This window comes from Pan troglodytes, chromosome 6 (genome assembly GCF_028858775.2).
Source record: "Pan troglodytes isolate AG18354 chromosome 6, NHGRI_mPanTro3-v2.0_pri, whole genome shotgun sequence".
Lineage (NCBI taxonomy): Eukaryota > Metazoa > Chordata > Mammalia > Primates > Hominidae > Pan > Pan troglodytes.
In genome coordinates, this window is record NC_072404.2 from 103,259,175 (window position 1) to 103,331,263 (window position 72,089).

The following is a 72,089-nucleotide window of genomic DNA, read 5'->3' on the forward strand; positions in this document are numbered from 1 at the left end:
AGCTTATAAAGATAAGTTCCTGCCACTGCAGTTAAGTCCATCAGGTCATAAGAAGGCTGATGAAGGATCAAGAGACATCCTTCTCACATTGATTATTTTAGGTCAACTCCTTGGGGACACCCTAGAGATTTATCTCTAGATGCAACAGAGCTAAAATGTCTACAGACATTATTACAATATATGGACAGACATTCCATGGATATTCTCTGACTGGATAAGATTGTTGGCTAAAAGTCTAACACGACTGTTGGGGGAGACAGCATGCACACTTGGGGGTGCTGTGATCCAGGCAATTTGGAGGCCTCCATTGCAGTTTCTATGGTTAAATATTGTGACAATGTGTGTGCACAGGGGACACATGAGTGATAGTCCAGGGTAATTTTTAAAATACTGTCTTATTAAAAGCCATCCCATTTCTATTTTGACTTTTTGTGTCACAGAATGAGACATTCCTTTTAACCACAGCTGTGACTTGCCTTCACATTGATTGTGGTAAGGAGGAATTTTCCCTTGACTGCAGAATGTCTTGTGACCACTTTATATATTTCTTAATTAAACTAACATGGCAGAGGTAATAGGGCATTAGAATAATTTTATCCAAAATATCTACTTCCTACCCATTCTGATCAAAGAGGTGCAAATGTAGGCTGAGTTGGATCCATGATCCCCTAAGAGCTTTGGCTACATGGGAGATGAAGGGAGCAAATACCAAATCCAGCTTCCCTTTGGGGTTACTAGGAGCCCCCAGAACCCTCAAAGGCTCTGAATCACTCACTCTTCACCTCCATAACACACACAAGATCCTTCTCCTATAATTATTCCCACCAAAATCAGTCATAAATTCAGGCCTTAACCAACCTTTTAATGGCATGCTGCTTTTTGTCATTGCTATCTATTATTTTTTCTTAAAGCACTGCCTCCTCTCTGCCATTTTAAAAAATTTTTATTGACTTGTATGGAGAAACCAAGGTATTTGTCCTGTAGAGTGCCCAACATTATGGATTTACTTTCCTTGGTTTCTTTTAACTTGTTCCCATATCCCCAGTATTTCTCTATAATCTGGCAATATGATAGTGATATCTACAGGCTTGACTATCTTTGGGTTTACTGTGTTTTATTTCTCCAAGAATACTTGATGGGGAGGGTGCACTTATTATTGTATCATATCAGGAAGCAAATAATGTCTATGACTAAACTATTACGGATGTCAAAATGATCTGTGAGTTCAGAGACATTAGCCTGATTTCCCATGAGACTGTCCCCAAAAACTTTTCATACAATTGTTTCAGCACCCAATCATGAGGGATGCCTATATTCACACTTTTGTTAGGAGTATTTTCTAACATTTTAATGCATGTATTAGGTGGAATTCTATGAATGACATCCATATACTATTTTCCCTGTGGTACAGTTTTTAAAAAATAAACAAAAAAAGGGATAAATGCTTTATTATTTCTGTTAATTCATCGTTTTCAGATGAATGAGATAATGCCCTAGAAACCTCCAAAAGGTACCAAGGAGGTGAGTGTGTGTATATAATCATAAACTCAGATTTCTATATATTTATATACATTGTGGTCATTATTTGTTTTGATGGCCATATTGTCTCATTTTAGGTTAGTGGGAGCTCCTTAATATTGCTCTTCTGTTTTTGTGACATGATTCATTAGTCTTTGATAGCTTCCTTGATTTCTGGAGTAAGATGGCCCAAGTTTATCTTACATATTTCCTGCCCCAGACCTGGATTCAGCTATTCTCCTAAGAGCACTGGTTCTTAGGAACCAGTGAGTAATAGTATGGAGAGACCACAGTCTTGATGTTCATTGTAACTACTGCTACTGAGTTGTCATTACTTCAAGGACTTTTCAATGGAAAAGTGGGAAATACAGATTTTTTGATAGAGAAAATCAGTTATTAATTTATATGAATATTTCTAATTCCAATTTAAGTCAAAGATTTTTACTTAATTTCTTTCATTGTATACTTGTATCTCATTTTCTCTTAACACTGAAAATCCTGACTTCTAAAGAAATGTAACTACTTGTTTTCTTACAACATAGTATTCTAGATACAATAGGTTCAAAATAACACCAGTATTACCATTAATAATGAGACTACTAAATGCATTTTCACAGTGCACTAAAATCTCAGAATTCACTGCAATATAATTCATCCATGTAATAAAAAACCACTTGTAACTCCAAAACTATTCAAATAAAAAGTAATAACAAATTTAAAAATGCATTTTGAGATTTCTTCAGAATTTTTTCACCTTTATATTTCCCAAAAGACATTCTCATATTAATTTGTGAAGTCATTGAAAATAAGTATATATCTTTTGTGTAGTTTTGCCACTATTTGGTATTCAGTTGGGTTTGAATGCTTAAAGAAATGCTTTTTCTTTTTTATTTAATTTTGATTATTAATTTTGTCAAATATTTACATGGTCCAAGATAAAAACTATATCACAGTTATATTTACATAAATATTATCTCCACAACTGTCCACCCCTCTGTTCCCTCCAAACCTCTATAGGTAAACATTTTTAATATCTTTAGTATCTTCTGTGATGTTTGTGTATATGTGTGTTTATTCATACTGTTCTAGGCCCTGTGTTTCTTATGTATCCTGGGAGTCAGAAGATATGCATATATAGATATTTTGCTAACTCCTCATCCATAAAATCTTCAACCAGTCCCTGACTGAAGAGTACCTGGTTTGCTTCTAGCTTTCAGCATCATTCAAAGTTCTCAGGCATATACCTATTTGTCAAAATAACTGGGATAAATTTTTAAATGAAAGATTGTTCAAGCAAAAGGTAAACGCATTTGTAATTTTGCATATTTAATTTGTAATTAAATATGTCAATCTTGCTATGAAAACATAAGAATTTAGAAAAATTGTTTTATTACAGAGAAAGAAAAAACCTATTTCATTGGAATGACCATATTTAATCAATGATAATTTACTGGTGAAATTTAAATTATTAAATTTATGCATGGTTTCTCATGCATGGTTTATATAAATAAACACCTTAAACAGTATAAACATTTGAAAAACTTTACTTTCCTTGGTTTTTTATAAGTTTAGTGGTCTCCAACCCACAATGTCTTAGGAAATAATTTAACAATAGGAAAACCCTTAAAACCATCTATCTCTATGTAAACACAAACATATACATGTGAGTGGGGATTGGTAGATAAATAGATAGAAATTGCTTTCCCAGAGGAGAACATTTCTGGCTTTAATAAATTGATTAGCATTTTAAATCAGTCAAGAAAGTTAAGATCTTTTAAATAAATCCCCTTATTCATTCATTGTACTGCAATCTAACACAATAAAATGGGAGTAATATTTTTAAAGTGTTGTTAATCTGCGACTTTGTCTTCTTGGGACTAAAATATAATCCAACTTTTAAATGCAAAATGAGTTTTATTTGCTAGTGCTTTTTATTCTCAAATATGTTAAAAGCACATGATTATATTGTCTTATGTTGTTTCAGTTATGATCGTCTTCTGAAATCAGGAATACGACCCCAAGAAATGAGTGAGTCATATTTGCTTTTATATCTTATGCATTGCAAGAATTCAGTCTCACAAACAGTTGAACCATAAATTAAAAATGGTAGACTCACATTTGAATAGCAGCTAGTTATATATAAAAAACATCCAAATTTTTTAAAAAGTGACTTGTATTAATAAAAACTGGTGAATAAATCACTAATGATTTGTTTCCTCATGCTGTCATATTATTCTTCAGATATAACCATAAAGGCAAATAAGCCATAAAGACAAACAAGATGACACATTAAGAATGTTTAAAATTGCTTCTTCCGAATTTTCCGGATTCTACTGGCAAAGCGAAGCTTTGGCATCTTCTTTTTCTTTTTCAAAGCTAAAATCAATAAAACAACAATGAAAATCATACATCTCCAGTCTGTAGGCTCACTATAAATCACTATTTCTGATAAGGTTATTGAGCTCACTTCATCTTATTTTTAAGGACTGTGAAGTCAAAACTCATTATACACTCAGTTAATAATATTTTACCTTTAAGATATGAAGATACAGCTACTGTCTACTGCAGCTAGCCAGTAAAAGCATTTTGACAAAACTGATTAACACTACGGAGATACTTATGTAGAAGTAGTCTAGAAATGGCAATTTGCTATTAGTAAAATGGATAAATAAAAATATAATTTTTCTGATAAGTTATTTATAAAGTTTATCTAAAGGTGGAATAAGAAAACATTCACTACCTTTTGCACATGCACGTTTGCAATCCTCCCTGCTAACAAAGTTATTGTCATTCCCTCCACAGCCAGTATAGGTGAAAGCATCACAGGTTCTGTATCTTGGATTAAAATAATAGCGAGTCACATTGGCAGAGCACAGTCCCTCATCTTTTGGACTGTAGCAAAATGATGGAACTTTATAAAAAAGAGAAGAAAATTAGAAATGTTATAATACCAGAATTTTTAAATTATGGTGATTACTGAAGTAACTGAAGAAAATCTAATCCCATAGAAGCCTCAGTCTGAATCCAAAATATCATACTGAACCTTTAAAAAGATGTGCTTCAAATTGCAGGTAAGCTTACATGCTATATTTTGGTAATTCTAAATTTTTGTAAACTGGATAGAATTTCTTCTGAAGCTACATCTTTGTATCCTTTAAATGTAAACAGAAGTTAAACCCAAATACCAGATATGGTTAGGTAAAAATGGGGTAAGTTTCAAGGACAATATGTGGCATGATTTGGTAAATTTTGTCGTGTTGGTAGTTTTGCTTTAATGTTTTTAACAGCTCTCATTCCATTATTAATCAATAATATATGCATACTAATTTCCAGGTAACCACTGGAGCAAACATTTATATGTACACAAACAAGAGAACATCCACAGTAACCATCACCACATTAACTCAAGATTTTGCATATTCAACACAGTACAGCTATAAAGCTTTATCAAATTCTCTGCCAAAGCAAGTTTTCCTTGTTTGTTGAACTTTTCAAAAATCTCTGTGTCTGGGGGAAATGCCTGTATTGTCTCCCTCTGCAAACATTAAATACTACACAAGAGACTATCATTTCAAGGATTCAGGGGTGGTGGTGGGAGAGGTAACAAATGGATAGGACAGAAACGTGTGGAGATGTTTGTGCTGCAATTTGCAATTACTGAAGAATACAGAAATCTAACCGAAAACTTTAGAAAGAAATTTTCAAGTTTCACCATCTTAATTCTGTATATATTCCACTATCTCACATGTATAACTGATTGTGTACAAATCTGAGATCATAACATTCATTAATGAATACTTTAATCTTTTATGCATAAATTGAGTAGCTGAGAAATAGTTCTAAAGAAACAATTCAGGGCTGGGTGTGGTGGCTTACACCTGTAATCCCAGCATTTTGGGAGGCCGAGGTGGGCAGATCATGAGGTCAGGAGATCAAGACCATCCTGGCTTACACGGTGACACCCCGTCGAAAGAAAAAAGAAAGAAAGAAAGAAAAGAAAGAAAGAAAGAAAGAAAGAAAGAAAGAAAGAAAGAAAGAAAGAAGGAAGGAAGGAAGGAAAGAAAGAAAGAAAGAGAAAGAAAAAGAAAGGAGAGAAAGGAAGGAAGGAGAGAAAGAAAGAGAAAGAGAAAGAGAAAGAGAAAGAAGAAAAAAGAAAAAAAAAATTAGCTGGGCATGGTGGCGGGCGCCTGTAGTCCCAGCTACTCAGGAGGCTGAGTCAGGAGAATCGCTTGAACCCGGGAGGCAGAGGTTGCAGAGAGCCGAGATTGTGCCACTGCACTCCAGTCTGGGCGACAGGGCGAGACTCCGTCTCAAAAACAACAAATCAGAAGAGGCAGAAAGCAAAAATTTGAATCATGGCTTTGTCACTTTCCAGTCCTAAGAACTTGACAAGTCACTAACTTGTCAAGTAATGTGAAATCATGAGAATGCACATGTTAATTTCGCATCAAATTGAGTTTTTTCCACCCAAATGTCTTTTCAAAAAAGTGAAATAGAAATACATAAAAATCGTATTTACTTTTCTTTGGTGCACAGAAGCCCATACAAGTAGCTTCATCTGGAAACCTGTTCTCAATCCGGTTCCGGTGACACCCACCGGAAAAGAATTTTTCACATGTCATGGAACTTAGATTAAAGAAATACTTTTCTGTGGACCCCTCACACTGGTCGTCCACACTCACTTGCAGCCGGCAAACTTTGGGAACTTCTAGGAAAAGGAGGGTAATAGAACAATGTTAGTCAAAAGTAGCCTTCTTATTAAACCATCACTGTATTTTCAGCAACATTTTGTGGGGGGAGAGAAGTTGTATTAGTGTTGGGATAGTAAATACCCAGAATACTCCCATGAATCCAGATATTTACTTTTTTTTTTTTTTCTAACAGTGTATTCAGAGCTGACTCAGCTGTGACGTATCTTTCAAGTTCAGTAGAAAGACTCTCTGTTTTCTCTGGGTGTTCTCTGATTGTACATATGCAGTGAATCAAAGCTTATTCATATGAATACGCATTTTCCCCTGGCACAGTTCCTTGAATGGAAAAGCCCCATGTTCTCTTACAGGCCTTAACCGATATAATTTAAAAATTAAAAATAAATTAAAATATAACAGTATTATGAATCTCCACCATATCCCGCAACTAATCCAACACGTTTGGGTATCGGGACAAAAGTAGAGTTATTTAATGAGCTAAGTCACACTTCAATAATAAAATCCACTAAAAATATTTCAGATTGATGGATAATTGACAGAAGGAAATGATGTACTCCAGGAGAGATAAAAATCATAGGTTTGGAATTAATGAAAAATACAGAGAAGCACTTACGTTGTACCTAACACGTTATTCTCTTGCATTTATTATACCCCATGGTGAGGGAACAAATCTTTCCCTGAGTCCGCACAGGCACTGAATTATGATCAATGTCAGTTGGGAGACAGGAAATGTGTTAGTGGTTGTAAATTTGTGATTAATTTTAAGAAACTGAAAACCATGAGGTTTGCTTAACACTTGAGAAAACCCAGGCTAAAACTTCCTGTAGAAAGCGAGACGTGGGAAACTGGCGAAGTTGCTACCAGCCGCCGGCGCAAGGAGCGCGAGAGTCCTGGGTGCGCGCAGGGCACTTACTTTCTATCCGCCAGCAAGCCTCGTCGCAGGCCTCCCAGGTGTAGAAATTGTTGGCGTTGCCCTCGCAGCCCCCGTACAGGAACTGGCGGCAGCTCTGCGTGTACCTGTCGTAGTAGTAACGGAGAAGTAGGGCCCGGCAGGGTCCGTAGTCTAGGGGCAGGAGACAGATCTCCGCGTTATTTCCTGAAGAAGGGGCAGAAGGAGAGCAAAAGAGAGGGAAAGTGGTCAGGCGTAGCTCCTAGGAGGAAAGAGCATCCCGGGGAGTTCTGTCCCCTTCCGAGCGGAGGGGCCTCTGCAGAGAAAGTGCAAACTTGGGAGCGAGTCCCCCCTGCCAGCGGAGCGCGCGGCAGGGACCTGGAGAAAGCGAGGCTTGGAGGGCGCCTACACGGGGCCCCATGGCCCGCTGCGCCCTCTCCGCCGGTTGGGGAGAGAGGCTCCTGGAGCGGCCAGATACCTGTTGGCTCCTGAGCAGCATCGCCCAGTGCAGCCTCCGTCAGGAAAAGCAGCAGAATCGACAGCCCCAGGGGGCGAGCGGGGTCCATGGTGCAGGGGGTCGGGCGGCCCGCTGGGCAAGGCGTCCGAGAAAGCGCCTGGCGGGAGGAGGTGCGCGGCTTTCTGCTCCAGGCGGCCCGGGTGCCCGCTTTATGCGGGGCGAGCGTCCGGCCGACCCCCGCCGGGGCGGAGCCTGAGGGGTGGCTGATTCATGCACGGGGACTGTCACCCCGCCGCCCCCGCGCTGCAAACTGTGTAAGAGGGAGAGGAATTCCCCGCCAAGTTGAAAAGTTGAACCTGCCTCCCAAACTTTCTCCTGTAGTCCAGACGGGGACGCCCTGAGGGAGCGTTTGTGTCAGTAATGGGAAATCTGCAAGCTAGACGGAAATGACCTGCTAGTGATTGCGCTGTAAAGAAGCCGGAATCCACCTCGTGAAGGCATGAAGTTCAGGTATTTGAAGGGCTGGTGGAGAGAAAGTGCGGAGTTCTTGGGTCAGAGCGGAGCGGGATTCGTTGCAATGGACCTTCAGATTAGATTAGAAATGTAAATAAGTGTATATTTATATTTATACACACAGATTTCAATCGAGTTCTAATTTACATTTAATACAGGCTTATAATATATCGTAGGTGGACAGTTTGATAAATTTTGACAACTGTGTAACCACCAATAAAGAATTAGAACATTTTGGCTGGGCGCGGTAGCTCGCGCCTGTAATCCCAGCACTTTGGGAGGCCAAGGCGGGTAGATCACCTGAAATCAGGAGTTCGAGACTAGCCTGGCCAACATGGCGAAACCCCGTCTCTATTAAAAACACAAAAAATTAGCCGGGCGTGGTGGCGGGCGCCTGTAGTCCCAGCCCCTCGGGAGGCTGAGGCAGGAGAATGGCTTGAACCCAGGAGGCGGAGGCTGCAGTGAGCCCAGATGGCGCCACTGCACTCCAGTCTGGGCGGCAGAGTGGAACTCCGTCTCGAAACGAAGAAAAAGAAGAAGAAGAAGAAGAAAAAAGAGTTAGAACATTTCCATCACTCCAGAAAGCTCCTGCAGACTTTTTCCTAAATCAATCCTTCCATCCTTAGGCCAGGGGCAAACACTCTTCTCATTTCGATTACCATAGATTAGATTTGCCTATTCTTGAATTTCATATAAACGGAATTATAAAGTATTCACTGTGTAGTATTTCTTTCTCACACTTCCTGTTTTTGAGATACGCCCAGGTCACTGCATCAATAGTCTCTTTTAATTCCTGCGTAGTCCAAGGTATGAATTTACCAAAACGTATGAATATCCCACAATGTATAAATATGTTGCTGTGTGTATCAATAGTCTGTTCCTTTAAATCATTGAGTAATATTCTAATATATCACAAATGTCTTATTACTGGAATTTGTGTTGTTTCTAGTTTGTTTGGGGGCTCTTATGAAAAAAGCTGCTTTGTGTGGACCTGCAATTTTTATTACTCTTGGATAAAATACTTAGAAATGTTAGACACTGCCAAAGGATTTTTTCAAGATGATTGTACCATTTTACACCCCAACCAAGCATGTATGAAGCTATGTTTTTGTATGTATCTATGTTTTTGGAGATGAACCATAGCAGCCCAGAGAGATAGCCTTGGGGAGTTCTGAAGATTTGACCAGATCAGTGTATTCCCACACATTTCCTAATGTCAGTACATCCATTAAAGTTCCCTGTTCCTTTGACATATTAGCTTGTGATCCACTTTTTTTTAAATACAAACAATTACCTACAGTGAAATTTTACATAAAATATTAAAGATATTTTTGAAGACATTTTAATATACTTGTCTTCCCTTCCCCTTTTCTCTTGTTGTATTCAACATTCTCAAGTAAATAATTATTCTTGACTTCTGAGGATACTGGGGGTAGTTTACAGAAGTTCTCTTTCAAGTTTTCAGGAAGCCCTGAAAAGTATAGGACACACTTGCTCAAAGTGGGTTAATAATCTGAGGTATTTTGCACATTATATCCTTGTGCCAGTTTTCAGTCATTCTGATGTCATGTTACAAGGTCACAGTCCTAGGAAAACCAGCCTGATCTGGAAATGCTGTCAGCTTTGATTAGCAGATGTCTATGATTAAGAATGATAGTTGAAACTATAAGGATAAATGTTTAATTATCACCTCTCCAGTAGGGAAAAAAAAATGGGATGGGGATGCTTTGTATAGTTAACTGATTTCTGTGGTGTAAATGTGCTCACTAAGGTCAATTTCAAGCTGCCACTGCAGAATCACTGAATGCTGAGGTGGGAAAAGATCTCCAAGAGCCAGAGCTCCCCATGGCCAAAATCTGTGTGAGCTGGCTCTAATGCACCAACCACTGAGACAGACAGCCAGTTTTGGAATGACACATTCAGAGTAAAGTCAGATTAGACCCTCCCAGTTCCTTCAAAATATTATTAGGGGAGGGAATTTTACCACTCATTTACCGAGAATCATATTCAGGAGAAAAGTTGACTCAACTTCAAACTTACCTATATCTATCTTCTGAATAAAATTAAATATATCTTTAAACTAGACTAAAATAAAATTCAAGGACTGATACTCAGTTTTCATGGAGCACTGACTACTGCCATTTCTCTTTGTTCTCAGGTGCTGGACACTTTTTGATTATCTTTTGCTCATACAAAAAAAAAATGAACCACTGGACACAATGGCTTCTGCTAGTAATCCCAACACTTTGGGAGGCTGAGACAGGAGGATCGCTTGAGGCCAGGAGTCAGAGACAAACCTGGGCAACATAGTGTGATTCCATCTTTACAAAAAAAATTTTTTTAACTTAGCTGGGCATGGTTGTGTACACCTGTAGTCCCAGCTATATGGGAGGTTGAGATGGAAGGATTGGTTAAGCCCAGGAGTTTGAATTTGCAGTGAACTATGGTCATGCCACGGCATTCCAGCCTGGATGACAGAGTGAGACTCTGAATCTGACTAAAAAGAAAAAAAAAAAAAAAGATTAGCCCTTTTGAATCAAGACAGACATTTTTGGAAATTGCATGGTGCCATGGAAAAATAGAGTTGGAATTCAGAGGATACCTGGATTTTATTCCTTGCTACATTGGACAAGTTACTTAAAACTCTCTGAGCCTCAGTTTCCTTTTCTAATAGACATAATAACTCTACCTCGCAGATGTGTTATGAGGTTTAAATGGAAAATGCCTATGCATTCAAAGATATTGTTTTAGCCCCTCACACAATGGCACAAACTTCATCCAGATCATCCCATATCCTACTTCCCATTGAGAGCCTTGGCACACAATTTTGAGATGGAGCATCACACTCCCATCAGGAAACAGAGCAACATGAAATGGCCTTATAGAATTAAAGCCCATGGCCTTGCTCCTGTCAGCTCTTCTCTTAACTAAGCTCAGAGACCACCTCTCTGCCCATGAAGTTGTCACACTTTCTGGTAGTCTCTTCTAGGGAAATGAGCTTCAAGGGGATTTCAGAGCAGAATCCTCAGCCCACTCAGGACTGCTGTATAAGGCATGTAGTGGAAATGGGAGGGGGGCAAAAACAGGCCTCTCACCCTTCTGTGGTGTGGTCTGTAGATGCAGGTTGGAATCAGTCCCGAGAGATGCTCTAGAAATGCTGGTTTCCTTCTACTTTTCTATGCCAAACAGGGTGCATCCTTAAAACCTCTATGACCACGGATGGAGAAAGGAGAATTAAAGAAGTGGAATTGGCAGAAGTTTGCGATTACTAACCCAGGTTATTACAAAAAAAAGTATTCCTCTTAATTGCATAAATAATTGAGTATTTTTATATCCATGAAAAAGACATCTTCCAATATAAGGGTAATCTAAATTTCCTGGAGACTACTTTGACGTTACTGAATTTACATTTAGAATATTTTGGAAGGAGCAACATGACCACCACAATCAGCCTCCAAAGGGATGTCATAGCACTTCTATCTCCTTAATCCAGTGTCTAGGCCAAAATGCTGCCTCAAGGCTGAGGAAAGTAATTCCTTTGTCCAAAGTCAACAGGAAGTGCAAGGCTAGAGATAACTGGGAAAAACAGTCATCCAGATTGATTTGTCATTGCTACACCAATTGACAATTAAATTGTCTGTGGCTAAAGACAAAGGCTCAAAATAGTCTGGAGTTCTGTGAAAATAAGGCATGGAGTTGTTGTAATTTGAATGCTGAATGGAACTATAAGTATGTTCACTTTACACAAGTGTGAACTGAGATCTAGAAAGGTTAAGCATCTGGTCGTGTTTACCTGCCACGGTTGTTGGCAGACCTGAGACTAGAATCCACAGTTCTGGATTCTTAGTCCTATATTCTTTCTATCACACCTAGACCTAAGTTCTTTCTACCATACCAAGACCTTAAAGCAGAATATGAAATACCAGAATTTAAAAATGCAAAAGCTGCAGTGAGTCCAGGAGCGCCTCTGCATGTGTCAGATTGCTGCCTCTGATCTTTCTCACCACCACACCCCTGGACCCCACAGCAAATGAAGTTGATTTTGACCTGTTTAGCCCCTCCCATGCCTTGAGTATGATACTGTATCCTCTGAGAGCCCTGCCGTCTCGGTAGGTGAACCAAGAATTTAAGAAATGGACTGTGGCAGATGGTCTTCCTCTCTCTGACACCTTAGAGAGAGGTAGCATGTCTGGCTTATGAGTGAATGATGAGAATTAATTGAGCCCAGTGATTTGGGGATACATATTATGTAACATAGGTATTTAAGGAGTTACACTGATAACTCCTTAATAAACAAAGACAGTTTTTGCTGCCTCTTAGTTTAAGCCCTGCCAAAATAAAACTTGAAATGAGTCCAGCTGGCACTAATGAGTTTACACATCTGCTAAGAAAGACAGTTAATCTCTTCTGAGCAGTAAATGGTCATGAGGGTTTTGCTAAAGTTTAAGCAACTCCTTCACCAACTAGGTATTTTTCTAACCAGCTGGGCCATGTAAGAAACATTTATTCTAATGCACCCTCTGTCAGGCACAGAGTGCATTTGAGAGTGCTATGTAATAAGATGAAGCCACATGAAAGGATGGGGTATCCTCTGTGCCTAATTTTATGAATCCCCTTCCCCCTAGAAAGAAAGAGATAATGAGGGTATATAACGTGTCTCTTACTGTGTTCATTCCTTCATTAATCTACTTTAAAGGGAGCTGATTAAATGTTTGAGGTGTGACAAACTTTATGCTAGACATTTGGGATACAAATATGAGGGACCTCATAACATAATAGGGTAGATGAATGAACACTGTATAACCCAGTTACATTACAATGTTCTTAGTACAACATCAAAAATATGTACTAGGTTGTATAGGATTATAGAGGAGGAAGTAAATAAAAGGTAGGCAAAGCTCAATTCCAAATAAAATCCACTCTATGCAAACATACCTGACACTATATCTTCTAGGCCTATGCAATACAGAGACTCATTCCTTCATCTATTTGTTTTGGTTGGCTGTTTTAGGTGCTGTGGTTGTAACAAAGTATTGCCTTCTGCTAGAGGAGCAGAATCTCAGAAACCACTTTTCTCTACTTCCTGGATGTACATTCCCTCAAGTGTCATTATGTCTACTTGCGATGCAGACCATCTTTTCTCTCACTCAGATTGCTACATCTTTAACTGTGTATGGCATCCAGAAGATTATGGCAAATTTTAGATGATTTTTATCCAAGACCTCCCAATTCAATGCTGCCTCACTGCCTAGCCAAAATTCTACCCTGGGTTACTAAGCCTCTGGCACATCAAGAGTGGAGAAAGGAAGAGGAATGTTCCCCTAATCCCTGTATATCATGTGGAAATCTCCTTGGCAATCACAATACTAGTGGACATAACAGTGAAAGTTTGCATTGTGCCTTGAATTTATTAGCTCATTAAATCCCGCACAATAACGACTTGAGGGAGATACGTTACTCTCCCTACTCTGCAATGAGAAAGCTGAAACTTTTGATAGATATATGACTTTCCCAAAGCTATTCAGTTAGCACAGGCAGTCTAAATCCTGATCCCCTGGTCTCACTGACTGTATACACAGTCTTTTTTTCCACATTAACAGAGGCCAAAGTCAAGCTTATATATACTTTCATGACCCTGGTTCAGTACCTGGACAGCGCTATATCAGTTTTCTTTTCTATGCAAACATAAAGTTCATAATTCATTCATAGGGCAAACAGATAGCTACAATTTAAATACATTGCCATAATGCTCTAAGAAGAACAGCTGCCAAAACTGATAATCAGATTAGAGGATTGAGAAATTTAATCACTAAAGTCTTCATTTTCACGGTTATATTTAGCAGAAAGTAATGGACCTTGACCTTTCAAATGTAAAGACACATTTTCTTTCAAATATATTGTCTTTTTATAAAGTGGCCAAAATCTCGTGTTAGTTATACATTGATTACTGCAGTGCCATATGCTCTCCAAATGCTCATTTTTTCTGGCTTACGTTGAAAAGCTTTTGTATCTTAAATCACACATGAGGGACAATCTGCCAGTTGGGGCAGGAAGAGGCAATAGCTGAAGTTTGAAAGGAACACACATCTCCTAGGACTCTCACTATGTGTTTTCTCTTATTGACTATTAGCTGAGGAAAAACTGAGTGAAGCTGAAAAGTTTACATTAGAAGAGAGTTGAATATGTTAACCTCGACTACATATTCTGAACCAGCCAGGGAAGGGTGAGTTAGTTGTTTCTGTTGGCCAACTGAATCTCAGGTATCTTTGGTCTTCCTTTCTCTTACAATGGAAGTAATGTTCAGGACCTATCTGAGACCAATCCCTTGTCTACTGCTCTTCATCCTTTTTTCTCTTGTTTTCTCAATGGCTTTACTCCTTCCTCTCTTCAACAGCATCAGCTCTGCCCCCTCTTACTCTTTGGCAAAGACACCCAGATTTTAATAATTTCCATCTGGAATGCTTTGTCTCTGACTTTTCAACCCAAAGTTAAAATTTATATTTGACTCTATATCCTTCTCCTGTTAGTGTTCCCACTTTACTGCTCCCTTTTCTAGCCAAATTTATCAAAAATTTTACCTCTACTATCTTCCTCCACTTCCTCATCTCCTGTTTTTCCCAGATCACTCCAATTAAACTTCCTTTTGGGAAGAGGAAGAACAGGAAGTGCTATTGTCAAGAGCAAACTTGACACGTGCTACTAGACCTCTCAATATATGACACCCAAAGCAACTGTCCTTTAAAATCACCCAACATCACATTTTCCATTAACATCTTATCTAAATTCTTTTCAGTATTTGACAAATACTTCCTCGTTCTTTAAATGTTTTCTCTCAGTCTTCATAACACCACATAATTTTGTTTGTTTCCTGCTTTGTTGACTGCTCCTTCTCAATCAATCTGTCCTTTTCTGGCTAACCATTAAAGGCTAGGTGACTCAAGGCTCAACCCTGAGAATTCTTTTCTAACCATATTATTTTCTGATTTCATTTCAAATACATATACATATAAACCTTGCACGCACATATACACATGCACATACATACGCATGTATTTGTGTGTGGTCTTGATCTTTTCTCAAAATTTCAGACATTCATGTCTATTTAGTATCTTCACTTGAATGTGTAATAGAAACTCAAACATTTTATGTCCTAAACTGAAGTCTTTTTTATATATCCCCAGTCTTCCTCCTTTCTGTAAATGACCCTTCTACTTAGATTCTCAAGGCAAAATCTCTGGAGTCATTCTTGAGAGCTACCACTGCTTAATTATGCAATTCATCAACAGTCCTTTCAATTCTACCTCCAAATCACTTTTTTTTTTTTTTTAAATACGGAGTTTCGCTCTTGTTTTCCAGGCTAGAGTGCAATGGCGCAATCTCAGCTCACTGCAACCTCTGCCTCCTTGGTTCAAGCGATTCTCCTCCCTCAACCTCCCAAGCAGTGGGGATTACAGGCACCTACTACCATGCCCAGCTAATTTTTGTATTTTTAGTAGAGACAGGGTTTCGCCATGTTAGCCAGTCTGGTCTCAAACTCCTGACCTCAGGTGATCTACCCACTTCAACCTCCCAAAGTGCTGGGATGACAGCCAAATCACATTTTTAATCTACTCATGTCTCTTTATAGCCACAACAGCCAATGTAGTTCAGGTCTGCAATTTCTGAGGAACCATTACCTAAGCTCCTTGTTTTCACCTTTGTTTCCCATTTAACCCCACACAGAACTTGGAGTACCTTTAGTATATCAAACAAGTAAAAAAATGCATGTTTTACTCTGATCCTCTCACTGTTACATAAGCTCTGTGGGAGCATAAAGCTTACCTGTGTTATTTACCACTATGTCACAGAGCCAAGAATGAGACCTGGAAAGTAGGCTCTCATGAACATCTGTGAAATAAACCAATGACTTTCTATTACCACTATCCTTCTTCTTTACAAATGTCTTGAAAACTCAAATGGCACAGTGGAAACAGAGAAACAGAGTTGTTCTGGGAAAGAAAGTGAGTTGTCATAGAATATATTTGGTAGTCTGTAAGTCACGTGCACCTTGAAAATAAGCTAACATGTTGAGAAAGAATGGTATCCATGTAATAAAATAGCAACTGATACAAAAGCAACTGGCTTTCAAAAAATGAACTATGATAAAATTTATGATCAACCTGACCAGTTGGAAAAAAATAAGTAAAACTACCTTTTATTTGACCATAAAAATTCAACTGAAAAAAAATGATATATACTGAGGAGTTATGGACACGGCAAGAAATAAGAAAGCTGAATTTGCTGCTTTAACCTCAAGCGATCAAATGAGTGCCTAGCTTATGGTAATTACATAATAAATATTTGATGAATAAATGAATACTATTTGAGCTTCTATCACATTATTGGCGCTGGTAGAAAGAGAGAAAAAAGAGTAGATTCATGGAGATAAAGGCATTGCATGTTAAGTATTTATCAGAGTGTCTATTACATGATGAATGTTCCAAAATAGCTAATATCAACCCATTTAGTCCTCAGGACAGGAAACTCACTGTCCTTTGTAAATTTCAACTCATCTCCCTCACTTTCGAGTGCTACAAAGTTTAGTCCTTTGTTCTCTTCTCTTTCCTATTTACCTTTGGTGATCTCCGCTGTTCTCATGGTTCCCCCCAACTCTGGCCTCTCCCCTAAACTCCAGACCACCTACTCAATGAATGGCTAACAAGTATCTGAGACTTGGTATTCCCTTTTTATAGTCTCTGATCTCAGGAAACAGCAAATCCCTTCTTTTGGTTGCTCAGGCAAAAAAAAAAAAAAAAATAGCGTCATCTCGATTTTTTTCTTTTCTCTTTTTTTTTTTTCATTCTACATCTGATCAGTCAGCACATCCTGATGTCTCTGCTTTTAAAATGTATTTAGCATCTCAGCACTTGTCCCCACCTCCACTCGCACCACACTGGTTTGAACTGCCCTCATATTTCACCTTGACTGCAATTGCCCCTTCTCTGCTTCCACCCTTGCCCCCATGAGCTAGCCTCCAACAGCTGCCAGAGTGACCCTGTTAAATTATATGATAGATAATGTCACTCTGTTACTCAGAATCCTCCAATCTTCCCTAAGTCACTCAGAGTAAAGCAAGAGTCTTCACAGTGGCCTGTAAGACCTATACGGTCACTGGTTTCATATACTACTTCTCCCTTGAATTCACTGGGCTCCTTATATTCATACTTGTCTACTGTTGCTTGTACTTGCTGTTCCTCAGAATGATTTTCTCTTTGATACCTACAAAGCCCACTCTCATAGCCCTCAGATCTTCACTCAAGTAGCATTGTCAACAGAAAGGGCTCCTTTGGCCATCCTCTCTGTAACTGAAACATTGCTAACACTGTTCTTACTCCTTTCCTGCTTTATTTTTCTCCTTAGCACTTATCTCAATCAAAATTTGGTATATTTTTCTTTTGTACCTTTGTGAGTGCCTGTCTCCTTTACTATAATGTAAGTTCCTTGAGGGGAAAGGTTTTCTTCTGTTCATTTCCCTCTGCTGTACCTCAAGCACCTAGAATCATATCTGGCACACAATAGGTATTCAATAAAAATTCTTAGCTGTTATCTTTTTATAATGCCAAGTAAAATCTCAGGATAAAAAAGAATAGTATAGAATAAGTAAGTTTACATCTATATGATTACAAGTTTATTGTGCATAATACAGTGGATTTGTTTCTGAAAAATTGACAGAATTACATGTGTATAAATATAGTTTCATGTCAAACTACATGTTTATAAATCAAATAATTAAAGTGTGCTGGCAACATTGCTATTTCAAAGAATCTGTAATTAATCCTCTATAAAAACAAATAAGTTTTTTAAATAATTTGAATAATTTCTCCCTTATCTAGCTAGCCCTTTATAAATTAAATATTTTATTTATCAGGTATTTCTACTTCAAAATACACTTACGGATAATGTGTAAAAACAAACAAAAAAAAACAGGTGGCCTTTTAACTTTACCTCAGCTCATTTTAATTCTAGAATAAATTAGCAAGAAATGTAATGGAAGCTCTGAAAGACATCATGAGATACTTAACCTACTCTATAGAGTTCTATCTTCCCAAAGTGTTTAACAAACACTAAAACGTGGTACATTTAAGGAAGCTTCCTACCCTTCTATTTATGACCTCCATGATGTGCTTGCATTGCTAAGCATATCTAACTTTCTTTTTTACACTTTGTCAATGCAACAATGTTTTCTGAGAATGCTCAATGTATTGAGATGTAAGCATTAAAAGTGACTTATGTTTTTACAGAAATTGCATCAGCAACTATGCTATGTTGAATTGCCATTTCCTAATGAGTAGCTACTCTTTAACAATCATTTAAACTGATATCATCATTGTGGGTCATATTTGGCTAATAAAAACTCATTCTAGTATTTAAGACCAAGAAAAGTCAAGACAATGTACATTTCCTCTACCACTTCTGGGGCTCTATGACCATGAATTTCATCTAATCCAGAGTCTCATTTGTACAAGAAGTATTTTGTAATGGCCTGTTTAAAACCATCAATATAGTGAGGCTAAGGCAGGAGGATCACTTCAGCTCAGGAGTAAGTTTATGGATCTATGGATGGGATACAACTCAGAAATACTTCTCCTACTCCCGCCCTCTTCTTGCCTGATCAGCCTGGGCAACATGGCGAGATCCCATCTCTATTTAAAAAAAATTAAGTTAGCTGGACGTGGTGGCGTATGTCTGTAGTCCCAGCTACTCAGGAGGTGAGGTGGGAGGATCACTAGGGCCTGAGAGGTCAAGACTGCAGTGAGCAGTGATTGCACCACTGCACTCCAGCCTGGGTGACAGAGTGAGACCCTGTCTCAACAAAAACTCACCAAACCCATCAGTATGGTACCTGTATTAGTCAGGGTTCTCTAGAGGGACAGAACTAGTAATTAAACTAAATAATTAACTAAATAATTAAACTAATTGTTTAATTTATATATATCATATATATCATATATATATGACTATATATGATATATATATAAAGTGGAGTTTATTAAGGAGTATTAACTGACACAATCACAAAGTCCCACAATAGGCTCTCTGCAAGCTGAGGAGCAAGGAAGCCAGTCTGAATCCCAAAGCTAAAGAACTTGAAGTCAGGTGTTCAAGGGCAGGTAGCATCCAGCACAGGAGAAAGATGTAGGCTGGGAAGCTAAGCCAGTCTAGCCTTTTCATCTTCTTCTGCCTGCTTTTTAATCTGCCTGCACTGGCAGCTGACTAGATTGTGCCCGCCCAGATTAAAGATGGGTCTGCCTTTTTCAGCCCACTGACTCAAGTGTTAATCTCCTTTGGCAACACCCTCACAGACACACCCAGGATCAATACTTTGCATCCTTCAATCCAATCAAGTTGACATTCAGTATTAGCCATCACAGTACCTAAATTATATTTATAAAATACAAAAAATCAGCAAATTATATAGACTAAATACAATATGAAAATATTCACCGTGACTATACATAATGAAATAGATTTATGTATAGAATTACCACGGACATAGCAGCCGAGAATAGATACACATATATCAAGCCCATGCCTACATAGAGTGATATGATTTTCTGAAAGAGAAACAAAAATTATTGGTTAATGGTCTTCCTTTTATTTATATGCATTATTGTAAAAAGTGTATGTAATAACCAAGAAAAATATTTTGTTTCTATGTAAAATGAAGTGAGTTTCAAGGTTCAAAGAACTATAAATATGGCTTTTGCATATGTGGAAGCCTGGCATATCTGACAGTCATGCTGAATGTGTCACATTTCATCTTATGCTGCAGGATCCCAGAAAATGCAAGATACCTGACATTCCTTATCCATACCCACAAAAATTATGGAATACTGTTATAAACAAGCTGACATATTTTCATGAGGGCCCCTAGGGGGCAGTATTGCCCCCATTGAGAACCAGGGATCTATGGATGGGATACAACTCAGAAATACTTCCCCCACTCCCACCCTCTTCCTGCCTTTTATTGGACCTTAGATACTCTGATGGTAGTGCAGGATGGAGGAAGAAGTGAAAGGGCAAACATCTCCTTAACTAGGGTATGCTTTCCCCCAGGCTGGCTGTAATAGCAGTCTTAGCTTGTTTGTCTATAGATCTTCACTCTTCCCCTTAAATTTTGACTAAAGTTGGGGTGGGGATGTTTGGCAATAGGGATAATAATCTGACCTAGTCTCTTAGGACTTTTTTGTGGAGAAGTGGACCAACCTGAAAGCTTAGAATATGAGGGGCAGCTTTAGTGCTATTTCTGGACTTTCTATGTAATTCTGGGGTATGAAGAAAGAAATCCACTCCTTTACACTAGTTTGAGAGAGACGTGCTGGAATGAAAAACACCTCAGTTCAGACATGCTGGAATGAAAAACAAACACCTGTATTGTAACCTCAGCTCCACTGCCTCTCATTGTTTAATTTAGGGCATTCAAACTCCCTGGAATGCCTTTGCCTCATCTGCAAAATGGAATAGGGAGTAAAGTAGATGATATTAAATTTGAATTATTTGAACCATTGACTTCAATATAACACTAAACATTTGGAATCTCCATGCAGACAATATTCACTGTTCTTCTTTGTGTCCTTGAAATAAGTGAAAATTTTGGTCCTCTTTTTTTCTCATATAAGACCTGTGCCATCAAATTTGGTAAGAATTCTAGAATCTTCTAATAATATGTTTGCCCTAAATAAAGTGTTTTAAATGTTTAATATTATTGAGCATGGTGAATCACAGCATTTTAGAGTTAAGAAATCATTTATTGATAAAATGAAGTTAGAAAAATTGGATGTTTTTCTATGTTTAGGTAAATGCATATGACATAGGTTAGGTGACTTTGTCAATACTTCCTGATCTCTTCTATATACCAAACAATATACAAAACAATAGAAAGTAATGAGGACGTAAAAGTCATGCAAGGTATGACCTCCCTTGTAAAGGCTCTAAAAATTCACTGTGTCTTAGGTTGGGTTTGCTAGAAGCAAAGCCTAAGACAGGAATTATTGGGTAAGAAAGTTTTCCAGGGCAAGCTCTCAGGAGAAACTGCTAAAGGAGTAAGGCTAGGGCAAGAGGAGAAGTTAGTCAAAAGTGGTTTCAGAAGTCTAGCATCATTCTAAACCCATGGAAAGGCTCTGGAAGTTTCTCAGTTACAACAAAGTTTTTCAGCCCAGAAGCAAGGGGGCTGGGCTGATAGGACCCCACATTAGCCAGCCTTTTGCTCCAAGTCAACCTCAGGGGTCAGATGGGAGCATAATCTCCCAGGCATCATCAGGAAAAGTGTTGCCCATCAGACAAGAGCCAACCTGAGCAAAAGGTTTGCCCTTGACAGTCAACACCTGCAGCTGCTGCAGACTAGGTATCTTACCCTGGAAAAAAAGGAGAGCTGGGCAGTAACATCTGGAATGCATGATATTAAAGGAGCCAAATTATGTACGCATGATCTCCTTTAAGCGTATCAGTAATATCACCTATCTTCTTTAGAGCACCTATAAGATCACATATATTATATGGCAAGGGCCATATAAGAAAGTACAGTTTGAAATTCTGGAAGCACAACAAAGTGAATAACACCAGCTAACACGTGCAAGTGCTTGCTATGTACTACACGCCATTACAAAGTCCTTACCTATGTTACCCCCATTTAATACTCTCAACAAATCTACAGGGTAGGTAATATTATTGCCCCTATTTCCCTGTAAACTAAGGCACAGGCAGGTCAAGTAATTTGGTCAATGTCACATGGCTAGCAAGTACCAGTAAATGATTATTTTGTTGGTAAGTATATGAGAGGGCTTCCTGGAATAGAGAAAATGAAATTCTAAACCCAACACAAGATCTACTAAATTAGAATCTCTAAGGTTGGACTCATAACTTTAACGAGTTTCCTAAAGTGATTTCTGCACACACTGGAGTGTGAAGAGCCATTACCTAAAGGAATTAAAAGTTTTCCAAAATGAAGAAAAATTGTGCAAAGAACAATGTCAAAAGGTAAAAATGATCATCAAAAATACTTAATGAAGTTTTATATTTAGTCTAAAAGACTGGGAAGGAAGATGAGAATAAAATTTGGGTTCCCAAATGCAAAACAGGCTTATACAGGAAGAAATAACCTTTGTATAGTCATAGTGTTTCTTAAAGAACAGAATAGCAAAAATAAAAACATAGCACACATTGGGCTCAAGTACCCACAGTGTGTTATTTTCTACCTCTATGTTGGCCTATGTAGACATTTGTCCCTTAAAATTATCTTAAACTCGAGACCATCCTGGCCAACACAGTGAAACTCCATCTCTACTAAAAATAAAAAAAATTAGCTGGGCGTGGTGGCACGCACCTGTGGTCCCAGCTACTCAGGAGGCTGAGGCAGAAGAATCGCTAGAACCCAGGAGGCGGAGGTTGCAGTGAGCTGAGATCGCGCCACTTCAGTCCAGCCTGGAGACAGAGCGAAACTCCAACTCAAAAAAAAAAAAAAAAAAAAAAATTCTTAAACTACTACTTATCTGGAGAAGAACAAGGTATTTTAAGACTGGGAAGGGAAAGAATCTTCCTTCAATGGTTTTGAAAATGAAAACACCATTTAAATTCAAGGAAATAAGTTAATTGCTGATAGATTATTAGCAGAGCATTTTCATGTAGATGTACAATGTTATTTTGTTCTCTGAAATAGTATGTGATCTAAATACACTTACTTTTATAATAATACTTCATTACAAAAATTGGACTAGGGAGAAGGAGGAGACACTATAGGTACAATGCCATTTGGCTACACTGAAATCTTTCCCAGGCAATTTCATAGTTCTATCTCCAGCTATTGAGTCTTCTTCCCCATTACTCACTGGTCTAATTGGGGAGAAGAGGAATTGCAAAGAGGACAGAAGAAAGAGTCTGTTCTAGTAGGAGGTTATTGGTAGATCAGACTTGCTATGTCCCCTTTAGCCTGCTAAATTTTCTCATCATTGTTACCAGATTCATTGTGACAGTTACAGGCAAATTTCATGTGTTGTTGGAAAAACACTCACAAGTAATACGCTAGTTTATTTCTGATTAATAAGACTGTTTACTATATTTCCATTCTACGGGTACACATTTAAACAATCCATTATTTATAATGAAATTATAGTGATACTTTTTATATGGTTCCCTTTTAATACCAGGTTAAATACTCTAGAGATTTAGGGAATTAATGGACCGTCATCCAAATGACCTCAAATTAAGTTAAATGACATAAAACATAGGTGGAGGGTTTTGGAATTGAAAGTAAGGATTGGAAACCCCAAATTTTACACTATACAAAAGACCAGGGGCAAGGAGGTGCTTTAAGTATTTTAGATTATATACTGACAAAACTCACCCCTCCCAACAAACCTGCTGAACAGGTGTTTGGAGTCAAATGCTTGACTTAATCATATTAGTGAAGATTAGGAAGAAGCTTTAAAATCCCAAGGCTAGTGTGCATTGCTAGAATTGTTAAGAGAGAGAGCTCATATGAAATTGGTTATCGTGGGATATTTAAAATAAAACAAAGAACGGTTTACTTTGTAAGTTAAGAGCTGAGGGAATTGTTGGCTAAGACTGACTTGAAATAACTCCAGCAATTCATGCATAGCTGCTAACCTTCTACATATTCAGCAGGCAAAAAGATGCCAGTAATCAATATTGAGGACCTGACAGAAAAGGACAAATTGAAGATGGAAGTTGACCAGCTCAAGAAAGAAGTGACACTGGAAAGAATGCTAGTAAGTTGCTGCTTTCTTTAGAATTTTATTTTAAGCTAGAGATACTGTGGGAGTACCGGGTTAGAAAACATTGGCTGGAAAGGCTCAATGTAGTTACAAATAAATTGTTCATCTAAAAATTTATCAAAGATTAAGAAAATTGATAATCAATCATAACTATCTCTTGATTTAGATTCTAAATCAAGGAGGTTGGCAAACCATTTTCCTCTGGCCAAGCCCAATCCTTAGCCTCTTTTTGTATGACCACAAAGATAAGAATGCTTTTACATTTTTAAAGAGAAGGGAAGAAAGAAAGAAAGAGAGAAAGAAAGAAAGAAGAGAGAGAAAGAAAGGGAAAAAGAAGGAAAGAAAGAAATAAAGGAGAAAGAAAGAAAAGAAAAAGAGAAAAAGGAGAATATGAGACAAAAACCGTATTTTAGATAAGCAATAAAATAAATATACGCATGCAATAGTATAGGCATTTTGTTTTTACTTTTCTAAACTTCTTTTTATAATGCAATATTTTTATATTGATATTTTGATACAATGTTTTGATATTGCTGCAATACTTTAAGCTATGATGTCAACCCCTCTCCACTGTCATGGTCAGTAATACATAAGTACATTCTACTCTTCTTTGGCAAATAAAGATGAGTTCAAACATAAGAACTCACTGGTTCCTCCTACAAACTTCTGACAAATCTTGGAAAGGGTTACCAACAGTTCACTGCCATTAGAAGGAGAAGAAATGGCAAAGGAATAAACCACCAAACAAACAGTGATGAAAGCTTGGAGAATGTAGATATGTATTTTAGATCACTTCATTTTAGGAAAGTTATTAACAGTAGAACAAAACCTCCACAAGTGGTAACAGCAATCTCATAATTTTAAAACATCTCATTTTATCAGGACAAAGTAAAAAAGGATCTTGTGTTATCTTCATACTTTGTTCAAAATGCCTGCTCCCAGTCAAAACTGGGATTTTGGGCTTCGTCTATGTTTATAATAATCTCAAACTCCCCTGTTGCCCTTTCCATACAGGCAAAACGTTTTGCTGTAAAGATAAAGTTAAATCATTACTAAGGCTTAGAACACACACCAGACAAGTTAAAGTCCTTATTTTCACAATTCAGGGTAAATAAAATGAACTTTTAGGATAAAGGAAAGTTTTCTCTTCTTAAGTTGAAATATCCAAAAGCTGTTTTATTATTTATGTACTCAGGATTATTGTTTTGTAGGCAAGGTGATTGTCTTCGTGTTTATTATTCACTTGTGGTAAGTTCACCTTGGACTTTTTATTTTGGGTAAACATCGCATACATCATCATTAATCAGGCTTTGGGGTTCCTTTTCCCCATTATTCAATGTCTCTCTGCTCTTGGAAGTCAAACCAATTTAATATCAGACTGCAAAAACTCCATATACATACACACACAAACACACATGCATATAGATACACATACATATACATGTACCCTCTTAGTCTCCTCAGGGTGCTGTACCAGAGTATTATAGACCGGTGACTTTTAACCAACAGAAGTGTATTTCTCACAGCTCTGGAAGCTGGGGCATCCAAGATCAAGACATCAGCAGATTCAGTGTCTGGCGAGGGCCTGCTCCCTCCTTCATGAACGCCTGTCTTTTCATTTTGTCCTCACCTGGTGATAGGGATGACAAAGCTCTCTGGGGTCTCTTTTATAAGGACAGTAATCCTATTTATGAGAACTCTGTCTTCATGACCTAATTACCTACCAAAAACCCCACCGAGGGCAAATGAATTTATATAGTGTGTAGAAATATGTATGTAATATATAGAAATATTATTTCTCTATAAAATATATAATAATATATGTTATATTATATATAAAATGGAACTTCCAGGTCCTGAGCCCCTAGCTCTGATGTATAATCAGTACAGTATGGTTAAGTGGATATACTCAGTATGGGTAAGTGGTTAAGTGGATAATCAGTACAGTATGGTTAATTGGATATACTCTGAAACCATATTCCCAGCTCAGATTCTTGCTCCACAACAAATTTTTGCCTGTGCAACCCTCATCTATGTTATCTAACTCACCTGTGCCTCTGTTTCTTCAAAATAGCGATAGTAATAGCATTTAATTCAGAGGATAATTGGGAGGAATAAACAAGATAATATACGCAAAGCTCTGAGAACAATGCCTGGTAATAGCAAGTGCTTTATGTCATTATATTATTATTATCTTAAAATTATTATTGATTCTATGAACCAGACTGATTCATATTATGGTGATTTTTTTTGAGTACGACAAGTCTTTGCATCCAGTTTCTGAAGCTGATAGATTTGCAATGACTGTAAGTCAATGTAATAGGCCATGACTAAAGACAACCTTTGTAGTAATAGCTAAAAATAGTTACTATTTGATTGTGCATCTTCTTGTGCCAGGCACCTCTTAGGCATTTAAGGCAACCAATGCAGCTATTCATATTTTATACATGAAGTAAATGAACCTTAGATGAATTACCTTAACTAAGACTAAATAGCTAGTAAATGAGAAGAGCCTTGCAATCCTATGTTAAACTACATATATTTATATTAGCCTCACTGAAATAATTTTTAAACCTATACACATATATAATTTTAGGTAATTTGTTGCTCCTTTCATTGTCATATCCTCAGATCCCAGCCAGGCACCTTCAAAACCAATCCCTTATGGACTACTGAATTAAGGACAGCAAGTTACACCTCTGTTCCTGTCATCTGGGTGAAGCCAAAAGTAGTGACTTTTAGAGAGAGAGTGTGGGACCACTGAGGAAGAGGGAAAAAAGTGAATCTAAATTAATGCATATTTCAAAAGTTATGTGAATCTGCAAGTATCATCCTTTGAAGGAAGAAACTAACCTGACAAATGCTTCCTGGCTCCAGTTGAAAATAATTTGTTTTAATATGTAATTAATGAGTCTGCATAGTTATAAAATAATCTTAAGTCTTATATCAAATGTTCCTTGGAATTTACATAAAAGCGGCCTAAAGATTTCATTTGAAAAAAAAAAAACAGTAAATTGGTTAAATGACTTATGGAATGGCCACTTAATAGACTGACAAAAATAAAGTAGCTTAGTGTTACTGTCATGAAAGATACACTAACTGAAAACAAACAAGTTGAAGCTAAAAGAGTTTGAATAATTTGATTTCGTGTGTATGTATATATATGTATATTTATATATGTATAGAACATCACCTCTCTCTACAAGGAATGTTAAGTGGTACCTTAACAGGCTATAGCTGAAGCCATTAAAATATTAAGGCCTGATTTTTTACTAAATCATTAAACAATAATGGTGCAGATAAGTGAAGAGCAAACTCAAAAACAACATGAATAATTCAGTCCAGCAAATTATTCACTGAGCACTAAAGAACACAGCCTCTGTTCTAGATGGCTGGGATACACTGAACAAATCAGCCAAAGGTCCCTGACCCCTTGAAGCTCACCTAGTGCACCACCATGCTCAATCATTGTAGATGAGTGTAAAGAAAAATTACATGTGTATACTTCTGAGAATTTAGGGATGGTGATAAGCCAGGAATTTAATAATTATTCATTCTCTTCCACCTTTACTAGTCACATTTTTGGGATGAGGAAAAAGATTTAATCAATATGAACTCTGGTGACACCCTTGACTTCTGTTGCCAGCTGTGTTGTGATCCCTGGGTCTTGTCTCCTTTGATGTTGGAGGCAGTGTCTGCTGGGAATCTTTAGCTGGAGCGTGGCCAGCTGTTTTTCCTTTGTCTGGAGATATATCCAGAAGGAGTGGGAAGGGTGCAACTTTCTTCTTTCCTACAAAGTAAATATGCATTGGTGTAAAGTAGAGAGAATCAAACTGAAATTATACAACCTGAAAATTGATTGTAATAAATAAATTCCTGGCATCTGGAGTATTCTGTTTTAAACCAAATGAGTCATCCCTTTTTCCTTCCCCTTAAGGTTTCCAAATGCTGTGAAGAAGTAAGAGATTACGTTGAAGAACGATCTGGCGAGGATCCACTGGTAAAGGGCATCCCAGAGGACAAAAATCCCTTCAAGGAGCTCAAAGGAGGCTGTGTGATTTCATAATACAAACAAAAAGAAAAAAAATTAAACAAATTCTTGGAAATATCTCAAATCTTAATAACAATATGGATTTTTCTCATGCATACTATTACTACTAAGCATGTACGTGAATTTTTAAATTTATAGATGTAAACTTTTAATAAAAATTGGGGTGTGGTAACCCGTCATTCTATGTTTTTCTTAACATAGCTGGCACAGGGTTTAACACATAATTGCCAATAAATATTGCTTAAAGTTCTTTAAAAAGAACTATGTTTTATAAATGATTCTATATTATTCTGAGTTGTCAGCATATATTTACTGTTTTATGTTTTTCACTTCCCTTTCAACACTTACAATTTTCTACCCAGAAATTGTATGGTTAAGTTTCTATTTTCTTTCCCAAACTTTCTCTTGGTTAAGGAATTAGGAAGCTTATTTTTCTGATATGCAGTTCACCTATCTTGTGACTTTTCCCCAGAATGCCAACTGGGTTGAGGGTTCAGTCTGTGGTCACGGAGCACGGTGAATTTAACCAGCACCAGAATCACGGTTATAAGCATGCACTTAGGAGCCAGACAGTTCTGGCTCTGCCACTTTACTGCCCAACTCACTTTGGATAAGCTACTTAATTCTTTCTAAATTTGTTTCTCCTAGCATAGGATGAAGACAATAATGGTTATATCTTCTGTTTTGTGTAGGGGTTAAGTAATACACTAATGCAACTATAACACTCAGCATATTACCTGGCCCATGGTAAGATACAATAAGTGTTAACTAGTATTATTACTGAGAAAGGATCTAGACAAAATTTCCAAAATCCTTTAAGATACATGATGTTTTACCCTATCCTCATAAGACTCTCAACAACACAGTCTTTTCTTTAACAAGGTGAGCACACATGAGAGAGAAATCTCCATCACCTACATCAGGTCCTTCTGGCATCCTATTGAGTTTACATGAGTCACATTTCACTACCATTGTGTTAATGACTAAGAGAAAACTTGCCTCTGCTTCTGTAACAAATGACAAGTTGTAATTACCTAAACCAGAAACCTCTTTTGTGGTCAGTGTTTTCTTGTTGCGGTCTCACATTTACAGTGCTATTTTGTATACTTCAGTGATCAGAATACTCAGAAATACTAATTGATTGTCACACTTTAAAAAAAAACATTAAAATTATCTATTATTTGGTCTGGAAGGGAGTCTGAAAGTTGTACCAAAGTTTGGCTTCTAGCACAATGCCCTCCCATTCTGATCATCATAAATGCTCAACAAATATCTGTTGACTATTGTCTAAACTCTTCATTTTGAAATGGAGAAAATAAAGTTTCAGAGAAGTCACCTGACAAATTTCTTCGGTCAAGACTCTGGGCTTCTGGCTGAACAGTCAGCAACATACCCCACCACGTGTCTTCATCAAATATGCTCTGAGTATTAAGGGATTCTGGGATTAGTTACTGAATGTCTTATCTATTTTTCCTCAAGAAAAGCTTTTTATCCTCCTATTTAAGTTTACAAAACCCTCTCCATACAGTCCTCCCAACCTCCACCAAGCAATTCCTGTCTCTCTCTCGCACTCTATTTTCCTCCGTAGCACCGTCTCCATCTGGCATACTACAATTTATTTGTTTATTTAATTGTGGTTTGCCTCTAGAAGTTTTCCACCTGCAAGTTAGTATTTATTTAGTGAAGTGTTCAGTACGGCCCCTTTCCTCCGATTAAAATAAATACAAAGTAAATATTTGCTATGACATTTAGTTTACCATTGGAGACAGATTCTGAAGCCCAGCAATGTGAAGTTAAAACCCCGACTCTTCCACCTTGTCATTGAGAACTTTGGACAAATGACCAAATGACTTCAACTCTTTGAACATTTTTTTTTTTTTTGTATAAAACTAGTGATTAGGACAGATTATCTGAATACTTGTAATCCCTTAGATCACAAATGGGTATATAAAAGGAAGCCTAATAAATGTCCTCTATTATTATACTTCCCGTGGACATTTTCCCACCATCTGGAATTTGGTCATACTGATCCCTCCACCTGAAATCTCCCTCCACTCCACCCCACCCCATTTCAGCCTTTTGAAATCCTACTCTTCTATGAGACTTTCTCTCCCAATCTACCTCAAGAGTATTTTGTGTATCTCTTAAGTCATTTAACATTACTTTACTTTCTCTTATTATAATTTCTATGGTTGTCTTAATTTCAGTGCTATATTGGAAATTTCCCAAGCCAGAAGATCTGTTCATCTTTGAAACTGTCATATCAACTAAAAAATTGTCTGGACAATGAAATTGACTTTAAAAGCAGGCAAGAATAGTGCTTATAAAATGTTTATATTGGATAATTCAGAATTCTTATTGACTTAATTCATGATTAAATCACCAGTAGGGGACAATTCCTGTTGCTTAAAACACAGATTGTCAGCAGGTTTTGAGTAAGAGAGAAATCACAGGAAGGAAGTATAGAGAAAGATGGTCCAGGAAGAAGGAAATGAAATCATGACTGTCCCACAGGCTACAGAGCTATAACTGTCAGTGACTTTGGTTTGTTCAGAATTTGTTATTTCAGGACTGGGATAACTAGGTTAAAGAAAATGAAGTAAGACTACAAGGCAACAAAAACCACTCCCACACAACCTTAACATGTGACTCTTTAACAAAATTTTCTGGTGTCATTAATGAGAATGAGTTATTATAGATACTACAATATATCATTTGAGCTACTTGGGCTTTAAACATATTTTGCACACATAGATGAGTGTAAGTTTTAGTAAGAAAAAGAAAAAAGAAAAGAAAACACCTCACTGTTGTTTTAATTTGTACTGGTTTTATTTTAGCCAAATTTTAAAACCAAGCTAATATCAATCTTCCTAAATTACTAAAATATGAGTTAACATGAGGAAAATAGTAAACTGAGTAATGAGAATGATCAATTATGTATGATGGGAGTTAAAGTCTTACAGAAAAAAATGGTGAGGGAAATCTGTTTTTTTATTTTTTATTTTATTTTATTCTTTTGAGATAAGAGTCTCACTCTCTCACGCAGGCTGGAGTGCAGCGGTACGATCTTGACTCACTTGCAACCTCTGCCTCCCTGGTTCAAGTAATTCAGTCCCACCACGCCCGGCTAACTCTTTTTGTATTTTTAGTAGAGAAGAGGTTTTGCCATGTTGGCCAGGCTGGTCTCAAACTCCTAACCTCAAGTGATCCTCCCGCCTCAACCTCCCAAAGTACTGATATTACAGGCCTGAGCCACCACTCCTGACCGTAGAAATCATTCTGATACCATGAATTATAAGTAGTTGCTAAGATACTCAGAGCATCAGACACAGTTCATCTTTTGACTTGGCATTCTCTTCATCTAGAAAAGGAATCTTAGGGTCAGGTGCAGTGGCTCATGCCTGTAATCTCAGCACTTTGGGAGGCCTAGATGGGAGGATCACCTGAGATCAGCAGTTCGAGACCAGCCTGGCCAACATGGTGAACCCTGTCTCTACCAAAACAAAAACAAACTTAAATATACAAAATTAGCTGGGCATGGTGGCGTGTGCCTCTAATTCCAGCTACTCAGGAGGCTGAGGCAGGAGAATCACTTGAACCCAGAAGGTGGAGGGTGGAGGTTGCAGTGAGTGGAGATCACGCCATGTGTACACTTCTGAGAATTTAGGGATGATGATAAGCCTGGAATTTAATAATTATTCATTCTCTTCCACCTTTATGAGTCACATTTTTGGAATGAGGAAAAAGATTTAATCAGTATGAACTCTGATGACATTCTTGACTTCCGTTGCCAGTTGTGTTCTGATTCCTGGGTCTTGTCTCCTTTGATGTTGGAGGCAGTGTCTACTGGGAATCTTTAGCTGGAGTGTGGCCAGCTGTTTTTCCTTTGTCTGGAGATATATCCAGAAGGAGTGGGAAGGGTGCAACTTTCTTCTTTCCTACAAAGTACGTATGCATTGGTGGAAAGCAGAGAGAATCAAACTGAAATTATATGACCTGAAAACTTATTGCAGTAAATAAATTCTTGGCATCTGGAGTATTCTGTTTTAAACCAAATGAGTCATCCGTTTTTCCTTCCCCTTAAGGTATCCAAATGTTGTGAAGAAGAGATTACGTTGAAGAATGATCTGGCAAGGATCCACTGGTAAAGGGCATCCCAGAGGACAAAAATCCCTTCAAGGAGCTCAAAGGAGGCTGTGTGATTTCAAAATACCAAAAAAAAAAAAAGAAAAAGAAAAAAAATTAAACAAATTCTTGGAAATATCTCAAACGTTAACAACAATATGGATTTTTTTCACACATAATGCTACTACTAAGCATGTACATGAATTTTTAAATTTATAGATGTAAACTTTTAATAAAAATTGGGATGTGGTAACCCATCATTCTATGTTTTTCTTAACATAGCTGGCACAGGGTTTAACACATAATTGCCAAAAAATATTGCTTAAAGTTCTTTAAAAAGAACTATGTTTTATAAATGATTCTATATTATTCTGAGTTGTCAGCATATATTTACTGTTTTATGTTTTTCACTTCCCTTTCAATACTTATAACTTTCTACCCAGAAATTTTGTGGTTAAATTTCTATTTTCTTTCCCAAACTTTGTCTTGCTTATGGAATTAGGAAGCTTATTTTTCTGATATGCAGTTCACCTATCTTGTGACTTTTCCCCAGAATGCCAACTGGGTTGAGGGTTCAGTCTGTGGTCACGGAGCACGGTGAATTTAACCAGCACCAGAATCATGGTTATAAGCACGCACTTAGGAGCCAGACAGTTCTGGCTCTGCCACTTTACTGCCCAACTCACTTTGGATAAGCTACTTAGTTCTTTCTAAATTTGTTTCTCCTAGCATAGGATGAAGACAATAATGGTTATATCTTCTGTTTTGTGTAGGGGTTAAGTAATACACTAATGCAACTATAACACTCAGCATATTACCTGGCCCATGGTAAGATACAATAAGTGTTAACTAGTATTATTACTGAGAAAGGATCTAGACAAAATTTCTAAAGTGCTTTAAGAAACATGCTATTTTACCCTATCATCATGAAGACTCAACACCACAGTCTTTTCTTTAACAAGGTGAGCACACATGAGAGAGAAATCTCCATCACCTACAACAGGTCCTTCTGGCATCCTGTTGAGTTTACATGAGTCACATTTCACTACCATTGTGTTAATGACTAAGAGAAAACTTGCCTCTGCTTCTGTAACAAATGACAAGTTGTAATTACCTAAATCAGTAACCACTTTTGTGGTCAGTGTTTTCTTGTTGCTGTCTCACATTTACAGTGCTATTTTGTATACTTCAGTGATCAGAATACTCAGAAATAGTAATTGACTGTTATCCTTTAAAAAAAACATTAAAATTATCTATTATTTGGTCTGGAAGGGAGTCTGAAAGTTGTACCAAAGTTTGGCTTCTAGCACAATGCCCTCCCACTCTGATCATCATAAATGCTCAACAAATATCTGTTGACTTTTGTCTAAACTCTTCATTTTGAAATGGAGAAAATAAAGTTTCAGAGAAGTCACCTGACAAATTTCTTCGGTCAAGACTCTGGGCTTCTGGCTGAACAGTCAGCAACATACCCCACCACGTGTCTTCATCAAATATGCTCTGAGTATTAAGGGATTCTGGGATTAGTTACTGAATGTCTTATCTATTTTTCCTCAAGAAAAGCTTTTTATCCTCCTATTTAAGTTTACAAAACCCTCTCCATACAGTCCTCCCAACCTCCACCAAGCGCTTCCTGTCTCTCTCTCTCAGTCTATTTTCCCCCGTAGCACCATCACCACCTGGCATACTACAATTTATTTGTTTATTTAATTGTGGTTTGTCTCTAGAAGTTTTCCACCTGCAAGTTAGTATTTATTTAGTGAAGTGTTCAGTATATCTCCCTTTCTCTGATTAAAATAAATACAAAGTAAGTACATGCTATGGCATTCAGTAACCTGTAGAAGATGGTCCTAACCAACATCTCTAACTTTCAGTTTACCATTGGAGACAGAGTTTGCAGCCCAACAATTCAAAATTGAAACCCTGACTCTTCCACCTTGTCATTGAGAACTTGGACAAATGACGTGAACTTTTTGAATCTGTTTTTTTATATATATATAAAATTAGTGATTAGGCTAGATTATCTGAATACTTATAATCTCTTAGATCAGAAATGGGTACATAGAAAGAAGCCTAACAAATGTCCTCTATTATTATACTTCCGGTGGACATTTTCCCACCACCTGGAATTTGGTCATACTGATCCCTCCACCTGAGATCTCCCTCCACTCCAACCCATTTCAGCCTTTTGAAATCCTACTCTTCTTATGAGACTATCTCTCCCATTCTACCTCAAGAGTATTTTGTGTGTCTCTTAAGTCATTTAACATTACTTTACTTTTTCTCATTATAATTTCTACGGTTGTTTTAATTTCAGTACTACATTGGAGATTTCCCAAGTCAGAAGCACTGTTCATCTTTGAAAAGTGTCATATCAACTAACAAATTGTCTGGACAATGTAATTGACTTTAAAAGCAGGCAAGAGTGGTGCTTATAAAAGTTTATATTGGTTCAAACTTCCTAAATGCCTCAATAATGTGTTTACATGAGGAAAATAGTAAACTAAGTAATGAGAATGATCAGTTATATATGATGGGAGTTAAAGTAATATAGAAACAAAATTGGTAAGAGAAATCATTTATTTTTATTTGTATTTTATTTTGTTTTATTTTTTTGAGATGGAGTCTTACTCTCTCGCCCAGGCTGGAGTGCAGTGGTACGATCTTGGCTCACTGCAATCTCTGCCTCCTGGGTTCAAGCAATTTCGTGCCACCACGCCTGGCTATTTTTTTTTTTTTTTTCAGTAGAGAAGGGATTTCATCATTCTGGCCAGGCTGGTCTCGAACTCTTGACCTCATGTGAGCCTCCTGCCTCAGCCTCCCAAAGTGCTGGGATTACAGGTGAGAGCCACCACTCCCAGCCAGAGAAATCATTTTGATATCCTGAATTATAAGTAGTTGCTAAGATACTCAGAGCATCAGACACAGATCATCCTTTGACTTGGCATTCTCTTCATCTAGAAAAGGAATCTTAGGGCTGGGTGCAGTGGCTCACGCCTGTAATCCCAGCACTTTGGGAGTCCTAGGTGGGAGGATTACCTGAGATCAGGAGTTTGAGACCAGCCTGGCCAACATGGTGAAACCCCGTCTCTACTAAAAAAGAAAAGAAAAAAAGAAAAACAAAATTAGCTGGCTGTGGTGACACACGCCTGTAATCCCAGCTACTCGGGAGGCTGAGGCAGCAGAATCACTTGAACCCGGAAGGTGGAGGTTGCAGTGAGCAGAGATCGTGCCATTGCACTCCAGCCTGGGCAACAAGAGTGAAACTCCTTCCCCTGCCCAAGAAAAAAAAAAAAAAAAAAGAAAAGGAATCTTAGGTAGGTAGTTACAGGAAACAAATGAGCTCCTGAAAATTGCCTCATGATTGTTTTAACAGATTAAAACAAATATCAAATGAACCAAGAGCGTGTGAAGTGTACTTTCTTTAAAGAAACCATAATTTCAATGGTCAAAACAGTTACTATGCACTTTTTAAATTTATTTATTTATTTATTTATATTTGTTTATTTTTTTGTAGAGACCGGGGTCTCGGTATGTTGCCTAGGCTGGTCTCAAACTCCTGAACCTTTGGTCTCACGTGATCCTCCTGTATCGGCCTCTCAAAGTCACTCTATAAATTTTAGAAGAGCAGACTTTGAAAGGTAACCTAGTTTACTTACACGAAATAAAAAAGCAGAAATAATGTGTTTCTTGCAAAAATCACAAGATAAAATAAGACCAGAATCCTGATCTTTTTTGAGTTCAAGTTAGTATTAGCTCAATTCCAGTTTAACTGCCTTCAATGTTTTATTTTTCTTTATATAGATTTTTAACAACATAATACATCACAAAAATTGTCAAAACCTTGTTTTTCCTATTTTTGCATACCAAAGTAAAAATTTCATGGTTGTTACTCTTTTATAATTTAAAAGTGAAAATGGTTACTTTTATTTTTATTAACTAATTTCTATAAAACATTTGTGAAAAGACAGTGGGCTAATTAATCAAAGTTCATTGCTGGTTGCACCTGTCATTTTTACTAAAGAATGGTTTCTACTCATACTACTTGTAAAATAAATTTTACCGGGGTATTATGTAAAATATAAGTAAAAACTTAACAAAACATTTGGACACAGCTAAACAAATTTTAAAATTTATTTATTCAAAATTTTTGAATATTGCTGATAAACTATTTCTGCAAGTATACATGAGAAATTGCTTAACATGGTTCTTCTCTGGGAGGTAAATTCAGTGTCTAGGCATAGAAGACTACACATCCTTTTGTTAAAAAAAAATGTTCTCATCATTTTACTTTTTAAAACCAAACAGGGCCAGGCGCGGTGGCTCACGCCTGTAATCCCAGCACTTTGGGAGGCCGAGGCGGGCGGATCACGAGGTCAGCAGATCGAGACCATCCTGGCTAACACAGTGAAACCCCGTCTCTACTAAATATAGAAAAAAATTAGCTGGGCGTGGTGGTGGGCGCCTGTAGTCCCAGCTACTTGGGAGGCTGAGGCAGGAGAATAACGTGAACCCAGGAGGCGGAGCTTGCAGAGAGCCGAGATCGCGCCACTGCACTCCAGCCTGGGCGACAGAGCAAGACCCCGTCTCAAACAAACAAACAAACAGGAAACCAGCAACAATAAAACCTTTTTCAGAATCCTGTGTGATCATGCAATTTCAACATTTTGCAATTCACTTCAGTTTAATCAATTTACTTAAGATATTAGAATATGAATTATTTAATAACAATAAAAAAGACTAAGTATTTTGTTTCTAATACGTCTCATAATACGACGGGAAAAGTTAAAGAACCAATATGGACTTATAAGTATTTATCCCTCTAAGCAACTAGATGATTTCATGGGAAAGAAACTTCAAAGCCAAAATAATTATATTTTTATGACTTAGAACAAACACACATTAACAAAAAATTAGCCAGGCGTGGTGGCGGGCGCCTGTAGTCCCAGCTCCTCCGGAGGCTCAGGCGGGAGAATGGCGTGAACCCGGGAGGCGGAGCTTGCAGTGAGCGGAGATCGTGCCACTCACTCCAGCCTGGGCGACAGAGCGAGACTCCGTCCCCCCCCCCCAAAAAAAATAACAAAAAAACAATAAAAAGAACAAACACACAATAATTTATTTAACCAATTTATTTAACTTAAGTGCTGAACCTATTTAATTTAGGCCACATTCACGTTGATTACTTTCACTAATTTATTTAAGGTATTTTTAACCAACCTTTTAAATTTAAGTAATAGAAAATTTTAAAAATGAATTAGTGCACAAGACAGATATGGACATTTGTCTAGTCTCCCTGCTTATTTACAAGTAAACTTCAGCAGATGCTCTAACTACTTTGAGCTTGGAAAACCCTGGTATTTCAAATATTGAAAGTGAAGCTCTTAAACATTTTCTTTGTGAAAATGATTTATCATATATAGACATACCAACACAATTAGAGACACAACATAGCTTAGCTGATTCACTACTTCCCTGCCTTACTATACATTTTACAAATTAGAAAACCAAAACTAAGAAAAATTAAGTGACTTCTTCAGTGATGGCCTGTGGCAGAGCTGCAACTACACGCCAGGAGTATTCATTAAGTGGTTCATTTTTTTTTTCATTCTAATTTATTCATTGAGGTTGAGCGGAGCGTGGTAAGAGACTAGGAACGAACAAAAACTCCTGCTTCCTACACAGGGAATGGTCATGGGTGTCTTGGGTCAGCTACTCTGAAATATTAAGTTAATATTTCACTTGCCTTTGACTCTGTGAGGCAGGAGGTTATCTCTGGAAAGAAAAGAGAAATATCCAACTGCTAGGGAAGGTTTCTTACATTCATGTTTGATTTTTCTTCTACTCTTTTGACCACCATCAACAAGACTTTAGTTACAGTTAAAGGGAAAGTTTTATTGCATGTAAACTTTTTTCACATCGGACACTTTTCCTGGCTTTCCAGAGCAACAGCTAGATAAATAGTGCTTGCCAGAAAGTGGAGAAACTAATACTAAATGAATCCACTGCCTACATCCAGGAAGGTTCAGGAGCCAGGAATTCAAAATCCTTGGTGTCAAGTGTCACCAAAACTTAGGGTTGGGGAGTGAAGAAAGGCTTTCGGTTAAGAACTTTAAGATTCCTGCTTGTCTTCTCTTATATCATCCTTTGATGCACCCCTCTACATAACATTCCCCCGGAAAAATAAAAAAATACAAACTCTGCTGCTGTTGAGGATGCAGATGATTATTTAATAATAGAAAATGTTCTTGCAACTTGTAAACGATATTCACACCCTGTTGCCCCCTCCTCGCCCAAAATGTATAAACCCATATTAGGCCTCGAACAAGCCGGATGGACACAAATGAGCAGAACACTGGTGGGTATTTCTGGGATTAGGGCTAAGCTTCATTTTCTTTTCAGCCTTTTCTTAAGCGTCCGCATTCTCCACTATGCATTTATTACGTTGGTGCAAAACTAATTGCACCAACCTATATATGTAATTAGAGAAAAGTAATTACTTTTGCAACAACCTATGTATGTAATTAGGGAAAAGCTATATCTAGCATATTTTTAAAACTCTTTGAGAGGTGAAGGGTAGTTATTTCCTGCTGGGTAGTGTACTCCTTTTCCTAGCTTCACAAACAAAACCCGGATGTGACTTGGAAACGGAAAAAAAAAAAAAAAAAAAAAAAAAAGGAGCCGGGGGGGCGCGGAGAACAAAAAGTAAAACTTCTGCTGTTCCCAGTCCTGCAGCCCCAGCCCAGCCGTCCCCCGCGGGCGTGGCAGGTCCTGAGTCAGGGCCTGTCCGTGGCCAGCATCCCTGCTGGGCGATTGAGCAGCGGGAAGCTGGTTGGACCCAGTCTCAAACTTAACCCTAATCTAGCACCCGGGCAGGCCTCCTGGGTTGCAGGGACTTGAGAAAAGGCAGAGTTCTCAGGTCCTAGGAAGCTGGGGCACGCTGGCGTGACAAGCGTCCCGGAGAAAGCCAAGCCCTCGGGGAGCTGGGGACCGCAGCAGGGCTGCAGTCACATCCTGCGCGGGTGGGCGGCTGGCCAGGCCCCGCAGTTGTTTCGGGACGCGCCGAGCTTCGCCGCTCTTCCAGCGGCTCCGCTGCCAGAGCTAGCCCGAGCCCGGTTCTGGGGCGAAAATGCCTGCCCTTCACATCGAAGATTTGCCAGAGAAGGAAAAACTGAAAATGGAAGTTGAGCAGCTTCGCAAAGAAGTGAAGTTGCAGAGACAACAAGTAAGTTGGCTGTTCCGGAATATTTCCTTCTCTGAAATGAAGCAGGGTCCGATTTTTCCTGCTTAGTAACAGTAAAGCAAATAGTTTAGCTTATTTTTTCCCCCTTTTTGTAGCTTCTCTTCTCACCACCCTTTGGCAGTGCCTGGGGACTGCCAGCTGATGTGGGGAAATCCTAGGAGGTAGAGGAGGGAGCAAGGATCTGATAAGTAATTTAAGGCCAAATGTCCTAACTTTTAAGATGCCTAGGAAGGGGAAAATAGACAAGAAATCTTGCTTTCCATTAGACAGCTGTTTTTCAAAACTCACTTGTAGGAAAAAAGCGGATAGCTACTTGGTTCTTTGATCTTTTACACTACTAGAAAGGATGATATTTGAAAGAAATTTTCTAAAACCGTATTTTAAAGTCTTACAAGTACATTATTTAATTTTGAATTTCACCAGTGGCCTTCAGTGATATGCAAAGAACAGTCCACCGAAATTTGGGAGCAAAATATTAGAATTTCTATATTTATTTGTAAATCTCATCCCTTTATAATTTTCACTTTATGTTTTATTAGTATGCGATTAATACAGTAGTATCTGTACTTATTTATAAATAATTATACATACACTGTGGTGCATATGAAAAATTTTTTTAGTGATCACAATTTTAAAGTTTTAGAGACTATTGATAGAGATTACCATTTCATTGAGAACATATGACCCAGTATTCAATACTCTCCACTGAAACGTCTTGGGAGTTTTATAAGTTTTACTTCAATTTCTTACTGGTCATCAAGACCTTCCTTCAGACACTAATCCCTCTTCCTGTTTTAACTCAATCAGGCATCCTGTAGACTAGGAAAGGTCTTTGAATAGATATTGTTTAAAGATAATTAACCTTTCCTCTTCAGCAAGAAAATTTTGAACTGATCTTATTTATTATGGTTTAGCACTAGAAAAAAATTAAGAAAAACAATGGAAATGAAGCATTATAATATGCTCACTTGCCTTCCTGTTCTAGTTATAATAAATCTGTTAAGGGCAAGAGTCTTCACTGTTGAGTGATGATTAGAAGATGCAGGCATTTTTGTATTTTACTTTTTACATATTTCTTTTCTCAAATTTAACCTTTCACATCCAAATCCCGGCTCTTCCTACCTTTTATAATGAGCTGTCCCTTCTATCATGTTAAGGGTTTGTAGCTTTAAAAATACCAATGCGTTTAAAGGGGAAAAAAAGGAAGTTACACTACCCAATCAATAAGCACGCTTCTTGAAACCTTAAGGGACCCATTTCATGGATGGCGAAGTTCCCAGTACAGCAAGTGCTGGCCACTTAGATATGTTCACACAATAAACCTTAGGAGTTACATATTAAACAGAGTTTCATATGCTGAAGTACAGCATTGTCTACGCAAGGTTCTAATATCTTAATATTTGGTATCACTGTGCAGAACTTAGGAAAAAAGACAAACGTCTTCTACTTAGAGTTTTAAGTTAGCTATTGCACAGTGATGTGGATGCAACCGACTATGTAAAAAATGACTGTATCATTCATTAGCAGTTTCTCCCTGCTAGCCAGCCTGACCCTTTAGGACACGGCCTGTGGCATCAACTTCCCACCTCCAGAAACCTCAAGTGTATGCCAGAGGGAGAAAAAACTCTGGATATATGTAACCTTAGGAAATACAGAAAGAGGCATCTAAATCTCAACAATAATATTAAGACATTTGATTATACACTTGGAATTATACATTATTATTGCTAGGCAAGCATTAGAATGCTTAGAGATCATTCATCTCCCTCACTTTAAGGATTAAAAAAAACTTGAGTCCCACAAAGGCTAACTAGCTCCACATTTAAGACCACAGAGATAGATAGTGATAGGGCAGGTACTAAAACATTCTTCTGCTCATTCCCAGTCCATTATTCAGTCAATAAATAGTTAACATCTGGGCTACGTGTTCAGTCCTTAACTTAGGCCCAGACAAAACTTGCAAGTTGCGTTCTGGCTGTAGTTAAATGTTTATCAAACATATCCTCTTGATTATGGAAGGAAATGTATCAGAGGAGCAATTACTCACATTTGGAGGTTACAGACCTCTTCTGAAACCTAATGAAAAAACCTTGTAAGAAAAGATTCAATGTAGGGAGCATGTATCTTGCTGAGAAATTAACCTGGGACCACAGACCCTAAGTTATGACACGTGCATTATCAACTCTAAAAATTCACTTAAAATGCATGCACTCTGAATGTCAACAAACGAGAGCAAATGTTACCTGAAAGAATTGTATTTGAAAGATTTTATTTTGCCAGATTTTAAGTCACACAACTACATCACCTAGTTTTCAATTTGAGGTCAGAGGCTTCCACACTGATTTGCAGAGGATAATCATTTGGGGTGTGGAAGTAAAATGTTAACATTGCTATTTCTGTTTAGTTTTAAACCTCACCCATTTATAATTTCCAGTTTATGTTTTTTAATTTTGCATGATGTATTAACAAAGCAGTGTCTGTACTTATTTGTAGTTAAAAATTATATTCATTTTGGGATACATATGCAAACATGTTTTAGTAGTAACCGTTAAAACAGTTTGAGGTTACTAATTTAGATTACTAATTCAATGGGAACATTTGCCCAGTTTTCATGGGTCTCCATTTAAATTTGCTGGTGCGGCCCGGCGCGGTGTCCCACGCCTGTAATCCCAGCACTTTGGGAGGCCAAGGCGGGCGGATCACGAGGTCAGGAGATCAAGACCATGCTGGCTAACATGGTGAAACCCCGTCTCTACTAAAAATACAAAAAATTAGCCAGGCGTGGTGGTGGGCGCCTGTAGTCCCAGCTACTCGGGAGGCTGAGGCAGGAGAATGGCTAGAATCCGGGAGGCGGAGCTTGCAGTGAGCCGAGATCCTGCCACTGCACTCCAGCCTGGGCAATAGAGCAAGACTCCATCTCAAAAAGAAATAAATAATTAAATTAAATTAAATTAAATTAAATTTTCTGGTACTTCTGTAATTTTTACTTTAAATTTCTTACTAGCAATACAGGCCTTCATTAAAACCCTAATTTCTTTTCTTTTGTTTTTATTCTTTTTTTAACTCATTCTTGCAACCTGTCTTTTAAGGATAGATAGACTTTTTGAAGAAACTATTCTTTTAAGAATAGACTTTTTGAAGACACTATTCAATTTTTTCTCCATCTCAGAAAAAAAATTATTCTCAGATAAGCCTAATAAGTCTCAGATAAGTCTTTTATTATGATCATTGCCCTCATGCAGCAGGAAGAAATTCTCAGGAGCAACACAGAGTGCAATATTTGGACAATTCCAATCTTTCCAGAATCAGGCTTTTTCCAAAGCTTATATCATTTCGTGAAATTTCAGAACATGGCACACACCCATAAGTGAGAATCGTGGCATTACACACCCCAAAACATTTGGGGATTATCTACTACTGCACCTGCTCATTAGCATGGAAAATTAAAATAAGAGTATATTTCAGTTCCTAAAATATTGTAGACATGGCATAATTGTATTTTAGCAGAGGAAGGAAATCATATGAGACACAATGGAAAAAAACTGCTGGAGATGATTTATTTAATGCAGTGACTTTCAAACATTTTTTAATTTGACCAACGACCAACAGTAAGAAATATATTTTACATAGGTTGCATCATAGGTATAGTAATAGAATAAAAATATTAGAGTGCAGAGCCCAGATTTTATATATGTATTATATATATAATATATACACACACACGCACATATATATATAAATGTAAAAAAATGTTTAAAAACTTCTTGTATTCAATTATACTTATTTCATTAAGGCGTAGGGACAAAGTTTAAACAACCCTAACCTAATATATTCTCTTTTTTTTCTGTACTTAAGGTGTCTAAATGTTCTGAAGAAATAAAGAACTATATTGAAGAACGTTCTGGAGAGGATCCTCTAGTAAAGGGAATTCCAGAAGACAAGAACCCCTTTAAAGAAAAAGGCAGCTGTGTTATTTCATAAATAACTTGGGAGAAACTGCATCCTAAGTGGAAGAACTAGTTTGTTTTAGTTTTCCCAGATAAAACCAACATGCTTTTTAAGGAAGGAAGAATGAAATTAAAAGGAGACTTTCTTAAGCACCATATAGATAGGGTTATGTATAAAAGCATATGTGCTACTCATCTTTGCTCACTATGCAGTCTTTTTTAAGAGGGCAGAAAGTATCAGATGTACAATTATGGAAATAAGAACATTACTTGAGCATGACACTTCTTTCAGTATATTGCTTGATGCTTCAAATAAAGTTTTGTCTTGGGAAGATGAGTGTTGGTGATTTAAGAAGACACTTTTCATGCATTAACTTTTATATTTCTCCCCGTAATCTTTTGGGTGTGGAGTATGATTGGGTTTGGAATATGATTCAGAAGGTTAGGTGGTTCGACAGATCACATCTCCAAACTCTGCGTCAATGGTTTAGAGTGCTGAGTTCTGACCTCTGGAACATGTTTGATCTAACCTTAACTATTAAGAAACTGAGCAGCTAGAATTCCTATAACATTGACAGAAGTCAGATTATCTGAGTCAGGAACAAGGCCAAGCCACATCTATGTTAGTACTTCCCTAGTTTATCATCATTTAGATCTTCTTAATAGTGTTCCTGTAGTAGTAGCCTTGAAGAAAATACTGAGTTGGGGTTCAGGAAGAGTGCCCTGCCTCTCTGCAGTGTAGTGGCCAGGCCAGCCCTGGCTTTGAGAGCCAGTACTTATTCCTGCACAGAGCTACATCTCCCATGTGCTCTCCAGGTCTTGGGCATGGCACTACTCCAGTTCTGTGGCATTGGTGCAGACACTTGGACCTCTGCACTCGTGCTTGCCAGCATTTTCCAGCAGGCCTGGGCCAAACATGCCTTTTTTTCTTCTCCTCCAAAGGAACCAGTGAATCTTTGCCCACTTTAAAGATTAGTTGGTCTTTTTCTTACTGATTTGTAGGAATTCTTCATATATTCTGGCCATTTATTCGTGTTTGGTGATATGTGTTGCGAATACCTTCTCCCAGTCTGTGGCTTACCTTTTCATAGTGACCTTCCCTTCAGTGGTTTTATCCTGCAGGGCAACACGTCAGAGTATAACTCCTGCTCAAGTTCATAACAAAGGTACCTGAAGCCCAAACCTCACAAAAAGGGACCTTTCTTTCTCACCTTGAGCATTCTCCTGCTTTCTTCTCTGTCTTTTGGGTCAAAATTGCTCCAAGTTTGAGCCAAAAGAAAAACGTGGAAAACCCCTTGCTGGTTAGCTCTAGCTCAAATGGACTTAGTTATTAACTTGACCTGCAATTTTCAATGTGGCACCAGAAGCCAATATTTCTCCTTGACTAGCTCTTTTCTCCCACTTACACATGTAGGTATACCTTACTATCAAGCGAGAGAGGTGCCTGTAACCTGTAGCAGCTTTCTAAAGTATATCAGCATCCTCGTTCTGAAATTCCTTTCCTTTCCCTCTCTGGGAAAGAACAGAATACCCCAGGCTTTTGAAAAATAGTTTACACAGACCAAAAGCAGGAACTATTTCCTTCAGTTTCCTGACACTGTCCAAGTGATGACATCAATTGGCATTACTGAGAGCCCAGGGATAATTTTAGCCCAAAACTACTACTCCTAGGAAGGAGTAGTATGATCTACTACTCTTAGGAAGGATTTAGGAATAGTAAAGGTGTATTTCTTCCAAACAGCATAGAACTATTAGTACTATTAGTCATTTAACATTTAACATGGCATGGGATTTTAGAGCTTTGGTGCCTGTAAAGTTTTACTTTTATTAGCTGTTTCATTTCTTTGCACTCATAAAAGCAAACATTTATTCCGGTTACTGGCAAGGCAGATTAAATCACCTGCTTCTTTCATGAAAGGCCAAGACAATACATTTATTCCCTAACTTGTTGGGGGTTGTGATTACAAGTCTATATCCTGATTTCTATTAGCACATTCAGCTATCCATTCGTGTACACTCCCAAGTCCTAGCTTTTGCTCTTCATGTCTCTTTCAACCATATGATCAATCAGTCAGACGACTTCTGGTTTTTCCTGAATAAATATCTAATCTTGTAGGTGCTTCTATTAAATATAATTCTGTTTCTTTTTCTTACCATTTATCATTATAGCCCAGCCAACATGTAGAAGTGCAATAAAAATATTTTAATTTTCAACTGTTCAACTGCTAAAATTATTAGCTTGTATTAAAAAAAGAAAAAATACATCCACTATATATTTAGATATAAATGTAACCTTTGGTGACTGATAATTTGTTAAGTAGAATTTAAATTATGTATCCAATTTATTCAAAGTGTATAGTTGTGTAATTATTTACTATTTGATTAAAAATAGTTATCATGCATTGTGTAGTGAGACTTAGGTTCTATAAACTCATATAGAATTAGAAAAATCAGGCCGGGCAGGGTGGCTCACGCCTATAATCCCAGCACTTTGGGAGGCTGAGGCAGGCGGATCACGAGGTCAGGAATTCGAGACCACCCTGACCAACATGATGAAACCCCGTCTCTCCTTAAAAATACACAAAAAATTAGCCAGGTGTGGTGGCACGCACATGTAATCCTAGCTACTCAGGAGGCTGAGGCAGGAGAATCACTTGAACCCTGGAGGCGGAGGTTGCAGTCAGCAGAGATCACGCCACTGCACTCCAGCCTGGGCGACAGAACAAGACTCCATCTCAAAAAAAAAAAAAGAAAAAAGAAAAATTGGGCTTTTCTGTTTCTAGGCAGAAGCTACCTTACAAGCTCACCCACACTTGGTATTGTGAGACCAAATTTTTTTGTATGCTAGATGCAAATTAATATCTCACAGTTGTCTAAATTTGCATTTCTTTGATTTCCAATGATTTTTAGTCAGTTTTCGTGTGTGTCAATTTTCTCTTTTGAAGTTGCCTGTTCTCCTCCTTTGCTGGCAACCACTAATTTGTTCTCCATCTCTATAATTAGGTTACGACTGCTGCATAAATCAAATCATACAGTAGCTATCCTTTTGAGGTTGGCTATTATCATTCAGTATAATTTCTTTGAGGTTCATCCAGGTTGGTTGTGTGTATCAATAGTTTATTCCTTTTTATTGCTGAGTAGTATTTTATGCTACAGAGGTGCCACAATTTACCAATTTATCCATCAAAGAATGTCTGGGTTGTTTTCAGTTCTCTGCTAATGCAAGTAGAGGTGCTGTGAACATTCATGTACAGATTTTTGTATGAAGATAAGTCTTTGCTCATCCAGAATAAATTTTTAGGAATACATTTGCCAGGTTCCATGGTAAATTTATATTTACTTTTTAAAAAAACTACCAACCTGTTTTCCACAGTGATTGTACCATTTTACATTCCCATAAGCAATGTATGAGCAACTCAGTTTCTCTACATCTTCATCAATATTTGGTGTTATCACTATTTTTCGTTTTAGCTATTGTGGATAGTAATATCTCATTATGGTTTTAATTTTATCTCTCTGATGGCTAATGATTTTGAACATTTTTCGTGTATTTGCTATGTGTATACCCTCTTTGATGAAATGTCTATTCTTGTGTTTTGCTTATTTCTAATTTGTTTATTTAATGTTGAGTTTTGAGGGTTCTTTATATATTTGGGATATAAGACCTTATTAGATATGTGATTTGTAAATATTTTCTTCTATTCTATAATTTGTTTTTTAAACCTTTTAATGCTTTTTTTAATCTTACAGAGTAGATGTTTTCAATTTGATGAGGTCCAGTTTATCCATTTTTTGTCTTATAGATCAAGATTTGGCTGTCAAGTCTAAAAAATATTTATCTATTCCTCATCCCAAAGACTTTCACCTGTGTTTCTTCTAAAAATTTTATTGTTTTATGTTTTATATTTAGATCTCTAATCCATTTTAGTTAATTTTTGTATGAGGTGTGAAGTTTAAATATAGGCCTGCTCGCCCCTTCCTTCCTTCCTTCCTTCCTTCCTTCCTTCCTTTCTTCTTTCTTTCTTTCTTTGCCAGTAGTCTAATTGCTCTAGGATCACTTATTGAAAAGGTTATTCCTTCTCCATTTAATTGCTTTTGCTACTTTGCCAAAAATTAACTGGGCATATTTGTGTGAATCTATTTCTAGGTGTCCTTTTCTATTTTATTCATTTATGTATTTATTCCTTTACCAGCTCCACACCGTCTTGATTTCTACCACGATATAATAGGTAGTAACATCAGGAACAGAGATTCTTCATACTTTATTCAATCTTTTTCAAAATTGTTTTGACTATTATGTGGGCTTTCTCTTTTCATGTAGAATTTTACAATATTTATGTCTACCAAGTAAATACAGGGTCTCAGCAGTAGAGTGGAGATGACAGATAATAGAATCAGTAGGCCTGAACACAAATGTATAGGATTTTCTCAATCTGAACAGCAGAGAGCAGATAGGTTTTTAAAAATGAACAGATCCACAGTAATACGTAGAGCAGTAACAAGAGATCTAGCACTGGCATAATCAGAGTCCAGGAAGAAAAGGAGAAGAGGGTGGGAATGAAAAAGTAGTAAAAGAAAAGTAGTGGATAAAAATGTACAGAATTGGGGGGGAGGAGCCAAGATGGCCGAATAGAAACAGCTCCGGTCTACAACTCCCAGCGTGAGCGACGCAGAAGACGGGTGATTTCTGCATTTCCATCTGAGGTACCGGGTTTATCACACTAGGGAGTGCCAGACAGTGGGCGCAGGCCAGTGGGTGCGCCCACCGTGCACGAGCCGAAGCAGGGCGAGGCATTGCCTCACTTGGGAAGCGCGAGGGGTCAAGGAGTTCCCTTTCTGAGTCAAAGAAAGGGGCGACGGACGCACCTGGAAAATCAGGTCACTCCCACCCGAATATTGCGCTTTCCAGACCGGCTTAAAAAACGGCGAACCACGAGATTATATCCCACACCTGGCTCGGAGGGTCCTACGCCCACGGAATCTCGCTGATTGCTAGCACAGCAGTCTGAGATCAAACTGCAAGGCGGCAGCGAGGCTGGGGGAGGGGCGCCCACCATTGCCCAGGCTTGCTTAGGTAAACAAAGCAGCCGGGAAGCTCCAACTGGGTGGAGCCCACCACAGCTCAAGGAGGCCTACCTGCCTCTGTAGGCTCCACCTCTGGGGGCAGGGCACAGACAAACAAAAAGACAGCAGTAACCTCTGCAGACTTAAGTGTCCCTGTCTGACAGCTTTGAAGAGAGCAGTGGTTCTCCCAGCACGCAGCTGGAGATCTGAGAACCGGCAGACTGCCTTCTCAAGTGAGTCCTTGACCCCTGACCCCCGAGCAGCCTAACTGGGAGGCACCCCCCAGCAGGGGCACACTGACACCTCACACAGCAGGGTATTCCAACAGACCTGCAGCTGAGGGTCCTGTCTGTTAGAAGGAAAACTAACAAACAGAAAGGACATCCACACCGAAAACCCATCTCTACATCACCATCATCAAAGACCAAAAGTAGATAAAACCACAAAGATGGGGAAAAAACAGAACAGAAAAACTGGAAACTCTAAAACGCAGAGCGCCTCTCCTCCTCCAAAGGAACGCAGTTCCTCACCAGCAACGGAACAGAGCTGGATGGAGAATGACTTTGACGAGCTGAGAGAAGAAGGCTTCAGACGATCAAATTACTCTGAGCTACAGGAGGACATTCAAACCAAAGGCAAAGAAGTTGAAAACTTTGAAAAAAATTTAGAAGAATGTATAACTAGAATAACCAATACAGAGAAGTGCTTAAAAGAGCTGATGGAGCTGAAAACCAAGGCTCGAGAACTACGTGAAGAATGCAGAAGCCTCAGGAGCCGATGCGATCAACTGGAAGAAAGGGTATCAGCAATGGAAGATGAAATGAATGAAATGAAGCGAGAAGGGAAGTTTAGAGAAAAAAGAATAAAAAGAAATGAGCAAAGCCTCCAAGAAATATGGGACTATGTGAAAAGACCAAATCTACGTCTGATTGGTGTACCTGAAAGTGATGGGGAGAATGGAACCAAGTTGGAAAACACTCTGCAGGATATTATCCAGGAGAACTTCCCCAATCTAGCAAGGCAGGCCAACGTTCAGATTGAGGAAATACAGAGAACGCCACAAAGATACTCCTCGAGAAGAGCAACTCCAAGACACATAATTGTCCGATTCACCAAAGTTGAAATGAAGGAAAAAATGTTAAGGGCAGCCAGAGAGAAAGGTCGGGTTACCCTCAAAGGGAAGCCCATCAGACTAACAGCGGATCTCTCGGCAGAAACCCTACAAGCCAGAAGAGAGTGGGGGCCAATATTCAACATTCTTAAAGAAAAGAATTTTCAACCCAGAATTTCATATCCATCCAAACTAAGCTTCATAAGTGAAGGAGAAATAAAATACTTCACAGACAAGCAAATGCTGACCGATTTTGTCACCACTAGGCCTGCCCTAAAAGAGCTCCTGAAGGAAGCGCTAAACATGGAAAGGAACAACCAGTACCAGCCGCTGCAAAATCATGCCAAAATGTAAAGACCATCAAGACTAGGAAGAAACTGCATCAACTAACGAGCAAAATCACCAGCTAACATCATAATGACAGGATCAAATTCACACATAACAATATTAACTTTAAATGTAAATGGACTAAATTCTCCAATTAAAAGACACAGACTGGCAAACTGGATAAAGAGTCAAGACCCATCAGTGTGCTGTATTCAGGAAACCCATCTCACGTGCAGAGACACACATAGGCTCAAAATAAAAGGATGGAGGAAGATCTACCAAGCAAATGGAAAACAAAAAAAGGCAGGGGTTGCAATCCTAGTCTCTGATAAAACAGACTTTAAACCAACAAAGATCAAAAGAGACGAAGAAGGCCATTACCTAATGGTAAAGGGATCAATTCAACAAGAAGAGCTAACTATCCTAAATATATATGCACCCAATACAGGAGCACCCAGATTCATAAAGCAAGTCCTGAGTGACCTACAAAGAGACTTAGACTCCCACACATTAATAATGGGAGACTTTAACACCCCACTGTCAACATTAGACAGATCAACGAGACAGAAAGTCAACAGGGATACCCAGGAATTGAACTCAGCTCTGCACCAAGTGGACCTAATAGACATCTACAGAACTCTCCACCCCAAATCAACACAATATACATTTTTTTCTGCACCACACCACACCTATTCCAAAATTGACCACATAGTTGGAAGTAAAGCTCTCCTCAGCAAATGTAAAAGAACAGAAATTATAACAAACTATCTCTCAGACCACAGTGCAATCAAACTAGAACTCAGGATTAAGAATCTCACTCAAAGCCGCTCAACTACATGGAAACTGAACAACCTGCTCCTGAATGACTACTGGGTACATAACGAAATGAAGGCAGAAATAAAGATGTTCTTTGAAACCAACGAGAACAAAGACACAACATACCAGAATCTCTGGGATGCATTCAAAGCAGTGTGTAGAGGGAAATTTATAGCACTAAATGCCCACAAGAGAAAGCAGGAAACATCCAAAATTGACACCCTAACATCACAATTAAAAGAACTAGAAAAGCAAGAGCAAACACATTCAAAAGCTAGCTGAAGGCAAGAAATAACTAAAATCAGAGCAGAACTGAAGGAAATAGAGACACAAAAAACCCTTCAAAAAATCAATGAATCCAGGAGCTGGTTTTTTGAAAGGATCAACAAAATTGATAGACCACTAGCAAGACTAATAAAGAAAAAAAGAGAGAAGAATCAAATAGACACAATAAAAAATGATAAAGGGGATATCACCACCGATCCCACAGAAATACAAACTACCATCAGAGAATACTACAAACACCTCTACACAAATAAACTAGAAAATCTAGAAGAAATGGATAAATTCCTCAACACATACACTCTCCCAAGACTAAACCAGGAAGAAGTTGAATCTCTGAATAGACCAATAACAGGAGCTGAAATTGTGGCAATAATCAATAGTTTACCAACCAAAAAGAGTCCAGGACCAGATGGATTCACAGCTGAATTCTACCAGAGGTACAAGGAGGAACTGGTACCATTCCTTCTGAAACTATTCCAATCAATAGAAAAAGAGGGAGTCCTCCCCAACTCATTTTATGAGGCCAGCATCATTCTGATACCAAGCCGGGCAGAGACACAACCAAAAGAGAGAATTTTAGACCAATATCCTTGATGAACATTGATGCAAAAATCCTCAATAAAATACTGGCAAAACGAATCCAGCAGCACATCAAAAAGCTTATCCACCATGATCAAGTGGGCTTCATCCCTGGGATGCAAGGCTGGTTCAATATACGCAAATCAATAAATGTAATCCAGCATATAAACAGAGCCAAAGACAAAAACCACATGATTATCTCAATAGATGCAGAAAAAGCCTTTGACAAAATTCAACAACCCTTCATGCTAAAAACTCTCAATAAATTAGGTATTGATGGGACGTATTTCAAAATAATAAGAGCTATCTATGATAAACCCACAGCCAATATCATACTGAATGGGCAAAAACTGGAAGCATTCCCTTTGAAAACTGGCACAAGACAGGGATGCCGTTTCTCACCACTCCTATTCAACACAGTGTTGGAAGTTCTGGCCAGGGCAATTAGGCAGGAGAAGGAAATAAAGGGTATTCAATTAGGAAAAGAGGAAGTCAAATTGTCCCTGTTTGCAGATGACATGATTGTATATCTAGAAAACCCCATTGTCTAAGCCCAAAATCTCCTTAAGCTGATAAGCAACTTCAGCAAAGTCTCAGGATACAAAATCAATGTACAAAAATCACAAGCATTCTTATACACCAACAACAGACAAACAGAGAGCCAAATAATGAGTGAACTCCCATTCACAATTGCTTCAAAGAGAATAAAATACCTAGGAATCCAACTTACAAGGGATGTGAAGGACCTCTTCAAGGAGAACTACAAACCACTGCTCAATGAAATAAAAGAGGATACAAACAAATGGAAGAACATTCCATGCTCATGGGTAGGAAGAATCAATATCGTGAAAATGGCCATACTGCCCAAGGTAATTTACAGATTCAATGCCATCCCCATCAAGCTACCGATGACTTTCTTCACAGAATTGGAAAAAACTACTTTAAAGTTCATATGGAACCAAAAAAGAGCCCGCATCGCCAAGTCAATCCTACGCCAAAAGAACAAAGCTGGAGGCATCACACTACCTGACTTCAAACTATACTACAAGGCTACAGTAACCAAAACAGCATGGTACTGGTACCAAAACAGAGATATAGATCAATGGAACAGAACAGAGCCCTCAGAAATAACGCCGCATATCTACAACTATCTGATCTTTGACAAACCTGAGAAAAACAAGCAATGGGGAAAGGATTCCCTATTTAATAAATGGTGCTGGGAAAACTGGCTAGCCATATGTAGAAAGCTGAAACTGGATCCCTTCCTTACACCTTATACAAAAATCAATTCAAGATAGATTAAAGATTTAAACATTAGACCTAAAACCATAAAAACCCTAGAAGAAAACCTAGGCATTACCATTCAGGACATAGGCATGGGCAAGGACTTCATGTCCAAAACACCAAAAGCAATGGCAACAAAAGACAAAATTGACAGATGGGATCTAATTAAACTAAAGAGCTTCTGCACAGCAAAAGAAAATACCATCAGAGTGAACAGGCAACCTACAAAATGGGAGAAAATTTTCGCAACCTACTCATCTGACAAAGGGCTAATATCCAGAATCTACAATGAACTCAAACAAATTTACAAGAAAAAAGCAAACAACCCCATCAAAAAGTGGGCGAAGCACATGAACAGACACTTCTCAAAAGAAGACATTTATGCAGCCAAAAAACACATGAAAAAATGCTCATCATCACTGGCCATCAGAGAAATGCAAATCAAAACCACAATGAGATACCATCTCACACCAGTTAGAATGGCAATCATTAAAAAGTCAGGAAACAACAGCTGCTGGAGAGGATGTGGAGAAATAGGAACACTTTTACACTGTTGGTGGGACTGTAAACTAGTTCAACCATTGTGGAAGTCAGTGTGGCGATTCCTCAGGGATCTAGAACTAGAAATACCATTTGACCCAGCCATCCCATTACTGGGTATATACCCAAATGACTATAAATCATGCTGCTATAAAGACACATGCACACGTATGTTTATTGTGGCATTATTCACAATAGCAAAGACTTGGAACCAACCCAAATGTCCAACAATGTTAGACTGGATTAAGAAAATGTGGCACATATACACCATGGAATACTATGCAGCCATAAAAAATGATGAGTTCGTATCCTTTGTAGGGACATGGATGAAATTGGAAATCATCATTCTCAGTAAACTATCGCAAGAACAAAAAACCAAACACCACATATTCTCACTCATAGGTGGGAATTGAACAATGAGATCACATGGACACAGGAAGGGGAATATCACATTCTGGGGACTGTTGTGGGGTGGGGGGAGGGGGAGGGATAGCATTGGGAGATATACCTAATGCTAGATGACGAGTTAGTGGGTGCAGCGCACCAGCATGGCACATGTATACATATGTAACTAACCTGCACAATGTGCACATGTACCCTAAAACTTAAAGTATAATAAAAAAAAATGTACAGAATTTCATAAAAGATGTAAATCTACAAATTCAAGAAGCTTAGCAAATTATAAACATAATAAACCTGAAATAATTCACATTTAGACACATCATAATTAAACATTTTAAAACTAATGACCAAGGAAAAACTTATAAAAGGCCAGGGATAAATGATCCATTATGCATAAAGGAAGATGAATTTGAATTAAGTGGATTCCTCATCAGAAACTCTAGAGGCCAGAGGAAGAGGCATGACATTTTTAAATGCTGAAAGAGAAGAGCTGTAAACATTAAATCCTTTATCAGTGAAAGGATTCTTCAGGAATTAGGAGGAAATAGACATTCTCAAATGAAGGAAAATTAACAGAATTTGTTGCTAGCAGAACTTCTCTTGAAGAATGGCTAAAGGAAACTTTCAAAACAAAAATAAAATGCCAACAACAAAATGCATATATTCTCAGGAAAAAGGAAAAATAAAAGATGAAGGATAAAACATTGAAGCAGACATTATAGACTATCCTTGAACTTGTCAGTTTATTTAATCATACTTCATGGCTGAAGCAAAAGATTTAATACCATCTGATACAGTGTTCAATATAAATAGACATAAAACAACTATATTTAAAAAGTGGAGCAAGTAAAAGGACTTAAATAGAACAACTCTAGTTCTAAAAAAACAGTATTAGAAAAAAAGAACTGTAGGTAATAAATCTATGTTCCTGCCTAGATAGCCTGCCCTGGGAAAGAGAGCTGGGTTGTTTAAGGTAGAACATGCTAAGTACATAGCAAGCTGATTCAAGTCATGGGAGGTCCAATCAAGTAGTGCAAAGATGTGATTAATCAGGATAACTACTTGGCAGAAGAGTGATTGGTCCTGGTTCATATGCTCTGGAACCAATATAATAATAACAATTTTAACCTGTACCAACCAAGTGGGTGAATTTTGCTTTCTTAATAAAAATCATATCACAACTTGAAATTATTATGAACATGATTGTAAACTCTAATTATATGTCAAATAGCTTTTTACATATTTATTCCATGACGTAATCTCTCAGTTTAGCATCAGAAACTATCTAATAGAAGCTACATGAATTACAGAAGAGAGCGTAAAAGAAATCAATCAGACCCTGCAAGGAGTTTTAAGTGATAGTCAACCAGCTCTAAAGAATTGCTTATGGGTACCAAATAATATTTTCTAAGAAGTGATCAATTTGATCCACTGTAAAAACTTGTATGTTTTCTTTAATTGTTCTTTAATAACGTTAGCCATAGGCTTTAGCTTTATCTCACTCTTGTCTCATCACCAGTCTGAGACAGATGATTTTAATAATCTACTTCACAGAGCTGGTTTGGGAGTTAATGGGCTTGATTCTCTAGGCTGTGAACAGAGATCTTTAAATCCATAAAAAATACTCATTTCTTGCCACTCATCACTGTCGGTAAGTGGCTTCACATCCTTTTGGGAAGTAATCAAAGTAAATATCAACATATAAAAATATATCTATTCTAAAGAATTTGTATATTCACTTACACTTTCACAGCTCTGTTTAATATAGTACAGGAAAGAAAGAAAAGGGAGTGGTCCTGCCTTATTAAGTTTTTTGAAATGGTATTGAAACCTATACAGGTCTTAATCTAAGAAAGAAAAATGAAGAGAGAAGAGAAATATTTAAACTTATATTCAATATTTGAAAACTTAACCTGAAAACTCTGATATTGATATAGCTCACTGATTACTTGAGGACAGTTCAAAGTCCATTGTCGTTAATTGTTCCTTCCTTATAACTAAAATTATGTGTCAATGAGGAACATTACAACATGGATGTGTATGCTCTTTGTCAATATCCAGCCTTGTCTTTTCTCTTTTTTGTTTCCATAAATCTTTGAAAGACTGTATGCAATTGAGTTTCCAACTGATTTTGCTTACATATAATATTTGAATATAAAAGCAGATATGAGGTAGAATAAATTAATATTTATTACTATTTAGATTTTTCAATTTGGGGTGGGAAGTAATTTAGACATTTAAAAACCATTCATTTCAATTTTCCCAAACACATGGGTCTGTAAAGATCTGTAAATGTTACCCTTTATAGACAAGTTCAGCCAATTTTTTTTTTGTATTGGCAGTTGAAATTGCCCATACAATTGGCAGTTGAAACAAATGGAATTGGCAATTGAAACAAATGGTAGCAACATTTATTAAGTCCAATTAATTAAACCAATCTTATGTACAACGTGTAAGGGGATTAACTATTTGCAAAGAGGAGTAATAAGTGAATGATTACAGTAAAACTAGGACATTTCTAACTTCTGGTGACATTTCATAGGAGGATAGACAGTATCTTAAATGAAGCAGAAGAATTTGTGAAGTATTAAACTAAGAAGAAAAAAATTAACTTATTGGGTGCAGCTTGGCAGGCCAAGAAGACATTTATCAAGTTTATATAGGAACAGGAGGAACTTGCTAATTAATTGAGTACACTGTCTTTGGTAAAAAAGCTTTGGAATATCTTTTCAGCCACTGTGAGTAATGAATTACCCCAAATTCAATGACTGAAAACAATGCATTTATTGCTTGTGAGTCTACCAGCCGGCTTATCTGGGCCTGACTCTGTTGAGCTTGGCTGGTTTCACTCATTTGTGGTCAGCTGGTAGATCAGCTTGGAGCTGACGGGTTAGTTGGGTGTTGGCAAGAAGATGTTTGGGGCAAAGGGGGTGATGGGGTCAGGTGTCTTTCATCCTTCAACAAGATTCCTTGGGCTTGTTCTCATGGCATGGCAGGCTTCTAAGCAAAAGAGATTAGAAGCGTGAAATGTGTCTGAAGGCCTACGGAAAGAACTGGCACACCATTACTTTCATTGCATTCAATTGCCCACATCAAGACTCAAATCCAACCCATATTCAAGGGGAAGGAAAATACATGACCCTTCTTGAGTGGGGAAGCTGCAAATTCACATGGCAAGAAGCATGAATACAAGGAAGGGTGGAAAGTTCAGGTCATTTGCAATCAATCCACCTCATTAGATAAGGAATTTTGTCTCAAACATGGGCTGTGGAAGCCAATTAGAATGACCTAGGAATATGTGGGAGTGGGGTTGAAGGATATTCCATCAGGATAAACTAGAAGGTTCTGATGCTAAACACAAAAAGTGGGGATGTTCAGTGTACAGATGTATAATAATTCAAAAAGATTGGTAGGGGGAGGATTTGAAATCTATTATGAGAGAAGAATCAAAATGAATTAGTTTCAGGAACTTGACAAACCCTCCCAGCTAATGTAGCAAAGCCTAATTTAACCTAGGGGAAAATAAGCAGCCTCCTAAAAATTAATTTTACTAATAGACATATCAATTCCTGGAAAGCAGGACTGCAGGATCTGATCATATCCCTTTTGTGTCTTTTGTTATTGAGTAGAAATAATTCTTGCAGCTTGATCACCTCTTCATGCTGAAAGATTCATATTTAATAGAGCCAGACTCAGTGGAGTACCAAGTTTTCATTTGTTCCCAATACTAGTCAGTCACTTTGGTGAGGGTAAATACTACAATAGGCAAATTTTGCTAGTATTTCAAAAACTGATACATTGTGCCCCTCTGCCTTCCACCCACCCCTAACTCAACCTTTGGAACAGTCTTCTTTGCTTTCTAGTCTTTTCCTAATATTCGGTCTCAGGTAGCAGAGATGAGAAAGATGCCCAGAGAATTGGGGTTTGCTATTTAATCTACGCTTCATTTCCCAAATTTGCTTCTGTTTCAGTTCTGTCTGAACGTGGACTTTAGAGAGACTCCTATTGATATTTCTTTGCCTGCATGCCTTTATTGGAGGATCCTACTCCCCTTGAAACAATACATTTCTCTTAATAAAACTGAACTCTTTCTCTGTAATCCTGATCAATATTTCTCAGGCTTCTGCTTCCTTTTACTGTGCTGAGAGTTTTTCACATAATTCCTCATATTTTGCTATAGTGAAAGGTACAGTTTATCTAAAAAAGGAGTTTGCTAATACTTTTTGATTAATAAGTAACACAGTCACAAGTTTGAGGACACAAATCATGAGCTTAAAGCATTACATAGCCTTGGTGCATCCATTGACTTGGTAGCTGACCCTGGAAATATGGGATTCTTTTCACCCTTTTAGAAAGACATTTTCCAAAACAGACCTCTCTTTGAAGAATTTAGTTGAGTGTCTGGAATCTAAAATTTATAACATTATCATGCATTTGTATAAACTAAAAAATAGATAAAAGGTTATGCATTTGTCATCTACTGGAAGGGAGGTAAGGTAATATTATAAATGCATTTTGCTGAAGTTATAAATCATAATGGTGTTACTAGCTCAGGGGCTGCCAAACTTTTTCTGTAAAGAGCCAGATAGCAAACATTTTAGCCTTTGCAGGACTACCATCTCTGTGACAACTACTTTAATATAAAAGCAGCCACAGGCAATGAAATACATAAACCAATGGGTGTGGTTGTGTTCCAAAAAAACCATTTTTTATAAAAACAAGCAGCAGGCTGAATTTGGCCCACAGCCATAGTCTGCTGACTCCTTCGCTAGATCAGTGTTTTTCAAACTACATATTAGAACCCATTATTAGTGGTCAGTTTTGTGAAATGTAACAAATATTTTGAGTAAGATAAAATCAAATAAAGTAAAATATCAGCATATATTCCATTGAATAAAAGGACATATCATATGAAATATATGTATGTGTTTGAGTCAATATTCAATTTTTTTTTGTAGGCTCCAGTCATGGAATTTTGAAGGCTGCTGGTCAAGAGCAATGAAACTGAGTCCAGCTTTGGATAGTGTGTAGTAATGAATTAACCTTGCCCAAAGAGAGATCCGGCCTTTGCCCTTGGCCACTGGGGAGTAACCTCTAAGCCCTTTGAAAGTTCTGCTTGACAAGAATGCCTTTGTTTACCTGGGGCTTTGGGCCATGCAGAAAGTCTGTCATGCAGTTCCAGTTTGATTTCTAGGGCCATGTGGTATCAGCTTCATCTGAGAGACTGGAGGCTGAAACCAGTTGACCAGGGAGCCCCAGTAAAGACTCTGGATACCAAGGCTCAGGTGAGCTTCCTTGGTTGGCCATAGTTCATGTACATTGTCACACCGTGTTTTCAAAAGTGTAGTGCTTTCCATGACTCCACTGAAAGAGGATAACTGGAACCTCCATGTTCAGAACTTTCCTGGACTCCACTCCATGCATCTCTACCCTTGGCTGATTTTGATCTGTATTGTTTGGCTTTAATGAACTACAACTGTGATTATAAAAGCCTTCAGTGAGTTATGTGAGTCCTAGTGAATTAGTGACTCTAAGGATGGTCTTGGGGAATGCTGAACCTGAATGGGTAACAAAAGTGAAGTCAGTCTCATGGACTGTGTTCTGTTTACCTTCTAAGATAGGTGAGGAAACCATAAGTCAGATGCTTTCATAAAGGTTGTGGAGCAAATTAGCAGCAAAGCCACAATGAGAATATTAGTTTTTCCATATTTAGAGGCTTCTTTCTTCTCCTGTGCATCTTAATGCTGCTTGTCAACATTTGTGGAGTGTATCTGACTTTGTGTTGAAGGCTTTGTACACATTATCTCATTTTATCCTTACAAAGACCTTATAAAATATGTACTAGGATTAGTGACAAAACTGAGGCTTGAAGAGCTTAGGTAATTTTCCCTGGGTCATATAGGTTTTCAGTGACGGAATAAGGATTCAAATCCAGGGAATCTGATTCAACTTGAGTTACTTTTTTCACTGCTTGATATTGTTTCTTTTGGGTGTTGTACATCTCCTTCTTTAAAGAAGCTGAATTTCTTTCATTTGAAACCACCAGGTTACCTGATATATGTGTAAATAACAAGTAATTGGCTGGGCACGGTGGCTCACACCTGTAATCCCAGCACTTTGGGAGGACGAGATGGGCGGATCACGAGGTCAGGAGATTGAGACCATCCTGGCTAACACAGTGAAACCCAGTCTCTACTAAAAATACAAAAAATTAGCCGGGCGAGGTGGCGGGCGCCTGTAGTCCCAGCTACTAGGGAGGCTGAGGTAGGAGAATGGCGTGAACCCCGGGGGGTGGAGCCTGCAGTGAGCCAAGATCACGCCACTGCACTCCAGCCTGGGTGACAGAGCGAGACTACATCTCAAAAAAAAAAAAAAAAAGAGAAACAACAACAACAACAAAAAACAAACAAAAAACAAATAATTGGATCACATATATAATATATATCTTTTGTATTCCCCTCAGTACACAACATAATTAACACTTAATGAAGAGAGGTTGAAATAATGAATAAGATATAGGGTAAAGGGTTAAAGTCCCACATACCTTCTTGGTCTTCCACATTGCTGTTGACACCTTGGTTTTCTTCCTCTCCATCTTTGCCTCCATTATCCTCCTCTTCTTCTTTCTCTTCTTTCTTCTCTATTCTCTCTCCTCCTTTCTCTCACTTCTTCTCATTCTTATCCTTTATATCCATCATCATCATGATTATTATTGCCAAAAACTGATTAGGCTAATTTCAACCTCCTATATTTCCTAAAAGCTAAGTTAAAACAAAATTTCTGCTGAATGAGGTATTTGGTTGGGCTTTGCTTGAACAGATATTTGCTATAATGCTGTCTCTGAGTGTTTTACTGCTATTTACAATACAATGCAACCCAACATTTTCTCTTTTCTTTCCTTTACATATTAGAATAAGGATACCTAGATGATGTCTGGAATTAGAAAGAAATGGAAAAATAGGCACAGTATAATTTCTATTAGTATTATTTATAATGGACTTAAATCTGAAGTCAAAGAACTGTTCTGACTACATAATTTACAGTTCAGGAAAAAGTTTTTACAGGAAAACTCCCTTTTGATGAAACAGTTTTCTTATTTTTTCAATCTTGATTACAGAATACAGATAAGGACATTCACCCATTTGGTCACCAGTGGGAAGAAAAACAATGCTTTCCTGCTCCTCTTTTGTTTAATATTCTAGTAAAAGCTGGATACTTGGGAATGAATAAACCAAGTAATAGGTAAGCATAACACTGATAGTGACTTCTATTTGTATGGTCTTTTGGATGTTTTCTATGCACAGTCACATTATTTCATTTGAACCTGAGAAGTAGGAAGAAGTACATATTATACCCCATGACTTATTTTCATCCTGGAAATGAGCAAACTAAGCCCCAGAGTTAAGGGACTTGCCATGGGCATGCATCTAACCAGGACTTCTAACTCCAAATACAGCACTTTTCTCACCACACCCTGTTTTTACTCTGTTTAAATAAATATTCTCAGTCGGCTTGCCATTTTCTCAAATACACATTTTCCCTGAACCAAGAGTTCTTAACCTGTAATATACATGGATCTACATGTATGAGTTTCAGGAGTCAGATAACCTTCTAAAATAGAATTTTAAATGTTGTGTGTATGTGCTGCTCTCTCCTGTGCTCCTCCTTGTGATAATCTACTTTTTTCATCTCAGAAGTGTCAACAAGAGATCCAAACACGGTTAGGATCTCTTACCTTAACAGGGAAAGTGCTTATATCCTTTTCCCATATGAAAGGGATAACTTTGGGACTTTAGTTTAGACCTTGTTGCTGTTTCACTGTGTTGGAGACTTGCAGAAGACTAGGAATACCCTCCACTGTGCCTTGTCTAGCTTCCATTCCACAGTAATCAAACTGACTCATCTTCTCAATCATTTCCTCCCATTAGCTTTCCCTGTCATCACAATCACTCAAAGAAGCTGCTCCTTCTTCCACCAAAAAAAATGTTAATGGATAGAAGGGCTCCCCACTGCCATATTCTGATCACAACTTGTTGCCTTTACTTATTGACACTTGAACTCTATGCCTTCCTCTCTCTTTGGTTGCAGTCACCTGCCCAACTGACTTTTTCCTTAGTGACATCAACGTATGGCTCAGAGACCTCAACTCCACTCTTCCTCCTTGTCTCCGGTCAACTTCAAGTTCTAAGAGGATGACTCTTTCAACACGAAACCTTAGAATGTATCAATCTCCCTAACTTGAGTGATTACAATACTAATATTATACTTTCTGCTGTTCTGTTATATTGTGCTACTTTAAAGTATTTTAGTATAGTTGGTAATATCTACCAATTTTGGATATTAATGATCTCTATTTTGCAGCTACAGAGTATTAAAATTTTGAAGAAAATGACTACGCTTTTTAATGCAACACTAACCTGTGGTGTTAGAAGTAAAGCTCGAGTCTGCTCTTTGGGGTGTAGTATGAAAGAGAACATGAAAGGGGCTTCTGGGATGCTGGTCATATTTTGGTATTGAATGGCAGCCCTCGTGACACAGTTGTATTCACTTTGTGAAAATTTCTTGCACTGTTTAGTTTATGTGCACTTCCACTATCACTTTGAAAGTGTTCTGACTTCATTTCTTCCCTGTTAAATATCTAAAAGTATTTCTATTTTCAATCTGATTTCCCTGGTTAATAGCGAGCCAAGCAACCTTTCTTATGATTTAGTCATTTGTAGTTCCCCAAAGCTAGTTTGGCCCACACTTCCTGAGGTTCATGATAGGATTTTCTTTAGAATTGTTGGGAGAGGGAATCCAGAGAATAGGGGACCGTGTGGCAGGGGGATTCCTGAGTACAAGCGAGTAATGAAGGGTGAGAGGTCGTCGCCTTGTCTAACCCCCATACTGTCTCTGTAGGCTGATTAATGATGCGCTTCACTCTCATTTCTTCTTATTCAAAGTCTGATAAATTGTCAGGGGCTTGACCCCTGGTGCTCTTAAATGATTTATTTAAACCAGGACTTATTTTTATCAATCATCTGAGCCAGAGGTCCAAGGCACCTCAGGTCTGTACCCTGACCCTCTTTCAGGGGAAGCAGCACCTTGGGCAGAATGTAGAATATGAAGACAACCACCTTTTGCTCTGCGATAAATCGTGAACTGAAATATCAAATATCAGTACTGTCTTTGCCCTTCAGTGTTGGAGTTGCTGCTGAGTTTCCCTTACCTTTCCTTCCTCTTCATCTCTGCCAGCACTGGCTTATCTTAAAATCCTCCCACCTTCAATATCTCAAACATGTGAGTTTTCCAGGCCTCCATCTCTCCCTTTCCCTTACATAAATCCTGATATATGTCCACATCCTACTCTAGTCTCTATGTTTCTCCTGATTTTCCCCCACCTTCTGATTTTCTTTGCCTCGACCAGCCTGCCCCAGGTGATCAGCCATTTTCACCTCATACCACATCACTTCAGTGTCCGGTTCTTTATGATTCCCGGGGCTTACTTTCTCAAGGTCACCTCTAGTTCTGAATTCCACCCCCAGTTCCTCCCTGTAGCCCACTGACCTCTCACCTCTTGCTGCTGTTCTTTTCTGAGTCTTTCCTTCATTTCCCCAAAACTTTGCTCCCAAGGCATTTCTGTCTGTAGAAAATATTGTTCATGACTTGGGTGAAAGGGAGTTTACAAGATAAGAGAAAACAAGGTCAAATTGAGCACCAGACATCTCTGTACATGGAGGTCTTTCAGTTCTTCAAGTTGTGCTGTCCAGTCCTTCTCCAACATTTCTCTCTTTCTTCCCTTTATTTTCCATTCTAGTTCACCTCCAAATTTTAGTTAATTTCTAATGGAAATCAGTCAATTTAACTATTGTTTTGCTTCTCTTCTTTCAGTGACTCAACTTTCATTTCCTCTGTTTCACCAAAACTGTTTTTAAGGTATTTTTAAAAAGACAGCTCTTTTCCTAATATAAACTCATATGCAATTTTTCTCTCTTTGGTTGTAGTTGTAAAGCATCCACCTCTTTTTTCTTTTTTTTAAAAAAAATTTCTGTCAAGCCTGCATGTCTGTTTTCTTAAGAAGTAGGGGTAGAGCAAAGTACTTAGAAATCCAAAGCTGATATATTCATCTGTAAATAAGTCTCTGCCTCACCATCTTAGTGAGTTCATTTTCCTTTTGCTTTCAAACTTCACCTCCAACTCCTCTCTTCCTTTTCTGTCTTTACCTGTTTTTGTTTGGAAACTGCCATCGCCCTCAGCCTTCATCTTGGCTTGCTTGCAGAGCTTCCCCTTGGATGACCTCTCTCCCTCAACAGCAAATCCCTGACACCAACTCATTTCTGATTATTAGCCTTTGTTCCCAGACTTTCTTTGGGGTAACTGTATTTCACCCATGGCATGCTCTTGCTGCATGCTCTTGCTGGTCCAGCAGCCTTTGCTAAATCTATCATCTTCAGCTTCCCTTCCTCCTAATCAGCTCACAGCTAAGAGATTAGGGTTCCATTTGAACCAGCTCCTGCATGGAGGCTGCTGTGTCCTCCCTCCTCTTCTCTCCATGCCTCCTCCACCTTCTTTCCCTTCTTCACTCTGTTGGTCAAAACATATTGAATGTAGACCAGCTGCCTTTCAGTACTAAAGAGACCAGAATGAAAAAGTCCATGTCTGCTATCTTGGTGCTCATAGTCCAATGGGAAAGAAAATTGACTAGGTAATCGCACAGGAGTCTTTAGTGGTTCCCAGTAACAGTATGATGATATTTTCTTATTTTCTTATTAAATTATTGTTTTCTGTATTATTAGTAGCAAGTACATATTTCCTACTTGAACCTTATCACCCCATTTTTCAAAACAATTTCAGCTTTTATTTTAGGTTCGGGGGTACAGGTGCAGGTCTGTTATCTGAGTATATCACATGATGCTGAGGTTTGGGGAATGAATGATCCCATCATCCGGGTACTGAGCATGGTACCCAATAGTAGGTTTTCAGCCCTTGCCCTCTCCCTCCCTCCCTCTCCCCTCCAATAGTCACCAACGTCTGTTATTACTATCTTTATGTCCATGAGTACCCATTGTTTAGATCCCACTTATAAGGTTTGGTTTTCTATTCTTACATTAATTAGCTTAGGATACTGGCCTCCAGCTGCATTCATGTTGCTGCAAACGACATGAATTTGTTCTTTTTTATGGCTGCATAGTATTCCATGCTGTACAGGTACCACAATTTCTTTATCCAATCCACTGTTGATGGGCACCTAGGTTGATTCCATATATTTGCTATTGTAAATAGTACCATGATGAACATGTGAGTGTATGTGTATTTTTGGTGGGACAATTTTTAAAATATATATATACCCAGTAATAAGATTGGGTGAAATGGTAGTTCTGTTTTAAGTTCTTTGAGCAATCTCCAAGCTATTTTCCACAGTGGCTGAACTAATTTACATTCCCTCCAACAGTGTATAAGCTTTCCTTTTTCTCCACAGCCTGCTCAGCATCTGTTGTTTTTTGACTTTTTAGCAGCAGCCATTATGACTGGTGTGAGATGGTGTTAATATCTCATTGTGGTTTTCACTTGCATTTCTCTGGTGATTAGTAATGTTGAACATATTTTTGTATGTTTTTTGACCACTAGTATGTCTTCTTTTGAGAAGTGACTATTTACGTCTTTTGCTCACTTTTTAATGGTCACTCCAAATATTTACAAGTTGAAAATGGGACCGGTTGAGCTATCAAATACCAGGAGGGTAGAGAAATGGAACACCTGATCAGTTTACATTTTCTGTTGCTTCTGAACAGTCCAGTCAAAGTTTCTTCATTTTTCAGTAATGTGCTTGTTGAACTGAATCCCATTTATTTCAAGCTTAGGCCCAAATTTGATGGCTCCCTTGTTTGAGTCACACATATGTTCACTAACTATGTACCAAAGCACAAGCCTGAGATAACTGCTGTGCCAGCCACCCAACAATGGAGCACAAGTTGCCAGCACTTAATGGGTTCTCCAGCACATAATCGATTCTGCCCTATGAGTGCATTTCTCTTTGAGACCTTTGGCATCTTTTCTTGCCTGCCAACTTTGTGTTACATTGGTCCAATCCAACAGATATTTTAGCATCAAATATTGGGGAGCAGGAGTTCATTCCCTCCCATAAGGCTCTGAACCTCTTATGCAAATTGGTTTACTTCCTCCTCTATGATCAGCTTTGGGCAGCAACATGTGATGTGAGCAGGCTTCCTTAGGTCATATCAGTGGATCCTACTGGCAGGCACTCTGAAAGAGGGTGCAGGAGTGAGTCTTTCCGGACTATAGTAGGCCTATAGGTAATTTACTTTTGTTTACTCAGGAAGAAAAGAGGTGGCCACTTCAAGTACAAGTCACTCAGTTACATATAAGATAGTGTGGTAAGAAAGTTATAACGATTGACATAAAATTCCATAGCCTCTTGCCAAGAAGGTGACCATCCTTGTCTTATCATGGCGTTGAGTTTCATCTGCACTTGAGGTGTTGGTTAGATGAGAAGAAAACCTGACTAACCTTTGCTGCACACTGGGGTTCTTTTATTTCTCACTTGAATTCTTTACTGTATCATTTACAAACCTTCTCTCTTTTCTTCAAGAGTCCAGCACTATTTCAGCCTGCCATCTTGCTGGCAAATGTCCTACACTTCTACTCAGTGGAAAAGTTTGAAAATATCAGATGTACATTCCCCTAATTTTTCTCCTACCTACATGAGAATGTGTTAATTGTTCATCTTTCTTTCCTAGTCCTTCTCTTTTTCGATGGAGAAACAAGTGTCTTGTTGTTTTTTGTTCTTGTTTTTGGTTTTGTTTCTTTTACTAAGCCTGTGTTTTTGAACTCCGGTGTCTGTGGATCTCCTGGGACCTAAGTTATACCTTCTTGTCTTAGATTTTCTACCTCTTGCCCTCAATTGGTTATGTTTCTTTTTTCTGCCTAAAAACATGATTTGTACAATCTACCTAAATCAATAATAACAACAATTGTAATAACAAAGCAAAAGAAGAAATTTTTCTTTGTTCTTGCTTCCTGTGAGAGCAATACTCTCTGTGGTTTTATTCAATTTCAGATCTTTTTATCATCAGGTATTTCATTGATTATATAATTTGCCTGCCTCCATTCCTTACTAATTAATCATACTTAACAATAATATTATTCTTAAACACATGCATTTTTCTTTCTCATATTTTAAACGAGTCTCCATTTTTTCAGAAGAGAAAAATTAAATTCTATTTCTTTTGAAATATTACAATCTTATTCTCACTACCAACTTTCTCTCTATGACTTTCCAACTGCCAAGTCCAGTGTATTGAAAGTCTCATTCACTTGTGACCTTCTGTATAACTGGAATCTAGTTTCTACTCAAAGCCTTTTCCTACTTTGACATCAAAACCTTGCCTACCATGCTCCTCTGCTTGCCTCTGCCATTTGGAGCTTTTCCAACTTATTTGATAGCAACACTTTTCAGGCTCTTATACACAGACATACCATGATCCCTGTCTTACACACTTCTTTCTTTATCCTTCTGCATGCAGAAACTCACCACCAATCCAAAATACATTTCCCCTTACAGAAACCCTCAATTGCCTTATTTTGCCTTCTAATTTAAGTATAAACTATTTGGCTTCATGGTTCCACAACACACATTTTGAATCTCCTATGCCAGTATTTTCTACTTTTGTTCATCTGTATATACCTATCCAGAAACAGCTGGTTGATAGCTAAGTAAATCTTAAGCTTCTCTGTCTCCCAGTTACTGTGATATTATTTATTCTGTCTGAAAGTCTACTTGTCTCTCCCCTTCTCGCCACCTGTCAAGGTGACTGAGGCTAGAACGCAGACTGTTCGAGGGCATGACAACGACTTGTGGGTTATTTAAATAGAAATTTGCTTAGTGACTAGCCTTTCTTGATATATTATTCTTGAACAAGTTCGTTTTGTTTTTTCTCATCTTTCAAACAAGTCTCCATTCTTAAGGGAAAAACTGTAAATTCTATTCCATTTAAGGAAATGTCCCATGATATTAGAAAGCAAGTTTATTCCTTTTTGGATTAAGAAATTTAAAATGGTTAATGTATATTTTATTTTTCAGTGAGAAAATTAAAACTGCAGTAGAGTGACATTCCTCACTTCTTTCTTTTGTTTTCTATTTAAATTGTACATTTTGCTGTGTGCTAAAGCACTGGACTCTGTATTATAGAGAGACTGTGGGTGGTATGCATTTTGTGACCGTGTTAGTTAAAGCATGATCATACTGTTGACTGGTTTGGCTTAGACAGTAGGAAACATCTGGTAGTTTCCTGATATTTATCAAGACAGAACTGTGCTTCCTTTAAAAACAGTTTCACATGAACAATGCACTACATAATAGCAGAGGAATTTTATAACAACAAGTATAAAAACAAGAATGTGACTATTAAATATAGACATTAATTTTGATAGTGTTAATCAAAAAGTTAATTATACTCTAGAAATATATCAATGTTTATATTATAAATCCAGAACAGAGTGTTTGTTCTTGCTGAAAAGAATATCAGAAAATTGATCTGGGATAGTAGAGCAAACTTTGATTTATAATTCTTTGACTGTAATGTTCAAATATATTTACCTAGCCTGGCATGGTGGCATGTGTGCTTGCAGTCCCAGCTACTTGGGAGGCTGAAGGAGGTGGATCACTTTGAGCCCAGGAGTTCGAAGCTGTGGTGAGCTATGATCACACACTGCACTCCAGCCTGGGCAACAGAGCAATACCTTGACTCCAAAGCCAGTCCCAAATGAACTTGGAAGGAATAAGAATAGATCAGATAAGTGAGTGGGGTCTGATTTTTTTCTTTTTGAACCCTGTAGATTTCAAATCCCAAAGTTCCAAGGTCCATATCTTTCAGCTAAGGAACCCTAAAGTAGGGTGGCTTTTTATGACTTTTCCACTTTCATATAAATCTGTGATGGATACCTAAATGTGGCCTTGCTTCTGATCTGTATGTCAGAAAATTGGACTAAATAACTTACAGTTATGGTTCCAGAGTTAGCAAATATATCAACCCTTTATGCTTGGCTCAAAGTAGATATTGCTAATCAGTCACTGAGTGCTCTCTTACCGAGCTAGAACAGCCCTCATAATCCTTTCCAATAGCACTGCAGGTTTACTAATCAATTGGAGTTGACATGACATGTTAAACCTATTTGCTTTCCCAGGTTTAGACTTTCCAAAATATAACAAATACAATCATTTGGGCAAAACTTATCATTAATCGCTTTCCAAAAGAAATGCTGAAAAACTATTTTGGCAGCCCCTCCTCTCTGCCTAATACATGGCTATTTTAGGAGACATATAACTGCATGTGATCTGATTCCTCCCTTATCTTTCTTTTCCAGTAGTGTCTGCAAAGTTTATCTCATCCAGTTTGAATAGACTTCTGAGCACATCGCTCTCAGGTCTTCACAGCTAATCTATTTTCAACCATGATATAACTTCCTATATCCAAGACAAGGTGTCCTTCCTTTTTAAAATAACTTATCTTTCCTAGTTCCTTTAATTCCTTTAGTTTCTTCCGTTTTCCTAAATGTTCATCACTTAGTCACTTTTTTACCATATTATGTCTCTTCTCTCCAATAATTGCCCCTCCTCACTAAAAATATGCTGTCAGTTTTTCCTTGGCTTTAACCAAGCATGCAAAGCCACAGACTTTTCACCAATTCTACTCCCTACTTAAACTAGCACATTATAACATTTTTCCCCCTTTAACCACAATGTCTGTTAAAACACCAGGCTGTTTCATCAATCTCTTCTTAATTCCTTGCAAGGATTTTTAAACTCTTGGAATTTGCCAAATGGTTTCTTTTCCTTTTAGCCTCTCAGTAGCATTCTTGACCTGCTCCGTTTCTCTGGCTTATCTAGCCCTGCACAAAATGAATTTCTTCTTTGCTTGTTCTTTTTGTGTTTCCTTTGTTAACATTTTATATAATTCCCAAGGCCTTATTCTTGACTTTCTTCTCTTCCCCTTCTCTACGTCCCTCTCTTTGGAAAACTCAACTTTGAAATTTTCAGCTATCATCTCTTTATAGCTTTCAAATTAATGTGAGTACTCCAGGCTTCACTCTTAGAGGTGAGTTTCACATTTTCAACTCCCCTTCTGAACATAAACAGTGACTTTCTTTTTCCAATTACTTTTAACCTTAAGGAGACTTTTTAACCTGTGTTTTCATCTGTTGCATATCAGGCATGCCAAATTTAGTTGCTGTCCTTCAGTATGTTTTCTGGGGCCCATTCTTCCTCCCAGTTCTCATTGTCTTCTCGATTAAAGCTTTTATCACCTCAAAACAGAAAGCTTAAAATAGTTATATTGCAGCTTCATATTCCTGTCTCTATAGTCTTTTTTCTGAAAGCCACCTTGCAAAAGATCTTTAGGTTTGCCATCTTAAACCACTGTTTTAAAACCATATGTCTCTTGTCGAAAACCATCATGGGATTGCTATTATCTACTGAATGAGAACTGGGCTCCTTATTCTGACAGCCAAATTCTCCATAAGCCAGGCTTAACCTACCTTTAAAGCTTGTGCTCATGTCAAGCACACTACTTGCTGATTCCAAAATTTGCCTTGATCTTTTTTTTTATGAGTTTGCACCTTTGTTTTGCCACTTTAGATTTCTGGAATTAATTCCTCTACTTCTATATTCCATCTTTTAAAATTCTACTCAATCTTTAACAGCCAACTCAAACAACTTCAGCATTAGCCTTGAGGTAGAGGTGTGACCAGGTCCATCCAGGTGGGGCACTGACCAAGAAAGAAAAAGAAGGAGACAGTCGAGGGACATCTCTGAAGGGGCATAAGATTTATGTCCAACAAAGACATGGATGCTAGCTAATACCATGGGATTGCTTAAGGTGAGTTGTAAAAGTGAGCAGAAGAGAGACTTGACATGGCCTGAAGGCAGGATAATAGTTATCTTGGGAGTAGGAAGAAGAAACATGCAAAAGACACCAGCAAGTTGTGGTCAAATACAGGAGAAAAGCCAGGAAAATATGATATGATACAAGTCAAAAGAAGAAAGTTTTTCAAGAGGAATGTAGTATTTGATATTTTCCAATGTTCCTAAGAAATCAAATGAGATGAAAATCAAAAACAAAAACAAGTGGGTGGTGGGGAATAGAATTTAGTGACATGGGCCACTGGGAACACTGATGAGAGCTCTTTTGGTGGAGTGGTAAAGGGTCAAGCCAGATTAGTGTTGGCTAGTGATCAAGAGACGAAGAAGTGGAGACAGCAAAAATGTACAATATTTCTGGAGAGCTTGTTGTGGCTGAAAGAGAATGAGGAACGAATCTTCTTTCTTGGGAGTGGCTGGAGGTAGCTTAAAAGCCATTAAAAATATTCAGGTTTAATGGGAAAGTTAGAAGATAATGCAAAGAGAAAAAACATTTGAGTAAAGTTCCTAAGATAGGGGGAGAGGATAAGCTCAAAAGTCAGGAGATTTAGTGTGAGCAAGGAGCAGGCCACCTCCTGTCTTGCAAAAAGACGAAGAGTAGACATGGGTGAGGAGAAAAGACATGTGTGTTTGGTGGCTTAGAGCATGTGATTTAGAGATTGAAGAAATGTCCAATTGATGGCATCTATTTTCCCTTTGAGATAGTAAGTGACATCAACCTCTGACACCAAGGAAGAGGTGGGAAGTAGTAGGGATGGGAGTTTCAGGAGAATGTAAACGGTTTGAAACAGTCATTGCAGAGTAATGTCATTGCAAAGTAATTTGAAAAAAAGTTATTGGAATGCCAGAAAAGAATGTAAATGAAGAAAGGCTCAATATGTGGGTTTATTCAGGACTGGTTTGTTAAGACCAGTGTGATCAAAATATGGGACATAAGTACATTTAGAATGTGGCCAAGAATGTTTTTTGGGGATTTTTTGTTTTTGTTTTTGTTTTTGTTTCTGTTCAGGGATAGAGTCTTACTCTGTTGCTCAGGTTGGAGTACAGTGACAAGATCATGGCACACTGCAGCATTGACCTACCAAGCTCAAGCAATCCTTCTGCCTCGGCTTCTCAAACATCTGGGACTACAGGTGTCCACCACCATGCCCAGCTAATTTTTTTTAGTTTTTGTAAAGATAGGGGTCTCACTGTGTTGCCTAGGCTGATCTTGAACTCCTGGGCTCAAGCAGTCCTCTTGCCTCCCAAAGTTCTGGGATTACAAGCATGAGCCACCACGCCTGTCCTCAAGATTGTTATTGGAATGGTGGAATATATATTGTGAAGAGGAAAATGAAGGAAAAAAAGGCCAGTAGGTTTAACAAAAAAAGAAAGAAAGAGAGAAAAAGGAAGAAGGAAGGAAGGAAGGGAGGGAGGGAGGGAGGGAGGGAGGAAGGGAGGGAGGGAGAAAGGGAGAAAGGGAGGGGTGTAATTGGATTGGCAGTCCTGATGAGATTCAAGAAGGGTCTCCGATGCCTTACCTGATTACTCCCATCTGGAAGCTGTTT

At 38.0% G+C, this 72,089-nt stretch overlaps 3 protein-coding genes across 4 annotated transcripts; 2 read left to right on the forward strand and 1 right to left on the reverse strand.

The window, feature by feature from the left end:
* Positions 1–3,046: 3,046 nt before the first annotated feature.
* On the reverse strand, positions 3,047–7,729 carry TFPI2 (tissue factor pathway inhibitor 2). The gene is made up of 5 exons (XM_001168275.7): positions 7,595–7,729; positions 7,141–7,323; positions 6,038–6,226; positions 4,259–4,429; positions 3,047–3,894 (listed from the first exon to the last, which is right to left on the reverse strand). The coding sequence occupies exons 1-5, from the start codon at positions 7,680–7,682 to the stop codon at positions 3,818–3,820; spliced, it is 708 nt and encodes a 235-aa protein (XP_001168275.1). The 5' UTR covers positions 7,683–7,729; the 3' UTR covers positions 3,047–3,817.
* Positions 7,730–23,574: 15,845 nt separating this feature from the next.
* Positions 23,575–28,268, forward strand: GNGT1 (G protein subunit gamma transducin 1). Of its 2 annotated transcripts, none has more exons than XM_001168330.6 (3): positions 23,575–23,652; positions 23,744–23,850; positions 27,794–28,268. In XM_001168330.6, the coding sequence occupies exons 2-3, from the start codon at positions 23,755–23,757 to the stop codon at positions 27,920–27,922; spliced, it is 225 nt and encodes a 74-aa protein (XP_001168330.1). In that variant the 5' UTR covers positions 23,575–23,652; positions 23,744–23,754; the 3' UTR covers positions 27,923–28,268. The 2 variants fall into 2 exon arrangements, with proteins under 2 accessions (XP_001168330.1, XP_024213693.1); XM_024357925.3 differs by having other exon boundaries at positions 23,747–23,850.
* Positions 28,269–38,706: 10,438 nt separating this feature from the next.
* On the forward strand, positions 38,707–43,551 carry GNG11 (G protein subunit gamma 11). Its single transcript, XM_001168359.5, has 2 exons — positions 38,707–39,254; positions 43,128–43,551. The coding sequence occupies exons 1-2, from the start codon at positions 39,159–39,161 to the stop codon at positions 43,251–43,253; spliced, it is 222 nt and encodes a 73-aa protein (XP_001168359.1). The 5' UTR covers positions 38,707–39,158; the 3' UTR covers positions 43,254–43,551.
* Positions 43,552–72,089: the final 28,538 nt, after the last annotated feature.

Excerpts from the sequence above, each read along its gene's own strand:
- GNG11 (XM_001168359.5), top strand. The coding sequence starts at position 39,159 with ATGCCTGCCCTTCACATCGAAGATTTGCCAGAGAAGGAAAAACTGAAA. Across the intron at positions 39,255-43,127 it reads TGAAGTTGCAGAGACAACAA|GTGTCTAAATGTTCTGAAGA; the intron begins GTAAGTTGGCTG and ends TCTGTACTTAAG.
- TFPI2 (XM_001168275.7), bottom strand. The coding sequence starts at position 7,682 with ATGGACCCCGCTCGCCCCCTGGGGCTGTCGATTCTGCTGCTTTTCCTG. Across the intron at positions 7,324-7,594 it reads TGCTGCTCAGGAGCCAACAG|GAAATAACGCGGAGATCTGT; the intron begins GTATCTGGCCGC and ends CCCCTTCTTCAG. Across the intron at positions 6,227-7,140 it reads GGCTTGCTGGCGGATAGAAA|AAGTTCCCAAAGTTTGCCGG; the intron begins GTAAGTGCCCTG and ends TCCTTTTCCTAG.
- GNGT1 (XM_001168330.6), top strand. The coding sequence starts at position 23,755 with ATGCCAGTAATCAATATTGAGGACCTGACAGAAAAGGACAAATTGAAG. Across the intron at positions 23,851-27,793 it reads TGACACTGGAAAGAATGCTA|GTTTCCAAATGCTGTGAAGA; the intron begins GTAAGTTGCTGC and ends CTTCCCCTTAAG.